The 60,948-nt window shown below is 37.4% G+C and overlaps 3 protein-coding genes and 1 pseudogene across 9 annotated transcripts; 2 read left to right on the forward strand and 2 right to left on the reverse strand.

The window, feature by feature from the left end:
• Nucleotides 1-10,782: 10,782 nt before the first annotated feature.
• LOC101710683 (transcription elongation factor A protein 3 pseudogene) lies at nt 10,783-11,967 on the forward strand (annotated as a pseudogene).
• Nucleotides 11,968-22,612: 10,645 nt separating this feature from the next.
• Nucleotides 22,613-31,096, forward strand: Tmem126a (transmembrane protein 126A). Its single transcript, XM_004868248.4, has 5 exons — nt 22,613-22,798; nt 25,522-25,617; nt 28,919-29,112; nt 30,082-30,196; nt 30,863-31,096. The coding sequence occupies exons 2-5, from the start codon at nt 25,529-25,531 to the stop codon at nt 31,050-31,052; spliced, it is 588 nt and encodes a 195-aa protein (XP_004868305.1). The 5' UTR covers nt 22,613-22,798; nt 25,522-25,528; the 3' UTR covers nt 31,053-31,096.
• Nucleotides 31,097-32,176: 1,080 nt separating this feature from the next.
• Nucleotides 32,177-39,272, reverse strand: Crebzf (CREB/ATF bZIP transcription factor). 7 transcript variants are annotated; one of them, XM_021247165.2, is made up of 4 exons: nt 37,951-39,272; nt 37,664-37,741; nt 37,322-37,436; nt 32,177-36,586 (listed from the first exon to the last, which is right to left on the reverse strand). In XM_021247165.2, the coding sequence occupies exons 1-2, from the start codon at nt 39,009-39,011 to the stop codon at nt 37,726-37,728; spliced, it is 1,077 nt and encodes a 358-aa protein (XP_021102824.2). In that variant the 5' UTR covers nt 39,012-39,272; the 3' UTR covers nt 32,177-36,586; nt 37,322-37,436; nt 37,664-37,725. The 7 variants fall into 7 exon arrangements, with proteins under 7 accessions (XP_021102824.2, XP_021102823.2, XP_021102825.2 ...); XM_021247164.2 differs by having other exon boundaries at nt 32,177-34,764; nt 36,518-36,586; nt 37,322-37,741; XM_021247166.2 differs by lacking the exon at nt 37,322-37,436 and having other exon boundaries at nt 32,177-34,764; nt 36,518-36,586; nt 37,951-39,271.
• Nucleotides 39,273-49,608: 10,336 nt separating this feature from the next.
• Nucleotides 49,609-52,247, reverse strand: Ccdc89 (coiled-coil domain containing 89). The gene has a single exon (XM_013066851.3). It carries the CDS (start codon nt 51,617-51,619, stop codon nt 50,534-50,536), a length of 1,086 nt encoding a protein of 361 aa, XP_012922305.2. The 5' UTR covers nt 51,620-52,247; the 3' UTR covers nt 49,609-50,533.
• Between the last annotated feature and the right edge of the window lie 8,701 nt (nt 52,248-60,948).

The following is a 60,948-nucleotide window of genomic DNA, read 5'->3' on the forward strand; positions in this document are numbered from 1 at the left end:
ACCATGATCACCCAACATAAGAAAGAAATGGAATCCATGAATCAGATTCAAATAGGTATTCAGATTAAAAACTCCATTGTAAGCATGCATAACATATTGAGGGAATGTGAAGATAGAATATCAGATATAGAAGAAAGGATTGCAGTTAAGGACCATGAAAACAGAGATTTCTTCAAAATAGTAAGGGACAATGAGAAATCAATCCAGCAGATGCTAGATGATGCAAAGAAGAATAACATAAGACTGATAGGAGTCCACGAAAAAATAGGGGAAAATACAATTGATATAAAAAAAATGTTCACAGAAGTAAAAGTAGAAAACTTCCCAGACAGAGATCAAGAATTGGACATTCAGACAAGTGAGGCATATAGAACTCCAATTAGCCATGATCAAAAAAATCTACACCTAGACACACATAATGAAGATCCCAGAAACCAAACAGAAGAAAAAATCCTACAGGCAGTTAGAGAAAAGAAACAAATCACCTATGAAGGAAAGCCTATCAGAATCATGGCAGATTTTTCAACACAAACCCTCAAGTCAAGGAGAGCCTGAAGTCAAGTATTTCAAGCCCTAAAAGAAAATAACTTCCAACCTAGATTGTGATATCCTGCAAAATTATCTTTCAAAATCAATGGGGAAATTGGATACTTTCATGACAAAGAACACCTGAGAAATTTCATGAATACCAAACCAGCACTCCAAACAAGCCTAAGCAATATCCTAGAAAAAGACAATGAAGGTCACAACTCCATGAGGCCCAACAGAGGGAAGCCAAAAAGCAAGGTAAGAAACTAAAGCGAAAGGAAAAATAAATAAATAAAAGAATCACCAATAGTAAAACATTATGACAAGGATGAGTCAATATCTATCAATTATAACTATCAATGTTAATGGTCTCAATTAACTAATCAAAAGAAATAGACTGACAGGGCCGGGGATTTAGCTCGGTGGTTTCGCCGCCTGCTGCACAAGTGCAAGAACCCGAGTTTGATCCCCAGTACCAAAGGAAAAAAAAAGAAAAAAGAAATAGACTGACAGAATGGATTAAGAAGCAAAATCCAACAATATTCTGTATACAAGACACACAGCTAACTCAAAAAGAAATACATAGACTGAAAGTAAAAGGATGGAAAACAGTTCTCCATGTCACAGGAACCCAGAAAAAATCAGGGGTAGCAATTCTATTTGCAGACAAACTAGATTTCAAACTAAAATTAATTAAGAGAGACAAAGATGGTCCTTGTGAAGGGAACAGTCCAAGAGGAAGAGATGATATTCATAAATATATATGCACCAAATACGAATGCCCCCAACTATACAAAACAAATATTAATGGACATGAAAAACCAAATAAGCTCTAATACAACTGCAGTGGGGGATCTCAGTACCCATTTATCACAATTAGACAGATCATCTAGACAAAAAATTAAAATGAAATTCTAAAATTGAACAAAGCTACTGAACAAATGGATTTAACAGATGTTTACAGAGTGTTCCACCCCACAAAATCAGAATACACATTCTTTTCAGCTGCACACATGTGTCATTCTCTAAAATAGACCACATGCTAGCTCATAGGACATGTCTAAGTAAATGTAAAAGAATTGAAGTTACCTGCTGTATATTATCAGACCATAGTGCAACAAAATTGGAGATCAATGACATAAGAAACTGTAAAACTCCCACAGACACATGGAAATTAAATAACAACCTCCTGAACAACCAATGGGTCATAGAGGAAATTAAAAATGAAATTTGACAGTTTCTACAAGTAAATGATAAAACCAGTATAACATACAAGAATCTATGGGACACAATGAAAGCAGTTCTATGTGGGAAATTCATAGCAGTGAATGCCCATATTAGGAAAACAGAGAGAACTCAAATAACTAACCTAATGCAGAACCCCAAACTCCTAGAAAAGGAAGAGCCTAACAGATCCAAAGCTCATACAAAAGGGAAAATTATAAAGATCAGAGCAGAAATCAATGCAATGGAGACTAAGAGAATGATACAAAAAATTAATGAATCAAAGAGTGGGTTTTTCAAAGCAATAAAGGAAATTGATAAACCTTTAGCCAAACTTATCAAAAAAGGGAAAGAAAAGGCTCAAATCCATGCAATCAAGAATGAAAAAGGTGAAGTCACAACAGATCCAGGAGAAATCCAAAGCATCATCAATACTTACTTCGAGAAACTGTACTCTAAAAAAATGGAAAACACAGAAAAAATGGACAGATTCCTAGAAACATACGAATTACCAAAGTTAAAGGAAGAAGATATAGAAATTCTCAACACCCCAATTACAATGAGTGAAATTGAAAATGTAATAACAAATTTACCAACAAAGAAAAGCCCAGGTCCTGATGTCTTCATTGCTGAATTCTACAAGAAATTTAAAGAACTATCGCCATTAATCTTCAAACTCATCAAGGAAATTGAAAGGGAAGCAAAGCTTCCAAATTCATTCCTGGAAGCAAGTATTACTTCGATTCCAAAACCAGGGAAAGACACAACCAAAGAGAAAACAACAGGCCAATATCCCTAATGAATATTGACACAAAAATCCTCAACAAGATACTGGCGAGCCAGTCCCAGCACCCAGAAGGAGGCTCCCCCACTGCCATTACACGCTCCTAGGACAGAGAAGGTGAGCCATGTGGGTGCCAGAAGCACCACCCCCCCATGTGGAAATGAGAAGACACATAAACAAGCCTCAAAAACAGATTTCCAGATCACCTACAGCAACCCCAAAGGGAAACAAGATGGAAAAATCTGATACTCAACCACCTGGACTCTCTGAACTGGCAACAAAAGAGGATCTGGGAAAAATGAAATCAGAAATAATTTCTCAGGTAATAGCAAAGATTATGCCTATAGTGCAAGACATGATTAATAAATCTAGAGAGGACACAGATTAAAAAAAATAGAGGATCTGAGGAACATGATGGAATCACAACATAGGAAACAAATGGAATTCATAAAACAGATGCAAACAGATTTCCAGGAAATTAAAAACTCCATCGAAAGTCTGCAGAGCAACATGAACCAGTGTGAGGACAGAATTTCAGATATACAAGACAAGATTGCAATTAGTGAGGAGGAAAAGAAAAATTGCTTTAAAATTGTAAGGGAACACGAGAAATCAATCCAGCAGCTGCTAGACGATGCAAAGAAGAATAACATTAAGACTGATTGGAGGGCCGGGATTTAGTTCAGTGGTTTCGCTGCCTGCTGCACAGCACAAGGACCTGAGGTCAATCCCTGGTTAAAAAAAAAAAAAAAAAAATGACTGATTGGAGTCAATGAAGAAACAGGAGAGAGTGCACATGACATAAAAGATCTCTTCACAGAAATAATGGCAGAAAACATCCCAAGCAGGGGAAAACAGCTTGACATACAGATAAGTGAGGCATATAGGACTCCAGCTAGCCTTGATCAAAAAAAATCTACACAGAGACATATAATAGTTAGGATTTCAGAAACCCAACAGAATAACAAAATTCTACAAGCAGTTATAGAAAAGAAACAAATCACATACAAAGGAAAATGCATCAGAATCACAGCAGACTTCTCAATGCAAACACTTAAGGCAAGAAGAGCTTGGAGTGATGTATTTCAAGCCCTAAAAGAAAACAGCCTCCAATCCAGATTGATGTACCCTGCAAAACTATCTTTCAAAATTGATGGAGAAATAAGATACTTTCATGATAAAGAGCACCTTAGGAACTTCATGAATACCAAACCAGCACTCCAAAAACTTTTAGACAATATCCTAGGAAAAGACAATGAGGATCACAACCCCAGGAAGCCCAGCAGAATGAATGCACTGGGTGTGACAAATTAAACGCAAAGAGGGGGAATCCAACAGAAAGAAAAAGTCATGACAAGGCTTTTAAAACTTTTAACTTCATCTCCCTAACGAGTGTATAATTCAATCTTGTTATTGTACTGATTAGTAGTTTTCTGATTCTAGAGTTGCACACTTTTCCTTGTGCTGTACTGGCTATTTATCATCATCTTATGTCTACTTTTTAATTGGGTTGTCTATTAATGAGCTGCAAGAGTTCTTTATATATTCTGGTCATATATGCATCGTAAATATGGTCTGTTAAAGGACTACTTTTCATTTTAATGATGTCATTTAAAGTTCTAATTTTTGATGGACTCTCATTTATCAATTTTTTTCTTTTGTACATCATGTTTTTTGCATCCAAGGTAGTTCTTGCCTATCCTAAATTCAAAAACACTTTCCCTTATAATTTCTTCTTAAAGTTTTATACTTTCAGGCTTTCATACTTAGGTTGATAGAACCCGTCAAGTCATTTTTATGTATGGAAATAAAGGGTTGAGGTTAATTTTTTATATACAGATACCAGGTGTTCTAGTGCCATTTGCTGCTAACACTATCTTTTCCTTGGCTCTTGAATTGAGTTTATATTCTATAAAATGTTAATGTTAAATAATCTTTCAAAACTCAGTGGATCATATATGTGTGGTTCTATTTCTAGATTCTCTGTTTTATTTAAATGATCTATATGTCTTTCCTAACACCAACACTGCCTTGATTACTGTAGCTTTAGAAGAAAAATAGGGTACTAAATGTCTTCCAACACTGTTTTATTTTCTTCTTTTTACTTTTCTAGGTCCTTTGTACTCCTACATAACTTTTAAATTTCAATATCCAATTCTTCATTTATAGCAAGTATACATAGACCTGAATTTTTATATATACCTTGTGTTTTCTAATCCTGCTAAATTCAAATACAAGTTCTAGGGGATCCTAGAGATTTCTTAGTATTTTCTCTGTAGATGATCATTTCATCTACATATAAAGATTTTGCTTCTACCTTGCCAATCCTATCCTAATTGTGTCATTTTATTGCCAGACTATTTTGCTTTGGGTCTAGGTTTCAAAGTTTAATGGACAGATGAAGAGTAAGCATATCTGCCCTTGTTCCTGATCTTAGGGAGAAAGCATTGTATCTTCTCCATTCATATAAGGCATTTTTGCTGGAAGTATGGAGTAGATGTCTTTAATCTGTAGAGAAGGTTCTGTTCTACTTCTAGTCTCCTGATAGCTTTTACCATGAACAGCTGTGGAATTTAGTCCAATACTTTTTCTCCAACTAGTGACAGGATCATATGGCTTTTTCCTTTCCTCTATTAAAATGATGACTTTTGGGGGTGGATCTTCCAATGCTGAACCAACACTGCCATCCCTATAATAAAACCACTTTGTACATACTGCCAGATCTGACTTCTAATAGTTCGTTTTCTTCAATTTCTATCTATGTTCATACTTTTTTCTTCTATTATCTTTATCCAGTTTTAGGATTAGCACAAAGTTGATTTCCTAAAATGAGGGGAGAAGTGTTCCTTTTTTTTCCTGCTTTAAATGTTTGATATAATTTATCAGTCAAAATGTAAATGAGCCTGTTTTTGTCATATAGGTAAGTTTTTTCAAGCTAGGAATATACTTTCTTTAATAGGTGCTATTCAAACTTTATATTTCCTCCAGAGTTAGTTTCATTAATTTGTCTTCCAAGGTACCTCTTAGAAGTTGTCAAATTTATTTCAAAACAGATTTTTGAAATATGCTTTCTACATCCTTTTAAATTCTGTAAAATCTGTGGTAATGTCTCCTAGGTCTTGATATTTTAATTTCAAAAACACTCTAGGAAGTAAACGTCTAAATAGGAAATAAAGGTCTAAAGGAGCAGGGGAAGTGGGAGGGGGAGGGGAAAGGAAAGAAGGGAAAAGAAAAAAATATGAGAAAAGGAAAAAAATGGAAACAAAATCTTTGCAAATAGGGAAGGGTGGAGGGAGTGAAGGGAGGCCAGGGGAAAGGGAAAGAAAAACAAGAACCAAGATACTCATGTAATGGTACAAGATCCCAATGATTTATGTAAATGTATTTTATACCTAAAATGTACCAATAAACTTAATGGGGAAAAAAACATAAACAAGATACTGGCAAAAAGAATGCAAAGGGTCATCAAGAAGATCATACACCCTGGCCAAGTCAGATTTATCCCAGGGATGCAAGGATGGTTCAACATTTGTAAATCAATAAACATAATACACTATATTAACAGACTCAAGGATAAACCATATGATTATCTCAATAGATGCAGAAAAGGCATTCAACAAAATCCAACACCCATTCCTCATAAAAACCCAACAGAAAATTGGAATAGAAGGTCTTTATCTCAACTTGATTAAGGCTATCTATGAAAAACCAACAGCCAACATCATACTAAATGGTCAAAAACTCAAAACTTTCATGCTAAAATCAGGAACAAGACAAGGATGCCCACTATCACCACTCCTGTTCCATATTGTTCTGGAAACATTAGCCACAGCAATTACAAAAGAGAAAGAAATAAAAGGAATGAAAATAGGAAAGGAAGAATTTATATTGTCATTATTTGCTGATGATATGATACTTTACATAGAAGACCCAAAATACTCTGCCAAAAGACTTCTAGACTTAATTGACAGATTCAGTAGAGTAGCTGGATATAAGGTCAACACTCAAAAAATAATAGCCTTTTTTATATACAAATAATAGAATCACTGAGACAGAAATTAGGGAAACAATTCCTTTTACAATAGCATCCAAAAAAATGAAATATCTAGTAGTCAGTCTAACAAAGGAAGCAAAAGACCTCTACAGTAAAAACTATAGCACTTTGAAAAAGGAGACTGAGGAGGATATAAGAAAATGGAAAGACATCCCTTGTTCCTGGATAGGAAGAACCAATATAGTGAAAATGGCCATACTTCCAAAACTATTATATAGTTTTAATGCAATCCCGATTGAAATTACAACAATATATTTCACAGAACTAGAGAAAACAAACCAAAATTTCATTTGGAACCTGAAGAGACCTAGAATAGCAAAAGAAATTCTAAGCAACAGAGATACGGCTGGGGGTATTACAATCCCCAATTTGAAACTATACTACAAAGCTACTGTGATAAAAACAGCATGGCATTGGCAAAGAAACAGGCCTGAGGATCAGTGGAATAGATTAGAAGATGCAGAAACAACTACCGATATGCTCAGCCACCTCATCTTTGCTGAAGGAGCCAACCATCCTCATTGGAGGAAAGATAGCCTATTCAATAAATGGTGTTGGAAAAACTGGATTTCAACCTGCCAAAGATTAAAACTTGGCCCATGCCTATCACCATGCACTAAATTACGATCGAAGTGGATTAAAGATTTAAATATTAGGACAGAAACCCTAAATTTTCTGGAAGATAAGTTAGGTAGAACTCTTGAAGATACTGGTATAGAAAAAGACTTTATGAATAAAACCTCAGTGGCACAGGAACTTGCACAAAGCATCAACAACTGGGATCTTATCTTATTAAAAAATTTCTGCACTCCAAGAGAAACCACCAACAGAACTAAGAGACAATCTACAACATGGGAAAAAATTTTCAGCAACTGTACCTTAGACAAAGGACTACTATCTAGAATATATAAAGTACTGAAAAAAATCAGACCCCCCCCAAATTCAAAGACCCAATTCAAAAATGAGCATCTGAAGTGAACAGACATTTCTCAGACAAAGAAGTAAAAACAGCAAATAAATATATGAAAAAATGTTCAACATCACTGGTCATTTGAGAGATGCAGATGAAAACAACACTGAGATTCCACCTCACCCCAGAAACAATGGCTGCTATTAAGAAATCATCTAATAACAAATGTTGGCGGGGGTGTGGGGAGAAAGGAACCCTTCTCCATTGTTGGTGGGAGTGCAGACTGGTGCAACCACTGTGGAAATCAGTATGGAGATACCTCAAAGAACAAGGCTTAACAGTCCCATTTGACCCAGCTATCTCTCTTCTGGGTATCTTCCCAAAAGAATTAAAAGAATCTTACCACAGTGATATATGTGCACCCATGTTTATAGCTGCACAGTTCCTCATAGCGAAAGCTTGGAAACAGCCCAAGTGCCCATCAACTGGAGACTGGATTGAGAAGATGTGGTTTTTTTTAATAAAATGGAGTACTACTCAGCCATAAAGAATGAGAAACTAGGGACATTTATAGCTAAATGGGTGCATATTGAGGCCATCCTCTTAAGTGAAATAATAGGACACATATGTGTAAATATCAAATAGTTTCTCTAGTGTGAGAAACTGAAAATGTAATTAAGGATACACACTGATGAAATGGCATAATAACATATTTCTCAGATTGTGTTTCCATTGCATGTCATATGACTGTATCAATATTTAAATTAGGGAGAAGTTTGGCTTATGTGGAGTCTGCTAACTAACTGGAGGGTTTTTTCCAGATCATTATTTGTTCAAAGTTGGTTTGGGGGACCTTTCTAAAACAAACCACATCACCTGGTGTCTTGTTGGTGCTTGAGATGCTTTTTTAAATTATATGGAAAAATGTTTAAGTGGTTTTCAGTTTTGTTTTGGTTGAGTTCTACTGTATTTGAATATTATTGTAGTTTTTTTCTCCTTGCATTGTTCTTCTTTGAATGGTTTTAATTTTTTGTATTTGTGTGTATTTGATATTAAAGTTATTTTTTAAAAACGAGAAATAACAAATGCTGGTGAGGATTCAGAGAAAGGAGAACTCTCAAACTCTTTCAGAAGGAATGTAAATTAGTAGTCATTATGGAAAACATTTAGATGTCCCCCAGCAAAAAAAAAAAAAAAAACCTAGGAAGAGAAATACCACATGATCCAGCAATTCCACTCTTGGGTATATATCTAAAGGAATGAAAGTCAGTATGTTGAAATTTTATCTGTGCTCAAGTTTGCTGTGGTACTATTCAGAATAGCCAAGAAATAGAATCAACCTAAGTGTCCACTAACAAAAATTAGAGAAAATGTGATATATATATACACAATGGAATATTATTCAATCATAAAAAGAATTAAATTATTTTTTTGCAACAACATGGATGTAATAGAGGATGTTATGTCAAGTGAAAGACAAATACTTCATTTTCTAATTTACATGTGAAAGTTAAAAAATTGAACTCAAGTAAAGAAGAGAATAGTGGTTACCAGAGCCTAAGAAATAAATCTGTGGAGAAAGGAGGGATAAAAAGTGGATGACTAATGTGAACATAGATAATATAATGAATTATCTATTTCAAGAAAACCTGAACGGATTTTCAATATTTCTACCACAAAGAAATGATAAATGTGTGAAGACATATATATGCTTACTCTGATTTACACATTATGCAATATATATATATCAAAACATCACATGGTACCCTATATATATAATTTTCATATGTCAATTAAAATTACTACAAGGGAATAGTTATCAAAATATTGTCATACAGATATAAAAATAAAAACATAGACCAAAACAACAGAATAGTGATCCCAGAACTAAATCCTTATATTTATTGTCACATGATTTTTAACAAAGGTGATAAAACTAGCCTGTGAAATAAGGGGCTGGGGATAGAGCCAGGAAATAAAAGGACAATCTCTTCAGCAAATTATGTTGGAAAACTGGATATTTATATGTGAAAGAATGAATTTGGACCAATACCTTAACTCATATATTTAAAATAAGTAAGTCAAAATGGATTAAACATAGAAGAACCAAAAGTACTACAAGAAACACAAGGGGGAATCTTCAAGGCATTTGATTTGTTAGTGATTTTTCAGATATGACACCAAAGTGTAGACAACACAATCAAAAATAAATGGGACGGGGACGGAGATCTAGCTCAGTGGTTTCGCGGCCTGCTGTGCAAGCACAAGGAGTTCGATCCCCAGTACCAAAAAAAAAAAAAAGGGATATGGCTGGGGATTTAGCTCAGTGGTTCCACTACCTGCCTCGCAAGCACAAGGACCCGAGTTTGATCCCTGGTACCAAAAATAATTTTAATTTTTTAAATAAATAAATGGGACAGCGGCACAGTGCCTGCCTGGCAAAGCACAAGGCCCTGAGTTCGAGTCCCAGTACCCCCACACGCAAAAGGACTACATCAAAATTAAAATTTTGGGGGGCTGGGGATTTAGCTCAGTGGTTTCGTTGTCTGTTGCGCAAGCGCAAGGACTCGAGTTTGATTCCCGGTACCAAAAAAAAAAAAAAAATTAAAGTTTTTTTAATGCATCAAAAGAAACAATTAAAAAGCAACCTAAAGGATAGTAGAAAATAATTACAAATTCTTTCAGTTAGTATCTGAAATATATAAAGAACTTATATAACTCAACAACAAAGATAATCTGATTAAAAATATATATATAAATGGGCAAAGGACTTGAATAGGCATTTCTCCAGAGAAGATAAATAAACAGGCAATAAGTACATGAAAAATGCCTAGCATCACTAATCATTAGGAAAACAACACAAATCAAAAGCACAGAGTTCTTATCTTGGATCCATTGGGATGGCCACTATCAAAAGAATAGAGAGGGCTCCAGAGCGGCAGCCGGACCCAGGACCTGGAGGGGCGGGGCGCGCCCGGGTCTCACCTGGGCGCCGCGAGAGGGCGCTGCGGCCAGCGAGGCGGGGACGAGATCGGACAGCGGGACGCGGGCGCTGGCAGAGCAGGACCCGGCCGCCCGGAGCCCCCTTTCCCTCCACGCAGACAGGGGCTGCGCCCGCCAAGCCCACACCGCACCCGTGCGCACCCGTGCGCGCCCGGCCGCCCGCTACTTACCCCCGGAGCAAACAGCATTGAGGTGGCACACCCTCCACATTGGCACTTGCTGCACTGAAGCCTGGCTGCTGCCCTGCATCCCCTGCTCTGCTGGGTATCACAGGCTAACATGGATCAGGAAGAGGAGCTGCTAAAAAATCACCAAAAAGCTGGAGAAGATGGTGGCCAAGAGGAACATGGAAGGGGCCCTGGACCTTCTGAAGAAGCTGGACAGCTATCAGATGTCCATTCAGCTGCTACAGACAACCAGGATTGAGGTTGCTGTTAACGGCACTCGCAAGCACTGCTCAGATAAGAAAAGTGGTGGCCTTGGCCAAAGTCAAAAACTGGAAGCAGCTGTTGGATTCCCTGGGATCTCCCAAAGGAAAAAAAGGAGAAAAGAGAGAAAAAGGAAAGAAGGAGAAAGTGCTTGATTGTTCAGATTGGAAGCCAGAAGCTTTCTTCACCCAGGAAGAAAGAAAAAGAAGAACCCAAGAACAAGAGAGACTCTGTGAACTCCAAGTCTTCCATCACCTCCTCTCTAAAAAGGCCATCGATGAAAAGATCAAAGAAAGTGAAGACCGCCAAAACACCCAGAAGTCCCTTGACATTTGCCCCCTCCATCTGCCTCCTGTCTCCCTGCTATTTCACAGGGGACTCTGTCCGGGACAAGTGTGTGGAAATGCTGTCAGTGGCCCTGAAGGCAGAAGATGATTACAAGAACTATGGAGTCAACTGTGACAAGATGGCATCAGAAATTGAAGATCATATCTACCAGGAGCTCAAGAGCACAGACATGAAGTACTGGAACCAGGTGCGCAGCCATATCAGCAACCTCAAGGACCCCAAGAACCCTGGCCTTAGGCGGAATGTTCTCAGTGGGGCCATTTCCACAGAGCTCATTGCCAAGATGATGGCAGAGGAAATGGCCAGTGATGAGCTGAGGGAGTTGAGGAATGCCATGACCCAGGAGGCCATCTGTGAGCACCAGATGGCCAAGACCAGTGGTACCAACACCAACCTCCTCCAGTGCAGCAAGTGCAAGAAGAACTGTACCTACAACCAGGTACAAACACTCAGTGCTGATGAGCCCATGACTACCTTTGTCCTATGCAATGAATGTGGGCATCGCTGGAAGTTCTACTGACAGCAGCACCCACCAAGAAGCAGTGAAGGAGATGAAGAAGAACAAGAAGGAAGTGCTGAACCAGCTGAACTAGAGACAAAAAATGAAAATGAAAAAAAATACTGATCTCTGAAAGAAGCAGTAGCGATCAGAGGGAGAATTCTTTTGCCAATGAATAATCAGTCATTCACAATGATTGGCTAATAGAAGAGCATAACTGCAGCACCAGGCGAAGAATCCATGTTGACAGACTTCTTGTGGAAAGTCAGAGCATTATTGCTGAAGAGTCACATCTTTTGTAGTGAGCTGCCTGGCCTTTGCTTTGAGGCCCTTCCCTCTCATCCAAATCTCTCAGCCTTTTCTGGATTGAAAATTACCAGAGAGCTGGGGGTTTAATTCAGGAGTTGAATGCTTGCCTACCATGTGTGAATCCCCAGGTTCAATTCCCAGCACTGTAAGAAAGAAAGCAGATCAGAGTTGGGGTATAAATCAGTAGTAGAGTACATGCTTAGTATACTTGAGGCCCTAGTTCAATTCCTACCACCAAAAAAAGAAAAAGAAAGAAAATAAAAATACCACTGGGCATGGAGGCACATGCCTCTGTGATCCCAGTACTCTGGAAGCCTGAGGCAGGACAATTGCAAGTTCAAATAGACAATTTAGTGACTTAATGAGGCCCTGTATCAAAATAAAAAATAAAAAATAAAAGAGGATATAGTTCAATGTGAAGACCCTGGGTTCAATCCACAGTAGCACTAGAAAAAAAAAAAAGGTAAAACACAAGCAGGTACAGTGGCACACATATGAATATAGTTCTAGCAGCTTGTGGGACTGAAGCTGGAATGAGGCGGAGATTAGAGCATGGCAGAGTGGCTGGAAAATTGGGTATGTCAGTCATGGAAACCTGTCAATCACAGCCAAGATGCATGTGCAGAGCAGCTTTCAAGTCCTGTGTGGGACACCTTGGATCTGATGTCAGAAGAAGGATATAAAAAATGTTGACCATTGACCTTGTGGCCACTGTCTTGTTTTTGCAGTGGCCTCCCCTGCATGCAGGGCATATTTTCTCTCTTTAGAGCACTTTTTTCTTTTTGGAGCACTTTTTTTCACTTATTTTTCTTCTTTTACCTTTAATAAATGTTAAACTTTTACATTAAAAAAAAGAATAGAGAATAACAACTATTGAAGAAGATGCAGACAAGTTGGAACTTTTTGCACTATTTCTGGAAATGCAAAATAGTGCCACCATTATGGAAAAGAGTATGGTGTCTCCTTAAAGAATTAAAACTAGAAATACCATATGATCCAGATCTCACTTCTGAGTATATTTCCAAAAGAATTAAAAGCAGGATGTTAAAGAGACATTTGTACAACCTCTTCATCACAGCATTATTCACAATAGCCAAAAAATGGGAGCAATTCAAATAACCTTCAACACATGAGTGGATAAATAAAATGTGTTACATGTATACAGTAGAATGTTATGTACCCTTAAGCACATCTTACCACATGCTACCACATTAAAATTATTAAAGGAATAATAAGAAAATATTTAGAACAATTTAACTCAGTAACTTTGAGAACTTAGATGAAAATGACATTTCATTTTACCTTGTGAACACTTAAAAAAATCATTCAAGGGCTAGGGATTTAGCTCAGTGGTTCTGCAGCCTGCCTTGCAAGTGCAAGGTCCCGAGTTCAATCCCCAGTACCAAAAACAAAACAAAACAAAAAAGTTCATTCAAAAAGACACAAATAACTAGAATAGCCATATATCTATTATAAGTATTAAATTTGTAGTTAAAATCTTCCCCACCAGTAAAACTCCAAGCACAAAAGTCTTCACTAGTGAACTCTACCAAATATTTAAGGAAGAAATAATATCAATATGATAAACTTCTTCCAAAAAAATTTGAAGAGAAAGGAATACTTGCCAATTCATTTAATTCCAGAGCTATCTCAATATCAAAATCAGATAAAGAATTGTAAGGAAAGAAACTACAGTCCAATATTCTCTATGAACATAGATCAAAAAAAGTTAATAAAATTTGAGCATATCAAAACCATATAAATATATATTATACATATTATAGTACCTCATGACCAAGTGAGATTTATTCAAGAAATACAATTGATCTAATGTTGAAAAAAAAAGCATTCAATGCAATTCACTATATTAACAGACTAAACAAAAAACAAACCACCTCAACAAATAAAGAAAAGGCATTTCACAAAGTCCAACCTGTAACTAATAACATACTTAATATTAAGCAACTTTATTAATTTCCCTCTAAGATCTGGAACAAGGCAAGAATGTCTACTTTCACTGCTTCTATTCAACACTGCCAGGGATTCTAGCCAGTGCAATAAGGGGCTGAGGGTGGAACTAGGAAATAAAAGGGATCCAGACTGGAAATGAAAAAAATTTTCCTTTATTTGCTTAAAACATCCTATTTAATTTAGCAAGGTTGTAGGTTACAATTTTTTTAAAATAAATCATAATTCTCTATATAAGCAATTAATAATCACGCTGATTTAGCCATTTAATTTATCGGGTTGAAATTCTTTATAATATTACCTCGCTATCCTATTACTTACCTGTAAAAGATGTATTCTTATGTTCTCTTTACATCCAAAAGGATAGTTTTATTTATCTTTTCTTTTTATCTTTCCTTTAATAAGTCTTACCAGGACTTACTAATTTTATAAATATTTTCAAAGAAAAGCATTTGGTTTTGTTTTTTCTCTATTTTTGTCTTTTCTGTTTGATTTCTGCTCCCTTATTTTTTTATTTTCTTTTTGTTTAATTTGATTTTTTTCCCTTTCTTTTTTTCCTTTAATATTGATTTGATTGTTTTTGCCCTTAGTTCCAGGGGACAGGCCTTACCCTTGGGTGAAGATTTTACTTCTAAAATGTGGTTCTTCTGTGGTTCAATGGAATAAAAGTTTTCGTTCTGTTTCTATAAACTGAAAATATTTGAATTCACATAGCTCTTGAAATATCACTTCATCTTTTCCAGTTTTTTAACTACTGCTGCCTACTATGGCTTCCATACCTGTGCAGCTACAATATCAGCCAAGATTTGCAGGAAGTATCTAGATAGATATTTGGCTCCCCTTTCCTCCCTGTGATTCCCTTTTCTAGGTCCCTGCCTTTCAATTTCCCATTTTTCTAACATCCTCAAACTTCAACCTTTGAACTTCAGGCTGGAAAGAATACTGCTTTATATTAGTACTCTATTTTCCACGCGACACACATGGTGAGTAGTGTCATCAGGGAAAAAAACAGATGTATGTGATCTTTTACAGCATTTTCCACTTCTTTCAAGAATTACGTTCTCCTGAGCTGGGGGTGTGGCTCAGGAGCATAGTGTAGGCTCAGTATACAGAAGACCCTGGGTTCGATCTGCAGCCCTGCTAAGAAGAGAAAGAAATTATGTCCTGTTTGGTATTTGCATGTTTTGTTTTGCTTTCCAGTGTGTTTTAAGAATCTACTTATTGTCCAGAGTTTAACACTGTTATTAACAGCAGGATCTGTACAATACAATCTACTCTGTCATTTTCAGAGTTGAAAATCCCTCTTGTTCTTAATCATCTTGGCAATATATGAAATCTTTCTATATCAAATACTATCAGGAGATTCGGGTAACATTGAAGTCACTTCCATTTGTGTCAGAGCCACATCTCAGGAATTTTCTTTGCAAAACAGTATTGTATACATAGTCCAGGTGGGAGTTAACAGGCTAGGGCAGTAATAATGAAGGTATTGACAAATGGTTAGATCCTACTTTCTCTGATGATTAGCTACTTTATGTGCCAGTGGCTGGTTAGGCAGTTCAGACAAACTATACAAAACTATTCTCTCATAATTTCTCAAAGTTCTTATAAAATCCAAACAATTGCATTCATTTTTAGGAACAGAAAGAATATGCCTCCACAAATTATTGGGTTTCCTACTTCAAAAAAACAAAAAGCTTATGTTCAGCTGATGCAAGCATCACAAGCACTGCAGACTTCCAGCCACATTTCCATCCCTCTCCCATGTATAGCCTAAGTTCAAATAAATTCTTTAAAATAAATTTCCATAGGTGCCATGTGGAGAATGGCTGGAAGGAAGACAAAAGTGAGACTAAAAAGTCACCACCAGTGCCCAGATGAGAGATAATTGGTATAAAAGTTATTTAGGAGGAATTTCACCAGAAGGGCATGATTTACCGACCTACAGGGAGTAATACAGAGGCATTCACACAGATGGATGATGTTGCCAAGTCCTGGATAGGAAACAGTAGAGGTCTCAATATGAGAAACATATATTTGCTTTTCCAACTTTTGAGTATATACTGTTTTTAATTAAAGACATAGCCAGGCCTGGTGGCACATGCCTGTAATCTCAGCACTTGGGAGGCTGAGGCAGGAGGACTGTTTTGAGTTCCAGGCCACCCTGGACTACATAGTGAGACACTGTCTCAAAAAATCAAAAAATAAAAGAAAAAGAGACATCTATCTCAACTGTAGTGCTGCCTCCCTTTCTGACAGTATCATATGAATCTTAATAAAGTGCAACTATGACTATGTCACTTCCATTTTTTAATAACTAATGTTTCCTTGCAAATAAAGAAAATGAAAGGGAGCAGATTCTTAACCTGGCATTTAAGGTATTCCATACTCTGGCTTAGTTCTGTTTTTGTTTTTTACCCTTTCAACTTTATTTCCCATTAGTCTTTACCAGTTCGTGGTTTTAAAATTTTTACATAAATAAGAAGTATACACAGGTATAGAGAAGCCCTAGCAGAATTCGATTCAAGCCAACCTATGGAACAAAATACTATGACATGAAAGTTTGCTTTAAACTTGGAAATGGAAGGTAATGTATAAGAAAGGAAGACTAGAAAGTTTCCCACTTTTACACTTTCAAGAAAACAAATCTTCATATCTGAATAAGTTCATAAACTACAATTATAGACTTCCTTGGCACTAGAGAGCCTAATAATCAAGTAGCCCTAAGCTAGAAAAAGTACAAGGAAATGCTTTATCAATTTCTCAAAAATTTGGAAGAAAAAATATCTGTGATGTGTTATGATCAAGTTTTATTTACTATATTTACTTGTGTATTTATTGCCAGTTTTTACCTTCTAATAGAGATTAGATGTACCTTGTGAATCAGCACTGTCCACTAGAAATGTAATGCAAGCCACATATGGTATGTAGAACATTTTCTAGTAGTCATACTTGAAAAGCAAGAAGAAATATATTAATTTTAATAATACATTTTCCTTTACCCACTACATTTTAAACTAATATTATTTCAACATGTAATATAAAATTTTTGTATTGAATCTTCCAAATCCAATGTGTATGTTATAGAGTAATGGCTCTGACTGCAAAAAATTTGGTTTGCTTTCATTCACAAGGTCTGCATTGGGTGATGAACATCACGGAGGTCATCTTCCCCACTCTGACACATAGTTGTGGCTTCTTCTAGTTGAGGTCGCAGTCACAGACAAACCTGTACATTCCTGCTGTGAAGCTTTGTGTGCCTTTTAGCACATACAGTACTGTACAGTATTACTCAACCCAGCATGGTTCCAAAGAATGTACACAGCAAGCATGATGATAAAAAGAAAGTACGGAGTAGTAATGAAGATGACCAGAATGTTCTGTAATGAAGGTGACAAAGATATATAGAACGATAATGAAGGTAACAAGAAAGTGTAGAGCAAGAATGGTATGAAAGTTTTGAAGAAAATAGCCATTGAACTGAAGAAGAAAATTATAGAAAAGCATAAGCATTGTATTCATGCTACTGATCTGGACTCAGAGTACAGATGGCTAGCGGTCAATCTCAACTATTTTGAAGAATAAAGGTGCCACCCAAGGAGCTGATGTGGAAAAAGGAGAAACAATGTTAAATAAGCGGAGGAAACAAGTACTAGAAGAGGTAGAAAAACTTGTTAGTGTGGTTGAATGAGAAACAGCTTGCAGGTGACAGTGTTAGTGAAGCGATGATCTGTGAGAAAGCCAGGAAATTGTGCAGTGATTTACTGCAAGAAAACCCCTCTAAAAGTGCAACAATTGATGAGTTTAAGCCAGTAGAAGGTAGTTTGATAAATTCTGCAAGAGAAGTGCCATCCACAGTGTGCTAAGACATAGTGAGGCTTCTAGTTCTGACAAGGCCTCTGTAGACACCTATAAGAAAAAATTCATGGAATTCATGAAGGCAGAAGGATATGTCGTTCAACAAGTGTTCAACTGCAATGAAACAGGGCTTTTGTGGAAGAAGCTAAACAGAACCTATGTCGCACAGAAAGGAAAAGGCACTGCTGAGGCACAAGACCATGAAGTACAGATTGACTTTTTTGCTGTGTGCAAACCCAAGTGCTGATCTGAAGATTAAGCCAAAACTGGTGTGCCAGGCCCAGACCCCTCATGCATTTGAGGAACAGAATGTGAACAAGGTTAGACTGCCTGTCATGTAGAGGGCCAATGTGAAAGCTTGAGTCACAGGCAATTGTTCACAGAATGGCTACATGAGGTGTTTGCACCTACTGTTAAGCAGTATCTTTCTGATAACCAACTGTCTGAAAGGTGCCTTCTTCTGATGGACAATGCCCAGGCACACCCTCCAGCCTTGGTGGATATGGCCACTGAGTGTGACTTCCTAAAGTTCAAGTTCCTTGCCTCCAACATGACACCTCTTCTGCAGCCCATGGACAAGCAAGTGATCTGCAATTCAAGAAGCTATACACAAAGGTGCTCTTCATCAGGTGTTTTAGTGTCACTGAAGAGACCTCCTCAACTCTGAAAGAGTTCTGGAAGAAACATTTCAGTGTCCACCACTGCATAAACAAAGCCTGGGAAGATGTCACATATTGGACCTTAAACTCACCCTGGAGGAAACTGTGGCCAGAATGTGTCATTGAACCTGACTTTGAAGGGTCTGATGCATAGGCAGTGAAGGAGATTGTGTCTATGAGCAAAAATATGGATCTGGATGTTGATGGTACAGACATAAAGGAGCTTGTTGAGGACCATAAGGAGGAAGTGATGTTGGAAGAACTTGCTGAACTCCAGAATGAGCAGCATTTGTTGAGGATCATTCTAATGAGGAAGAGGAAGACAGAAAGGAGGTTAGCAATGATATGATAAAATCCATTATGAGACAATGAAATGAGAGCCAAGATTTCTTTGAGAAGCACCACCTCAACATAACTGTAATGAATAGTGTTGAATCTGATGAACAATAACATGGTCTCTCATTTCCAGGTTATGCAATTCAGGATAAAACAAGTCACATTTGACAGAATTTTCATCAAAACTAACCAGGCAGCTAAGAGACAAAAAAGAGAGAAAACCCCTGAAGGTGATTTCCTCGATGCCCTTATGGAGGGGGACTGTCCCTCAAAACAACAACCACCCACCTTTCTGTCCTCCACACCAGAAGTCACCTCAATCAAGGTTAGTGTTCTCTCTCTTCATACTGTACTGTACTGTACTGTTTCATATTTTCATGGTTTAAAAAATATATATGGTTCAGAACAGACTAATCTTATTTACATTGAACCTTATGGGAAATTTTAATTCAATTCATGACCAAAATCGGTTTGCAAACATGTGCATAGGAGTCAGAATAGATTATTTACATTGAATCTTATAGGGAAATTTGGTTTGGTACATGACAAATTCAGTTTTCGGCCAGAATTGTGGAACGAATTAAGTTCATGAATCAAGGTATCACTATACTTAGAGTAACTTTCAATTTGGACTAGCTATACTTCATGTGCTCAACAGCCACATGTGGCTAGTGGGTACTGTATTACTGTGAATCAAGAGTTGAGCAATGAAACAGTTCCTAAGCAGCAACACAAAGGCAGCTACTAAGTTGATTTGCCAGACTTACAGTGATTCAGCCAGTAATGAGACAATAAGCCCTGATGAATTTACAGTTTATTAAAAGTGACAAAGCAGGCAGTATGAGTTTTCATAGGCCCAGGTGGGTGCTACACAGAGATGGCTTCATCCATAGCTGATGAACATCAAGCTTAGGTAAACCCCCATTTTACAAGGTGACTACAAACAAACCTATTCAAACTTTGCTCCTCAGAGAGATAATATCTATTATCCTGGTCAGAAAACAAACCTGCCCTCTGACCTACAGGGAAACATAATCTGAAACCTCCAAGGCTATTAGGCAAACATCCTTGAAAGGATAGCCTAGGTCACAAAAGACTCAGCAGTGCCATTGGAAACTGTCACCCAATAACTGGCTTTTTTTTTTTTGAAAGGCTCCAAAGATATTGCAGGTGGAGTTAAATGTTCCATAGTATCCTTTATAAATCTTAAAAATAGCAGAGAACATACAATTATAATTGTTTTTGTGCTTTCCTGTCTCTTGCACTATTCTATGAGCTCCTGGGGGGCAGTGAGACACAGCACTCAATAAATATTTGATGAAGAAATAAAAATATTTTGAAAGAAACTCAATAATGAGAGAGGTTAGCAGGAAGAATTTAGTTTAGAATGATGGTCAAGGAAAGTCAAGATTTGCTTAATCTAAAACCTGGAAGCTAGCCATGTAAAACTAGGGATAGCTAGGTGTGCTACGTGCCTGGAATGCCAGCACTTGGGCGGCTGATGCAGGAATATCATCATGAGTTGAAGGCCAGCCTGGGCTATATAGTGAGTCTAAGGCCAGCTTGAATTACAAAGCAAGACTCTGTATCAAAAAAAAATCAAAAATAAATATATACATAAAATCTAGGGATGATTGGGGTCAAGGAGAAACAGCATAGCTAAATGACCTAGAGCATCAAAACCTTACAGAACAGAGGAACTGAAAAGCCAACGCATCTAGACATGGTGAAGTCAGTGTCAAATGGCTCAAGGTCATTTGGAAATGGTTAGAAATGGAGCCAGATTATGTAGGGTTTTACAGACCATGTTAGACTTGAGGTTTTATTCAAAGTCCATGGGAAACAAATAATTTTTAGTAGGATATATTATAATCTGATTTTTAAATGTAATATAATACCTACAACTGGCTGGGTGTGGTGGCATACATCTGTAATCTCTGCACTCAGGAGGCTGAGGTAGGATCACCACAAGCATGAGGCCAGCTTGGGCTACATTGTGAGCTCAAGGCCAGGCTGGACTAGGAAGCGACATCCTGTCTCAATAAATACATACATACATACATACATACATACATACATACATACATAAATAAATAAATAAAACAAAACAACCTATGACCAGCTGCATTGTATACCTTGTACAATATGGATGGGAGCAGTCACAAACTCACGAATCTGTGACAGGAAATGGTAACCAATGTCTTGTTTTGCTATTTCATCTTGAGACTTTAATTTTTCTTCTCCTATGAGTTTGGCTCTCTTAAATCCAGAAACTGAGCATTTTCCTTTAGAAGATTTAAACTGGGCATGAAGTGCCATGCCTGTAATCCTGGAACTCTTAAGAGGCTGAGGCAGGAGGATCCAAAGTTTGAGCCTGAGCAATTTAGCAACTGTCTCAAAATGAAAAATACAAAAGTTCATGGGATCAATACCCAGTATCCCCCTCCAAAAAAACCCAAAAGAGTGTGAGCTTTTCTTCCTTTTCCTGCCTTAATATGAAATACTAACCAAGTCAGAATATTAACCATTTCCTTAAATACCTTACAGTTTCTTATGCTAGTCCTTCAACTGTAATACTCCCTACCTACTTAAATTTTACCATTTTTGTCCAGATAGCTTTTTAAACTTTTTAAAAATCTCAATACACTAAACTGGTTTTGTTAATGTACAATGGCATGCTAGTCTGTACAGCAAGAACATTTATTAATTTCAAAATTCACTTCAAACCATTAAAAAATCAAATTAGAATTAAGAGTATGAGGCAATGTAAAAAGAATACATGTTGTATACATGTACCAATTCTCCATGACGAAAGTAATTCTGTACTGCAAACATACTAAAAATATTTTTTAAAACAAAATGGAAAAAAAAGTATGAAAGAGAGTTATCAAGAAACAAAATATTCACACACAAAAAAAAGTTAGCATCTAAATAAGTTGGTTTTCCCAAACTTTTTCTGCTTTTACCTCACAAACTTTGCTATGGGGAATAGGCTAACTTTACACCTAGGAACCTGAGGGAGGTAGCTTTTCTGGCTCATCAACTACAGACTATTTGACACTAGCTAAATACCTTGAGACAAGGAATTTGGGGGTTCTTATATACTATTCACCCTGCATAGGAAGGCTTCCCTTTTATCTTGAATGCCTCCTTCTCCCTTAATAAAGCTCAAAGATTTTCAAAGCAACCTTGGAAAGCGTTTTTATTGGATTCTCACAATTTTCAAAATAAAATATTATTTCCCCTCGTGTTTTATAAATGAAGAGGCTGCAGAGGTGCGAACTGAAGACCATGATTTTCAGTTGTCCATTGGAGGCCCTAGGCTCCCTCTGAACAGTGTCTTTTACCACATTCATCCAACCCTGCTTTGAAATTAGCTGTATATAAGAGGAAACCAAGAATCCTCAAAACAAGACAAAACAAACCAGTTTTTGAGTTGCTCAGATTACACTAGGTCAATCAATCAGATCACAGCAGGGCACAGGGAACTTCAGCAGCAAGAAACAGTAGAAAAACTCGGAGAAAAGAAACCTCCGCTCCTTTCCAATTTACTTTTATCCAGAGTTCACTCTGGGCAACTTCATGAAGTAATGTGCCCTCAGTAGGTTTTCAGGTGGAAAGGATTTAAGATCACTCATTTTATACCTCAAAATTGCACAATTTCTGCGGGTGCGCACAGGGTAGGGGTGGCCGGTGGGAGTGTCTCTGACACAGCCAAACCAGTCGGCTGAAGCTCGCTTCGTCTCCCCCGGGCAGAAGTCCCCGACAGGAAGTAGCATCTGCGGCGGAGTCACGTGTCAGCCAAAGATGGCTGCACCCTGGAGAGTGGACCAAAGGTTGCAGTAAACCTCTCGGCGTGGTGAAGGAAGAACGCGGGAGGCGAGTCTAAGGTAATGGCTCCGGAATAGGGGGAAGTAAATGTTACGGTGTCAGAAGTAACACGCCGTTTTCTGACAAAGCAGGAGACGGCGGAGGAGGGAAGGTGGCACCGTGGTGCCGACCATCTCTTCCATTTCCTCCCTGGAAGGAGTGACCTTGTATTTAAATTTTTTTTTTTGTATTAAATTCTTTTATTGGTACATTGTAGGTATACAACACAATTACATTTCTCATTGGGAATTGTACCTTTACATGATGCATCTTGGTTCTTATTTTTTCCCCATTCCTAGCCCTCCCTTCACGCCCTCCACCCTTCCCTATTTACAAAGACTTTATTTCCATTTTTTCCATTTCTCATCATTTTTACCTTTCCCTTCTTTCCTTTCCGCTGCCCCTCTCACTACCCCTGCCCCTTTGGACCTTTTCTTCCTATTTTGCATTATCGATTATTCATTCTAATCATTGGTACATTTTAGGTATACAACATAATGACTTTCATCATTGGAAATTTGCACCTTTACATAGTCTCTCTTGGTTCTTCTTTTTCACCCTTGCCCAGCCCTCCCTTCAACCCCTCCAGCCCTATTTACAAAGATTTTGTTCCTATTTTTCCATTTTCTCATATTAATCCCATTCCCTTCTATCCTTTCCCTTAGCCCTCCCACTTCCTTCCCCTTTGCCCCTTCTTCCTATTGCACATTGAGGCAATACTCGTAAGTGAAATAAATAGGACACCGATGTGTAAATACCGAATAGTTTCTCTGGTGTACGAAACTGAAAGTGTAAATAAGGACTAAATGTATAATAGGTCATGTGAAACCTTGTATTTAAATTTAACGAGTAGAACTGCCCGCGATTGGATTTAATCTCGGAGTTACTGCCAGATCACACGGTGACCTTGGCTACATTGTAAGTTTCATAAGTTCCATTGTACCGTCAACCACCTCTGTGACCTACCTCAGCGTGATGTGAGCTAATACAAAAAACAAAAACAAACAAAACCCCCTAAAAACTAGAACTTTCAAGTTTGTAGTAAAAGAGTTTGTGTTTGTGTGTGGTTTTTTGAGACGGGGTTTGGCTACCTATGTACAGAATTTGAGGCTGACTTTAAACTCATTATGTAGTCCAGGCTGGCCTCGACCAGCCTCCTGAATACTGAGATTACAGGCACAGGTGGCATGGTCTTTGATAGGGATTTACTACTAAAAACGGGGATACAATGCCCTTGGGGGCTGCCCAGTTAAGATTTTTACTGAACTAAGGGTAACTTTTAATACAAACATCAAATAAATGGCTATTTCACAGAACTAAGAATCTCACCAATATGCAGAGCTTAAAATTAGTGACATCTTCAGGTGGAACATTCTAAGAAAATGATTTATTTCTGATACATGTCACATACTTTATACTGAATTTAATTACATATATATTCCTACACACCCACATACAAAATAATCCAGTGCTCCAGGCATGGCAAATTGTGTCTACCTACTCTTCGATGCTAATGCCAATGCCTTCAAAAATTTGAGTCCTGGAAATCTAAGTTTTTTAGTTACTTGGTTAATTTTAAGTCTAGAAATAATGGAATTTCAGTGCATTCAACATTTTCCAATAGCTTCTATATGTAAAAAAGTATCCAATAAATATTTGTTACTGCTATAAATTAACCTTGTAGCAGCTAAATAAGACAAAACCCTGGACCTCTTTGTTACCTGGAAATCTGTTTAATGAGTTCGATCTTCAGGCTAAAATTCATGCACTCATTCCTCTACTGACACTCACCCTATCTAGTGTAGAGATTAACAGACTATAGGCATCTGTGCCACACAAAGTCTAACACTTGTTTCTATGTGGCCAGCCGAGAATGATTTTTTTTTTTACATTTCTAAATTTTTTTAAGACCATGTTACCCACATAGCTTAAAAAATATTTTTTATTAGAACATTTTAAGAGGCAAGCAGCCTGAGAGCTACAGGTTGAACACACCTAAGTAGAACAAACCCAGAAGGAAAATTCCCCAGTAGGTCTTCTCCCTAACAGATAATACAAAATTATTTTCCAAACAGGTTGTACCCATTTTAGGTACAATTTACACTTTCACTAACAGCACATGAGTGTTTGGGCTACCCTGAATCCTTGCCGGTACTGAAATTGAAACTATCAGATTTTAAGTTTAGCTAACCTATGGGTGCCTATTGGCATCTCATTGTGTTTTCCCAATTATAGTGATGTTGAGCATATTTTTGTATTTATTGGCTATTTGACTTTTTTTGTAAAGTACCTTTTCAGACCTTTTTGTTAATTTTGCTACTGTGTGACTTGTTTTTTTGATTTGTAGCTCTGTGTATGTTGAGTACCAACTACTTTGTCACTTTCCATCATTTTCTCCCATACTAGTTTCTCTATTTCTATTGGTCAACACAAGTTCTTAACTGTAATACTGTTTTATCAATTTAATGCTGTTGTGCAATGTTCAGGAAATGGTTTTAAGGACTATGAAAATATTCAGTATTTCTTGGAAGCTTTTATGTGTTGCTTTTCATGTTTTGGTTTTACTTAAGACTTCTGGGGTGGTTTTTGTTTGCTTTGTTTTTCTGTATTCTACATATGCACTTTTTGGCAGATTATGAACCAAATCTACACTTCAAAATTGAACGTGGTCTTCAAAAGGCTTCTTAAATTGTTGTTCCTACAGATATATATTATTGAAAAATAGTATTTTCATTTTTTTAAGGCTCAAGATGGAAAATCATAAACCTGATGATACCATCAAGGAAAACTTAACTGATATCATAGCCAGAAAAATTAACCAACTTCCAGAGACAGACAGGTAAGGTGCCTTAATTTAAAAATATCTTTTACCAAGTGGATTTTCATTATCATTTCAAATTTAGCTAAGTATAAGGAACATATATCAGAAGACAGAGCCTTTTTCTTTTTTGATGAGAAAACTGGGACCCAGTGATTAACTCTTGCCCAACATTACATAGCTAATTTTGGAAGTTGAGGCAAGATCATATCTTTGGACACACCTAATTGTATTCAGTTTTTCCATTCAGCTTGGAGTAAAATATAAACATTCATGAACCCATTTCAAAGTCAAAACTTTAAAATAACTTTTAACATCTTTTCACTGGGCATGGTGTTGTGCACCTGTAATCCCAACACTCAGGAGGCTGAGGCCTGAGGATCACTGAGTTCGAGGCCAGCCTGGGCTATATATAGTGAGTTCAAGGTCAGCTTGAATTACATAGTGAGACCCAGTCTCAAAAAAAAAAAAAAAAAGTTCATTTTTTGTCTTCTTCCTTAATTCTTGCCTATCAGTATGCTTACCTGTCTAAAAGAGCACCATGGCCAGAGAAACAGGATCATGCCTGAAGATCTTTAAGATACTATTAAAAAGAAAAATACAGAAACATACTGACTTAAAGACAACATAGGCAGCTATAGTACACTTCCAAAAATGTTCTTAGACCTCCTTGGAAAGCAATAAAATTTCTAACTAGGTTGCATTTAAAATGAAAATCTGAGACCTTTAGAAGGATTAAAAGGGGCCACCCTGGGGGAAGGAAGGGACAGTTTCTCAAGTAGAGAGAACAGCATATGTCTGGGCCAAAGAGTTTATCATATTTGAGGAACTAGTGTTAGTAAATGATAAGCAAAGCAGACATAAGAAAAAGAAGTTTCAAGCCAGAAAATGTGATACAACTACAGTTATATATTGGTAATCAACTGCTTTGATGTTCATCAAAATTGGTACTTGATACATTCTGACATGAAAATTTTGTCCTAGTTCTTGTTGTTTAGTATTCTAACACAAGTTAGAACTTGTTGTAAATTGCCTCATGACTTGCTACCCTTTCCAGCCAAAAAAATTTGTTTGCTACTCATCATTTTTGGCCCTTGTCACATCTCCTGGAACCAATTAATGACCAATATCAAGGTACCACTATAGCTTTTCTAATAAACATTCCAGCTCATTTTGGAAAACAGACTTAAGATAAGACAGAAAAAGGAAGACCAGTAGAAAAACTCCAGTTATCCTGGTAAATACAGAGGATAAAGTGCTGGTCGTTGAAAAAAGGAAAAATTGGAAATACATATTGGTAGTGTACTCATCTTCAGGTGTGAAAACTGCACACATTCCAATTATCATCTCAACACCGAGAACCTATAAACCAAGAACAGTAGTACAAACTTGGGGAGATTCTAAAAGCTCTGGATCTGTCCCTACTCCACCCTGCACCCCTTACCCTTCTAGTTGTTTTGTTGAGGTAAATAAAGAACTTACAAAGCACAAGGGTCTGTGTTTCCAAACCAGCAAGGTAGGGAAGACCATAAAGATTGACACAAAGAATAGAGTAGATGGTGGCAGCTTTGAAGAGAAGAAAGCAGGCTACCAGTAAATTAGAACACGGCGAAGAGAGCTGGAACTGCATAGTTAGAATTTGGAGATAATAAATTGCTTTCAAACATTGGCACATGACAGTATACTATTATCCCTGCCTTAATTTTTTCTTTTCATTCTATCTTTTTAAGTTTGAATCTTCATCTCTTCTTGCATTATCAGATATGCTTATCAGTTACTTGATATATTCTTGTGTGTAGGGACTTTTCGTTATCAAAAACTTAATTTTCTAATCTAAGGAACAATTAAACCTTTTAATTCACTGCTCTTCGTTAAATTTGGTCTTGTATATCATGCCAAAAAGTCATGAGTTTCTTTCTAGTTCTACATAATTTGTCTGGAAAATTGGCAGTAACAATTTTGTGCTAAAGGAATTAACTAAAAATTTTAATTTTATCCATAAGAAATTAAAATCTGATTGAGAAACAACAGAAGTGTGCTTTTCAGATTCCAGCTGCACTTTCTCAGCATTGGCTCCTATGACTAAAAATGGGGATATTACATATTTAACATGATTTTTGAATATGCAATAAATATTTTAGAGGAAATGTTCAAGTTTCTCATGTCCTCAACCCCCACAGAAAAACCACAGGTCTTTCACATTTACGTTTCTTATTGTTTGGTAATTCTCTAAGTCCTCATCACTTTAAATATTATCATGTACAGTATACTAAGTTTCTGAACCATTTTTTATAGACTTCTATTATACCTTGTTTATGTCTTCTCTAATAATACTCAATTTTGAAAACTTGAAAGTAAAAGGTAATTTTTGTGCTTTTAGCACCAACTTTCCTGCAGGTCATAGGATCTCAATGAGTGAAATGACAGGCCTCATTATGAATACAAAGTGACAGGTAAAAAAAATAATACCTTATACAATGTAGGAAGCTGAATTGGGAGTTCCTAGAAAAGTTGTTTTAGCATAGTGTAAACTGCAGAAGTTAGAAGAGGGTACTGTGTGGCTTAGTTTGGTTAGTTATGAGTAATAAATTTAAGAGAGGAACTGCATTCCAGATGGTGAAAAGTTTGGAGTATTTTCAGTACCCAGTAGAATTAATGAATACATACAGCCTAGGTTACATATTCCTACATAAACTCTTAAAATCCTTATCTCCCATCTGCTGTCTCAAAACACCAATTTGTTCTTTATCAATGAGTGTTTGTTGTAAAGTACCTAGGATAGAATATCACTGAAAGGTTAGTACTTCCCCAGTCTCCAAATCCTGACACTAATGCTTCAAGAAAGAGTGAAAACACATTAACTCCACACCACTTTCTGTGGTGGATGTTACTGAAACTAAGTTGAACACATCTTTGTATCTATTATCAAGTTGCTTATAGACAAGAGGCAAAGCCTGACATGTAAATAAATGGTTATAATGTAATCCCACCTTGTAATGTGTTGTGCTAAAAGGTAAGCATTGGATATTATGGGAGCTCTGAAGAGAGCCATCCAACTCAAAGAGTCTTTAGAAGCTGTTCCCTGCTACACTAAACATGATTAGCAAAATCTAAGTATATAACTGTATCCTTGAATGTTGACCAAATTCAGAAGCCTGTTAGAATAAAAATCTGGATGTAAAACATGACTTAAAGTTTTGATGTTATAGGAATATAAGTGATAGATGTATTTAGTTATTCCCAATGTACTGTTAAGGTCTGTAGAATTAGTTTGCTAGAATTAGTTTACACTGTGGAACTAAAAGTTTTTTCTCACCCTCAGGAGTCTACTTGAACATGGATCAATATATATTGGACTTAATGCTGCTTTCTGTGGTCTGATAGCAAACAGTCTTTATCGGCGCACCTTGCACGTGACAAAGGCTCGCATAGCTGCTGGCTTACCAATGGCGGTGATCCCATTTTTGTCAGCAAATGCCACTTATACAAGTTTTGTAAGTTTACCTCTGAGTACAGGTAAATTCTATTTCACTATTCACCAAAGAGCTTACTTTGGTATATATTATTGGTAACATTAACACTTGAGATTTAATATCTAATAGCTATGCTAAAATGCAATAATGGATAAAACTGAATTTTGCTAGCTTGTCTGTTATATGGTAACTTAATTACTATTAGCAGGGTCTTACCAAACAAATAAGAGGTACATACACAGCAGTTCTAAATAATTTTTATCTAATTTATCCTTCCCTCGGCATTCAAGAGTAATGAATATTTGGAAACCTTAATAAATTTTCTTGAAAAGCTTACTGCCTTTTTTTTTTTTTTTAATGTTATAGAGAAGTTCCTTAAAGGGAAAAATATTTTTATGGAAATAAGAAATCTCTTAAAGGACTGCATGCATATGTAAGATCTATCAAAAATTCACCATTTTTGCTATTTCAAATATACCTGATCTCACACACAAAAAAACCTTTTGACTAATGACTTAAAAATATTACCATGGGAACTGAAGTTTTATTTTGTTAAGTGCTGCTCTAAATTTGATTAAATTATGAGTATTTTGTTTGAATTCCCATCACCAGTATAGACAAGGGAAATCTGTTGCCCAGTAACTAAACAGGGAAAATATCACCCCAGGTTTGCTGATACTAAACAAGAGCAGAAAGCTAGAAGCAGTCTAGATCTTAAGATTATTATACCCAAGATGAGAACTAGAGAATTTTTTCCTAAAATGGTTTTATAAATTTTCTTGGAAATTTTAAGTTACCCACACATGCAATAGCTTTTTGGTTTCTTTCTTCGGATGCTGGGGGTCAGGTGCGGGTGCACTTTACCACCGAACTCTACTCCCACCCCTTAATTGTGCCTTTGAGTATGACTTATAGAATTGCATTAGCTATATTATTCCCTGAAAATATAAGTATTTAAATCATGTTTGCTCGCCTATCAAGCATAAATTACCAGAACTAATTTATTTCCTAGGTGATTTGAATTGTGAAACATGTACCATGACACGGGCTGGACTGACTGGTTTAGTTTTTGGTGGTTTGTACCCTGCTTTCTTGGCTATACCTGTGAATGGTGCCCTAGCAGCCAGGTAAGATTCTTTTTTTTTCATCACTGAAAACCTTTAATAATATATGTGACTACATAAAAACTTGGAACTTAGAACAACTTCTAAAGCAGTGAGGACAAACGTTTTAGAGCTTTCAATGACAACAAACAGCCCACTGCAGCACACATGCCATAGGATGGTCACCACTGTTCTAAGCCATTAGACTAACATTACTTGTTTGAGTATAAGTAAACAAATTTTACTTCTCAAGAATTGAAAACAGTTCTAGAACCGTATTATTACACTGGGCCTCTTATAGTTCAAATAATTTTAATTTGCATACTGAATGCTTCCTACAAAAACTGCAAATATTAGGTCTTGTGTGAAAGCTGTATTATATACAGGTTTTCTGAGTTTGAACACTTGAACTAAAGCAAATTTCCATCAGAAAATGTCTTAACTGTAAGCCTGCTACTAGAAAATAATTGTGGTTATTCTCTGTTGAACTCTTATACCAGTAAACTGCTCTGTATGAACCTCAAGAAGTGAACCTGGAGAAGGGTAAAAGAAAACTAGAACTAATAGACATTGAAGAAGTAGCATTAAACTTTAGCTAGTTTTATCGTAAGATTTGTAGAATTAATACATACTATATCTAAGTTTGTCACCTGATACAACAGTCTCAAGTATCTCAATGTTTTCTTACAGGTATCAATCAGCCCTGCTGCCAGAGAAAGGAAACATCTTAACATACTGGATTAGAATATCCAAGCCTATCTTTAGAAAGATGTTATTTCCCTTTTTACTTCAGACTGTATTTACAGCATACCTTGGGTCTAGACAATATAAACTACTTATAACAGCTCTTCAGTTACCCGAACTGGGCCTAGAAAACTGATTTTTGACCAAATATGTATGCAAAAATAAAATAGTGAAAAATAACCTGTCTCTAATGTTAAAAATAAACATACACTTGTAATTTAGCACATGAGGTACAAGGCTAACTAGGGCAACAAAAAGCTGAACCTCAGTAAAAACTAGCCACTTAAACAAGACTAAAGATGGGTTGTACAAGTGCTTGCCTGCCATGCATGAAGCCCTGGGTTCAATCCCTAGCACTGTGCCAAAAAAAAAAGGATAATTTATAAAATTTGCTCAGTATTGTCTTTTCCACCTTGCTTGTTCCACTCTTTTACTTTAGGCATTGAGTTTGGTCTGTAATACAAAAAGAAAAACTAACCATACAGTAGTTTTCAGCAAAGACTTCACAAAGCCAAACAGGAAAAAGATTTATCAATACAGCAAATTTACACATGCATCATTTTCTCAGTTCAGTGTCTATGTAGGATCATTAATCCATAAAATCTCAGAATGTATTTAATAACCTTCCTCACAAGGGATCAGTCCCAATATCATTGGAATGTTCTATTTGTAAGATTTAAACAAAGTCTCTTTTGAAGGTTCCATATATTTTGGGATAGTTCTTAAGAATCGTAACCTTGAGACTTTTTTCAGAGTGTGGTATTAGGCATTAACATTTAGGTACTAAGTGCCCAGTACCCTCATCAGTAACCTCACCAAAGGCTGGTATTACATATGTTAAGTTACCTAGTGTAGCACCTGACAAATCAAGCACTAAAATAATAGCCATAACCCTTGTGTTGTCCCTGTCAACAGTACTTTCTGTGACTTTTGTAGCTACCCTGAATGTCAACCACTAGCAATATAGGTTTTGAGCAACTGTAGTGGGGGTTCACAGCTACAGTATTAGTGCAGTGGTCTAGATCAACACTTAAGAAAGCCAGTGATCACAGAAGAGTACAAAGCAAAATCTAAAGTGCCAACCTAGATGATATATTCTAGTCCTCCCAAATACAGTGATTTATCTTAAGTATTATGCTACTTAATGTTATATAAAGGGGAATCTAAAAAAGGCAGCTTTGCAAATGAAATAGGCTTTCTTCCTGTTTAGAAAAAAAAGCAGTGCTGCCAGAGATTTAATATTCAAGTAAAATTAACAAATTTTCAGTTTTTCTGAAAACAAAAATTTATTTTTTCAACAGGCACATGACATGTATTCTCCACCAAACTTTCACATGTACAGAGAGAAAGATTATGTCAAAATGTTTATTGTGGATATCCTCTAGACTACAGTTAGGGTTTTTTTTGCTTGATTTCTGATTTCTGAAGTTTTCTATAATAAATGTGACTCTTAACAACTAAGTAAATATATGTTTTGTTAAATATATTTTAAAAATTTATATATTTATATATATATATAATTTGACACACTAAGATACCAAAAGTAAAGTCTCTGATTCAAAGTTGTCCATTTTACTTGACTTCTAGAGTTCGGCTTATTACACTTTTTAAAATTCAATCAACTCAGATGAACTGAAAACCCAGTAGTATAACTAAGCTGTTTTAAACAGTCCCAAAACATTTACTCCTTAGCATCTGTAAAGGGTATAAGCATTCATTATTTCTGTAGCTACAAAGATTTCTACCATCTATTCTCTGCTACATGTTTAAATCATCTTTTCAAATTAATAGAAATGGGCAACTTAAGCAATAAAGCAGCTTTAGTCTGTTATTACAAATCTACCAAAACTTTTTTGTCAGAAGGCAGATCCATGATGTGAACCTGCTCTGCTGCACTACAACTCAGTCATTTATAGCTAAGACCTAAAGAATACTGCCTGAATCAGTTAGGAAAATAGTTTTTAATATTTCAGTTGGCATAATAGATGAACCAAATCTTTTACAGTTCACTCTGTAGTTTTTTTTAAAATAGGTTCCTATTATAATTAAGATATATTTTGTTAATTACAAGATTGTAGTACACTAAGAGTGAGAGCAGTCTAGGAAATTGACCTCAATGGAAATATATGAAAGAGAAATTTGCAAGCCCATTCTGTGCTACCAATAAAATTCAAATTGTTATATGTACAGAATTACACAATGTTCCAAACATAAGTAGTGACTAGATTTTTTAATTCCTGTGAAAACTGAGCAAAATATTTTCAAGTAATTTTAAGTCAACAAAAATTGCAGGGTATTATAACATCAGTGGCTGAAAGAATGCTGAGCCTACAGAAAAAGGTATTCAAATTGAAATATATGAAAAGTGTGCTAGCCAAACCACTCTTGAAAGTTTCTAATGGAAGACCTCACTGTTTTGATTTCTGACTTAGGAAGTAACTCAATAAAAAAAATAGTAAAAATACAAATATTTAGAAGGGTCTCAAAATTTGTATTGGTAATTTGGGGGAAAAAATACCTTTAAATATCTTACTACCTATTCAGCTTTTAAGACTAACAGATTAATTTAGCTCAAAAATTTGACTAAATTAGTGAGAATCTGTACCTTCAAACTGCTCAAGTAGATAACCAAATATTGAAAAGATAATCACTTATTATCTGTTCTATCAAAATAGTAGGTATTTGTGATCAGCAAAAGTACAGCAGTGGAACTGACTGTACTGTAGGTGCATCAGCTACCTAAGTGGGGATGCTCTTTGCCGCAGCATATATTCAGATTATAAGAAACTGAGTGGACTTAATAAATTTTGATTACCATATAAAACCAAGTGTACAGTCATTGTGAAATAAAAGCCTAACTGCTACATCCCTTTTCTATCATCTCCATACTTCCCAGACTGAGTCAGAATAAAATAACTCAGTCTAGACTAGGGGAAAAAATGTTAACATCCAACAAAAATGAAATAAAACAATCCAAAGTTTTGATGTTTTTTTGTACTTGTAATAAGCCAGAAAAAAAACGTTCCAATAGAACTACCATGTTCCATGAAAAAGCCACTCCCATTATCCAAACTACTAAGGCCCTTACATAACACTAGAGAAACTTTAATAAAAAACAGTAGAAACTAGTATACCATTCATTAACCTCAGAGTCAAGTACTCAGGTGCCAAAACCTCAGGATCCACACATCCTAGTGTTAACCTAAATTGTAATTAACTACTTACACATTTTAATCATAATAAACTTTTGCAAAGGATATACAGACAAATCAGTGCATCTTTTAAAAGACTGTTCTTTATAGTTAAGGACTTTTACATTAACTTTGATATTCTCAGCAAGGTGTCTGTCCTTCAAATTAGCTTTTATGTTCCAGGAAATAAATACAAACTCATAATATGCTCTGTGATCACTGATGGCCTATTTATGTAACTCTAGTCCACTAAATGTAATTCCATAGAATGTGCTCTTGATTATGTCAAGAATCTATTATTTCTTGATGAAATACTATAATTCTCTTCTCCATTGGTCACGTTTTAAAAGATATGCAAAGAACTGAATATCACTCCCATGAAAGACAAAAAAAAAAAGTATAATTTTGTTCCAAAATTAACTTAGTTTCATGTACTTCTATTAAGTCTTTCAGGCATTCCAGAGAATCTTTTCATATCTCCATTTCTGGAAAGTGAAATCAGTATAGAAGTAATTTGGGAACTTGAAAAATGGCATTCATATTTTTCAGCAGATGCCAAATTTTTGACCGGCATGGCTCCCACAACTACTTTGTTACCATCAGTCCAGTCAGTTAACAGGTTGTAGGAAAAGATTCGTTTTTGCAGATACTGCTAAGCTGTTCAAAGAGAAGAGAGAGAAATTAATTTAGTGATTATAAAATGCACAAATATTTAAAATATTTCGAACACTTTGTTGGATATATCAGAGGTGTGACTATATTTCTTTTAAAGTGTACTTTTTAATTAAGCCTGCTCAAGGAAGTGCAGAAACAAGTTAAATTTGGTATGATAGAAATAGTAGGTCAATATGTTGTGTTAGTTCAATTAATGTATGAATTCCTGCTACCATAGGAAGACAAGTATTAAAAAGCTGTATCTTTAGTTCTATATCATTTAACCACAGAGGTACAGTTATCCAAAAGAAAAAGTTCCCCCAAATACTAAACTGTTTTCAACCATTACAGTAAATAGAATCCAACCTGAAAATTTCAAAACAATCTATTTTACAGTCCAGAAATCTTTCATCCAAATACTAATCATTCAGAGCACACTTTTCTAAAAATAGTAAGACAACAGTTTCATATTAATCATAACTTTTTTAATTAACAAGTAGTGAGTAGGACACTTTAAGATTCTGTTTGCTACATACTGAAATAAACATCTGTTGTAAATTCAGAAACCCGAACATTTACAGTAAAATGTGCTTACACGTAAATATGACCAGATTAGCCCCTGATAGGTCCTACATACATGCAATTACCATGTAAAAACAAGACCATGAGTTGATGTAAAAATGACAAAATCACTAAGTCACCAAAACTAGAAAAGAAATAATGAAATGGAAGCTGAGAGAAGACAGTTAATAAAAAAAAGAACCTAACAAAGCAGCTTTAAAAATAGGTCATACTAATCTTTCCATTTTCAAAAGTTCTTAGATCATCTATTCCCCAAATTGCCATTTATAAAATGACATTCTAAAAATCTATACTTGGAATTTCAAAACATCCCAATTCAGACAGCTTTGACTGTTTCTCCTTAGCCCTAAACTTTAAATAATGCAGGAAACGCACTGGTGTTAGGAAGAAAATATTCTACAGGAATGGTATAATTTTTAGAAAAATGAACTTACTGCTTCCATAACCTTTTTAAGACCCATAGTCAATATTAACAACAGTAATTTTTCCTATTTTCACCATTATTTTCCAATGTCATATTAGAGATGAATAAATTCTTTGAGCCCATAACTGAAAGATCAACAAACCCGGTTTTATTATGACACCATATTTTTGTCATTGGTACTGCACAAAATTATATACAAAGAAATATATACAAAAATGTTCAAGTATTAGTTAAATTTCAATTCAAGGCTTCTGTTTCAAAAAGCTACATTTAACATATTTCATAAAGATAGCACAAATTAGTCATTTCAAATAATTTTTCCAACTACTTTTGGTTTTTATATGTATATATATATAATTCAGTAGGCACTAAAAATCCATGCAGCTGCATTGTGAGGGGCTTGCTCCTGCCCTTAGGTAAAAGCAAGTTCGTCACTCCAGGTTGTGAGATTGGCTATTGCCCATTCATGCTCAAGTGCAGTAGATGATTTCACAAAGTATGCTGTGATGCACTGGAAACCAGAGACCAATTTAGGTCTCAAATCGTATTATCTAGCAACAAAACATTTACAGTTGTGCAAGAACAAGGATTCCATTTCCATAACCAAACAACAACAAAATAAAACATCTTATGTGTAAGATAACTTAGATCTTTGGACTGCTGGAAAATACTTTTCAATTACGAACATTTTGAAAATAAAAGACAGCAGAAGCCCTGATATTACCTCTTTTTCCTCATTTCTTATACTACCTTTTAAAATAAAGCAGGAAATGTGGCCAGCAGCTGGTCCCGTCTCTTCTGCCCCAACAGCTGTATCCACTTTAGCACAAAGAAAAACAAGGATGCTAAATACGTATATACTTTATCAAACAGTGATGTTTCACAAAGAATTTCTTAATGCCCCTTACAATGAAGGACATCATAATTTATACAAGTGGACAACAGATAAAGAGTACTGCAAGGGAAGAATATGGTCCATTTTTGGAAAAATAACATCAGTCATTCCATTAAGTGGCCAGAACCACTCAACTTAAAAAACAAAAAAGCATTTTTAAATAGGGAAAATACTTTTAAAATACGGAGAGTAATAAGATTCTTTGTGAAGCCTCACTTTACACGTTTTCATTCACATTTCACAACCTTCAGTATCTAATCATACATACATAAATTTAACCTAAAATACAACAAAAATAAAGGTATTCAACAATTTATATTCAGTGATAGGGTAATCACTATGCTGGTCCTCAAGGAAACATTTCATTAGCCATTCTTATTCTTCCTCCAATTAACTAAAACACAGGAGTCTGATAGTAAATCTGCAACTTCTCTAATGGTGAGATATTAAAATGTTATTCTGAAGAGATTGTATTTTTGTATCTTCTACTGAAAACTAAAAAAGCATTCTTGAATATTTAAGAGATTTCTGTCATCTCCAGCAAAGTAACTGTAACATTTTGCATGCCTCAAATACTTATGTCAACCTCTGAAAAGTTGCTCTAAAATTGGAATTCCAATTTGCACCTTGTACAACTCGGAACTTCCATTCAACTTCACCTGTTTCACTGTCTCCAAACTGTATCGCTATAAGCAGGTTTCAGTGTACAGTTGGAACCGATGTCATCCAAGGCCATGTCCACACTGGGTACAGAAGAGCTAGGTACACGCAAGTCTGAACAAGGGGACACATTAACAGCTATTTCAACCAGAAGAAGCATCTTAAATACATTATTGACCAGCACAAGTCTGTTTCCAGGGTGGACAGGGCCCAAATTAGATTCCCCTCCCACCTTTCAAAAAAGAAAAAAAAAATCACACACACACACAAATTGAGATGTTGCCCATTAAAGTAGACTAAGCAGCAGAGCATGAGCGTTACGTGAAGAGATGGATCCTTACCAGGTTGTGAGGCGGGAACGACTGTTCTGTAACCCCTACAACGGAGCCTGGCAGGAAGGAAATCACCTAAAAAAGAAACTGTCAGAGAGATTTAATAGTCACAGGTTATCATTAGGAGCTGGTTACAGTGTCACATTCATGCTTTTAGCTAAACACTTAAAGATTCAATATTACTTTTTTCCTCCTCTGAAATGTGTCCAGTGAAGATGTCCCACTAAAGTGTTTTACATGGTGTAAGGGAGTTGAAAGGGGTAAACGCGGATAAAGAGCAGATTACTTGACCCTACATTTTAAGAGACGACGACGCCTTCCGAGCGCACGCCGAGCAGAACTCCACCGACACCTTATCCTTGTCCACATGAAGACACACTCCTCCTGCAGAGTCGTCCTCTTCCAGCAGGTCCTGCTGCTGCTTTCCTACAGGCAGGGCGTAGTCGTGGTCACCGGCGGGCGAGTCTCTGAAGAGCGAAGTGGTCAGCCGCAGTCCCACGCCGCTCAGCCGGCTCAGCAGGCGAGCCAGTCCAGTCTCGTTGGCTAGGACTGCCCGTAGGTAGCGACTCTCTTCCTGCAATGCCTGGACGCGCCTGCCCAGCTCCCGATTCTCGGCCCGCAGCTCCTGGTTCTCAGCTGCCAGACCCCGGACTCGACTCTCCAGCCCCATCACATACTCCTTCTTCTTTAGCCGATTAAGACGGGCTGCGGCCGCCGCCGCCTTCCGGGGACTCTTTGTCGCCGCCTGATTGTTGTCGTTGCCGCTGCCCCCACCGCTGCCTCCTCCGGGGGACTTTCTCCGCCTCTTTTCCCCGCTGCCACTGTCACTGCCGCCGCTGCAGCCTCCGATACCGTTTAACAGCCTCTGCAGCAGGTCAGAAAAGCGCTGCATCTCAGCCGCCGCGGCCTCGTCGTCGTCGTCCCCTCTCCAAAGGCCGCCGCTGTCCGAGCCGCCGCCGGACGAGGAGAGAGGCCCTGGCGAGCTGAGCCCGGGCTCCAAGTGCCAGTCCGGCTGCCGAGGGTCCAGCAGATCGGCCAGTTCCAGGCCAGACAGAAAGTCCATGTCCTCCGTCTCCTCTCCCGGGACTCCGGCGATCGCCTCTTCCTCCATCTCCTCAGGCGAGGGCGCGCGCACGGCCACGCCGCTGCGCTCCCCCCTCCCGGCCTCCGCCTCGCCCTCGTCGCCGCGCGGCTGCTCGCGACCGGGCGAGCCGGCCGCCGCCGCGTCCTCCTTCCCCGCCGCTGCGGCGGTCAGGTCCGGAGGCAGAAAGCAGGGGGCGGCCGGCGCCGGGCTCTCACTGCGGTGCGGGGATTCGCGGCCCGAGGCTGCCAGCAGCTGGGTCAGGCTGTGCCTCATGGGGCCCGGCGGCGGGCCCAGGCAGGCCCCGGCCCCAAAGACTGGGCCTCGCGGGCCCCAAGAACCCCAGGCCCCAGCGCGGGTAGCCGGGGCGCTGGCCGGCTGAAAAGAAAAGGTGGGAAAGGGCTGAACCGCCTCCCTCCGCTGGTCGACCCCCCGCGCCGGGGCGGGGGGGGGGGAGATGGAAGAACGGTGCAGCGAAGCCCAGCGATGACTCCGCCGCGCCGCCCAGACAACGGCCTGGCCGGAAGTTAGTCTTTCTAACGACCCCGCCCACCGCATTTCGCGCCCCACCAGGCTGCGGTATCGCGAGAGTACCTGGTGCTTTGGAGCAGCAGTAATTCCAGCTTTCTGGTGATGTCATAGTAACAGCGGCAAACACAATAAACCCCAGATTGATACCCCCCCCCAACTTCGGTAGTGCTACCCAATACTCAACAGTTCAACGTTTTGCCATATTTTACTTGTCTTCATATGAATATTTGTGAACACTTTTTTTTTTGCTTAACCATTCCTAAATTGCAGATTACACATCCCAAAATATTTCAGTATGTGTTTCTAAAAATAACATTCTCCTTCATAATCAAATGCTATCATCAAGTACTGAGAAAATTAGCATTTACTAATATTATCTAATTCCCCGGGCTATATTCAGATGTTCTCAGTTGTTCTCAAAATCTTTTATAGTACCTTCTTTTAAGATGTAATAGGGGTCACTTACTGCATTTGATTGTTTGGGGGTTTGGGTTTGGTTGTTTTCATTTCTCAGACTAGAACAATTCCCTCCACCTTTTAATTTTTCTTCATATTGACTTTTTGTAGAGACAAAGTCAGTTGTCTTGAAGACTACACCACATTCTGGATTTGTCTGTTTTTAAATAATGGTTTTTTAAAAAATCTTATTTCTTTTTTTTTTAAATCTTATTTCTCTAGCTTCACAGAGTTTTGAGATTTGCAGCATTTATAAATACATTAAAATGAAATGCATTACTAGTGAAACAAAGCAATTCATGTGTTTAAAAAGTAAGACAATGAAAATGTAGATGAAATAGGAACATAAGGATTTCAGAAAGATGAAAATCTAGCATCTGAATACAATGGACACAATATCTTACACGATTTTTCTAGTTAGGCACAAAATAGATTAAACTTCCTGGTACTCCAAACAAAGCAAACAAATTTTCCTTTATTCACATGTAACATATATATGAATTCTTTATCCACTTTTCTACTTTTTAGTTTAAACGTTTCCATGGGATGCTGAATAATGTAGCACATAGTTTCAACAATAGCTGCTTTTATATGGCTGTTTCTTAAATGTTAGAATACAACTTCCAGGAAAGCTGGACACTAATAGATACCAAATATACAGAAATGTGCCTGGCACAGCATAAGCTTCAAAAAATATTTGTTCATTGAATTTATGACTGACTGACTGAATGAATCAGCAAGGTCTACAGTTTTTGGCTGAAGGCATAGCTGAACTGAAAGACAACAATCTTGCAAGGAGAGAAATAATAGGACCTATGGCATCTAGAAGAATAAATGAAAGGCTTCCATGCCTTTCTTAACCTTCCCATTAGAAAAAATTTTGCTCAAGTAAAACAGCAAAGTGATACTCTGGTCTTCCTTTATTTAGTACACGTGTTTTTCATGCCTGGTAAACCCATCTAACTGCATTTCTCCATAGGCAAAACTCAATGTCACGGATTGATTTATTATTTTTCCTATATTGTGAAATTTTGGTTTAAATATACATGGCTTAAAAGCCTCTCCAGTTTAAGAGAAATGCAGAAAACTTAAAGGTAAGTATTTTAAATGGAGCCTCAAAGGAGAAAAGAGCAGCTGAAGCAAGAGTAAACTTTGAAGAAAATATTCCTTCACCTCTCACCCTACTTCTCTTTTCTTTTCTTCTTTCTTCTCATTCTGTCTTTCACAGCTATTTCATCTTTCTTTTTCTGGTTATAGTTATCATTGCAAAAGATTTAGATAATGCAGAAATGAATAAATAATCAGTTATTACCCACAACCTACCCCCATTATTAAAATATTAGTGTATGAGTTTTTCTATGTATAGACACACATTGTTTTATTTCTTTTCAAACTCATTTGCAATGAACAAATTGTAGACATTTCCACATGAATAAATACATATCTGAGTGTGTGTTTTGCGGTTGTTTGTTTTGTTTTGTTGAGATTGGCTCTCTCTGTGTATAACTCAGACTGGCCTTGAACTTGCCATGTTGCTCTAGCCAGCCTAGAACATGTGTTCCTTCTGCTTTACCCTCCAGAGTGCTGGGATTACAGGCCATGCACTACCATGCTTGCTTCCACTTGAATGTTTTTCATGGCTATCTAGAATTACATTTCATGAACTCCACAACTTCTATTCAATCAGTTCCTCATAATATTTAGGTTGCATTAAATTTTTCACTATTAAAAACTATACTATAGTTTTGCTCAAATATCTTAGTTCACTTTTTAAAATAACTTTCCTGAGATAAAGTCTTAGAAGTAGAATTTCTGGTAGAATTTTTGTATGTAGACTGTTATTATCTCTCACCAATGATGTAGGTCTGTATTTAGTTACCCACCTACTTACTCAATGACAGTGGATTTATTCATTTTTAATGTTCCAACCTAAAAGTAAAAATAGTCTTGTGAATTTATGTTTCTTTTATTATGGGAAAATAGAGTAATTTTCATATGATCAATTCACTTTCTAGTGTGAATGTTATTTTCATTTCTTTATCTACTTTTTTTTAGGTAAGGGAAAATGTTTTTTGAAGAAGCTATTTTGTCTTTTTCCTTGATTTATCTGAACTCTTCATTGTAAGGAAAACATCCCTTTGTCTTTTATATGTTCCAAAACGTTTTCCCCAATTTACCATTTATTGGAAATGTCATGTTAAAGTTGCTTGTTGTAATAGACAATAATTTCTAAATCGTTAATATATCAAAATTATCTTCATGACATCTAGCTTGATTTTAAACTATTGAAAAGCCTTATTAGCCTAAATAATACTAATATTTTTCTATATTTTTATCCCTTTCTATATTTTTAGCACAGACTACAACTATACTCCAAGTCTTTGTAGGAAAGAAGCCAATGGGCCAATATAAGAACTCTGTGAGCTTCACTAGTTTTATTGTGAAAGTAAAAGTGTATAAACCTGTACATTGTAGAGGGACAGCTCCCCATAGTCAAAGGTTATGAAAAACTTGATCCATCTCAAATGTTTTTCTAATTTGCATCTATCTAAAATTACAAGACAACTTCCAGGAATAAAATCATTTATTCGGCTATTTTATACACACACACACACACACACACACACACGAGTCTATTTTTAATTAGATCTCTGAAGAGGAAAAACCATGTTTCTAGCAAGCATGCAATACAAATGGAAACTAATGTAAGATTTGTAGAGGGTCATTGATACTTTCTCTCTTTAGCTTTCCTTGTTTTTCCTTGACATGTGTAACAGTTTTTCTCCCTATAAGATTTTAAATTCTTGGGCTGGGGATTTAGCTCAGTGGTTCCGATGCTTGCCTTAAAAGCACAAGGACCGGAGTTCGATCCCTGGTACCAAAAAAAAAAAAAGATTTTAAGTTCTTTAACCATAGATTTTTTTTCTACCATACAAGAACATCATCTCATTCCCTGAAACATGCATGCATAAAGTTTTCAGTTGAGACAGCAGAAGACAGTGCCTGATGGTATAGATATATCAATGAATTAGGAAAAATAGTTGAGATTGAGGAAGCGGATAAATCATTATGAATTTAATTGTGCCCCCCCAAGAGAAGATCATCAAAGAGAACATCAAAGAGAAATATGAGACAATAAATTTTGGTTGTTTTAAACTACTTACTTTTTGATACTTTTGTTTCAGCAGCCACACAGAAACATTGAAGGAGATGAGAGGCTGATCTAATAAGCTGAGAGACTGGAATAGGTTTAGACTGATATTTTCAATTTGAATTTAACATTTAATGACATTTTTAGTATCTGGATTTACACACTGAAAATATTCTCTCTTAGCAACATTAACATAATTATTTTTGCTTTAGTCTAATATCTAAAAAGCATAATACAACAGTAACACTAATAAAACTAATGAATGAAATTTACTAAGATTTCTTCATAGTTCTACTCATCCTCAAAATATATTCCATCAGGGCCCAGGGCCGGGGATTTAGCTCAGTGTTTTCATCACCTGCTGTGCAAGCGCAAGGACCAGAGTTTGATCCCCAGTACAAAAAAAAATATATATATATATATCCATTAAGGATACTCATTGAAAGTAGCTGTTTTCTAAAATCATTTGGAGAATTCTCTTCTCTGTGTGGTTACACCAATGTGAAATTCATGTGATGCCCTGCTCATCTCTGTTACTGAAGGTTTCAGCTTTCTGATTTACTCTCTATCCAGTTATACCTTTTTAAAGATCACCCAGTAAATGACAGTCAAGATTTGAATCCAGGCAGTCTGATGCCAATGTGGCCTTTCACTCTGCACTAACATCCCAGCTAACTTGCTGATCATAGACCCGCATTTCCAAAGGGCCCCGTGAAAGCATTTGAGCAGGATGGAGGGGAAAGGATTGAGGCAGATTATGAAGGCTCAGACTTCTGGCAGGGGTAACATAAATATGGATGTGAGTATAATAGGATTAATCTGGCTAGAGAATTTCTTACCTGTATCTACGGAGACAGCTCATTCTGCAGCCTTGAATGGAACAGCTGTCAAAGAGCAGCTTCTTACCTAGTAACAGGAGGTGCTGTGAGGTTTCTGGGCTATTGTACTCTTACGCTTTCCTCTTCTTTTGGACAACTGCTACATATTCTTCAGTCTTTATCTTAAATATCCTTCTAGGAAAGCTTTCCCTAATTTCTCCTGCCTTAGGTTTGGAAACTCTGTATATATTTTCATGTCATCCTGATTTTGAGCATTTTTCTTATCCACTAGGATGGAAATTCAGAGAGAATTACAATTTTATCTTGTTCAGATTGTAACTCAGGACTTAACATATCACCTCCCCAATAACAGAATCTCAAAAAATATTTGTTAAATTAATGTTATTTATGAAATGAATGGTAAATAGTTAAGTTAGAGTGGCTCATATGTCTTGGACTGTCCTATCCCTACCATCCTTTGTTAGTAAAAAACAAAGAAACATCCAAAGACCAACAGGTTGAGTGTATGAGAAAATAAGATTTCTAAAATCTAAGATTTATATGAACATATGAAAGTCCACAAGATAGGCCAACACATCTAAATCTTTAAATGTAAAATATTAATCACTGGGAAGCACTCTTCAGGGCAGATCAAGATATCGTCACTAGCTGTGTGTTGTTGAACATTTGTGAAAGCAGCAGCTTCCGGCTCAATGGCCTGACCCAGATCTGTCAGGCCATATTTGGCTTTATCCAAAACACGTCTAGCCTACCTAGCTCTTGGAGAAGAAAAATCTGCAGGCTTTTGAGTCACATACACAGAAATAGTTTACTGGGAAATTAAACAGATATGTGGAAGATTATTTTATTGTTTTTAATTTTACTATTTTTGAATAGGTGATATAGTCTTACAGTTCAAAAGTCAAATTATATAAAAATGGTAGATATTAAGAAATTGCCTTCCAACACCTATTTTTAATCTCCTTATTCCCTATACCTCACTATATCATTAATAACCACTTTCATTAGTATTTTTTCCAACATGTGTTTAAACATCTGGAAGTAAATATCCTTGAATTCTTATTTCCTTCTTCTCCTCTCCCTGTCACACAAAAGAAAACATATATCACAGAGGGATGGAAAGGTTGAAGGGAGGGCAGGGTAATGGGGAAAAAATAAGAACCAAAATATAACATGTAAAGGTACAAGATCCCAATGATGAATGTAAATGTATTGTATACCTAAAATATACTAATAAACTTGATGAAAAAACACTTATAAATATTGTTCCACTGGTTTTTAAAACATATATCCTGAAGATATTTTTATATCAATTCACAAAGAAGCTTCCCTTTTCATTCACAGTTACACTGTATCTCAAAGAGTAAAAGTCCCATAATTTGGCTAACCTGTTTCCTTTCAATGATATGTAAGCTATTTTCAATCATTTTATATTACAAACAATGATGTGATGAATAATTTTGTGTTAGTCAACTTTACATCACTATAATAAATACCTGAGATGATGAACTTATAAAGAGAAGAGATTTATTTTGGCTCACAGTTTTGGAGGTTTCTTTTCTTTTTTTTTTTTTTTTTGTTACCGGGGATCGAACTCGGGTTCTTGTGCTTGCACAGCAGGCGGCAAAACCACTGAGCTAAATCCCCGGCCCTGGAGGTTTCAATCCCTGATTGTTGGCCATGTTGTATTTGGGCAAGGCAGCGCTTTATGGCGGGGACATGTAACAGAGTAAAATCACTCATCAGATGGTCAGGGAACAAAACAGCAAAAGAGGAAAGGATCAGGGTTTCACAATCCTCTTCAAGGGCATTCCCCAAGGGCCTCCTGTTTATCCCCACATCTTAAAGGCTCCACTAACCCCCAGCAGCAATACCCTAGAGATCAAGCCTTAGCACATGGGCCTGTGGGGGACATTTAAGAGCCAAACAGTACCTAAGCTTAAATGTGAAAGGAAAAATTATTTTAGACTAATATAAATGAATGGATTTGATCATTAAGTAGAAGCAGTCTAGCAACTACCAAAGGCAGAAGTATCTTTGTCTGCCTGGAAAGGGAGGAGGTTGTGTGGTAATATAGTTATGTAATTGTGTAATAAATGACCAGGCAAACTTTTCCAAGGAAAAGTTTTCTTGAATTTTTTTTGTCCAAGTGGGACAAGAAGATTTAGAAGAGAACAGCATCAGGTAAAGAGACTCATTTGTATAGGCCCAAGCTCTTAAGTTTAATGTTTTTAATCTTTGAAAAATAATATTTGTCTATGGGTAGAGCATAATTAGAAAAGCCTTTTTTTTTTTTTTTTTTTTTTGCAGTACCAGGGATCGAACTCAGGATCTTGCACTTGCAAGGCAGATGTGGCAACACTGAGCAAAATCCTGTTCCTAGAAAAGCCTATTCTTGTCTACTCCCCCAAAGTCTGACAAGTTTTCAAGACTTGTGTTTAAAGATACAAAGATGCTCCCTTCCTGATAAGGATCTGGCAATCTTAAGCAAACGTAATACAGCAGACATTGTTGGAGGCGCACTGAACATTCGTCCCCCTTGATCCCTGCTGGCAATGGTTTGCCTTTCTCAGGTAATCCCTTCTATTATGTAGCATAGACTGCCCTCATTCCTGTCATAGGCATGGATCTTGATTGCTCTACATTAATCATAGGAACATTCTCTATGAAGATGCTTGAGGTACTTCTAGATGACTCAATTGTGACCAATTAATGCTGGAAGACAAGCCATCTGGTTCAGCAGGGTAGGCTTTTAAGAGAGCAGTTAGAACTGTGGTCCTCTTTCTTTTGTGGGCAAATAGGAGTAAGAGCTCAGTTTTCTTGGTCTAGTGATACTGAGGAGGAAAGAATCATTCCAGTCCTGACTCACAGCTACTCCACACCTATAGGCCAATGAAGGCCCAGTACTCCTCTAAATGATGCTCTTTAAATAATAATTGAAGTTTAACTGCAGTACAATGGAATTGAGAGACACAGATTATCTATTAAAACTGTCTCTACTAAAAACAATTTGAATTAGTTTCCACTAACTGAAGCACAGTGAGTACTCTGAAAACATTAGTCAGTTCACTTTTCTTATAGCTCTCCTTTCAAGAGCTCATAATTTTTAGAACTAGACTACTTCCTCAGAGACACACCAAAAGCCTTCTCATTTAGTGATCCTAGGACAGATTGCACTTAGCTATACAAGGCTTTGTCCATATTACCAGTATTTAGTTTTAGAATCTCTGTTCTGCTTTCATTTTAAGGATGCTGTTTGTGGATTTTGTAGACAAATCCAACAATTAATTATATAGGTCTTCTTTGGAAAGAAGTTTTGTTTTAAGGTTTCTTCTCAAAGGCAATGGATTGGAGGGGGCTAATGTATATCTTACCAATTTGTTCCAGTGATAAGCATCACTGTAAAGAGCAGCAGACCACAGCAATCAAACTGGTTGCTCATTGGGCCAGGGATTTAACTCAGTGGTTTCACCGCCTGCTGCGCAAGCACAAGGACCTGAGTTCGATCTCTGGTACCAAAAATAAAAAAACAAAAAAAACTGGTTGCTCATCATCCTCAAAATGGTTCTGGGTCATTGATCAAATATAAGATGATCAGCGAGAAAGTGGTACTTAAGGTGACAAGAAGCACAGAGAAAAAAATGCTTTCTTATGACTGTTTAGGAGGTAGTTTGTGTAGTGACAAAAAGCATGGATTTTAGAGCCAGAAAGCAAGCCCAGTCACTTATTAGGGAATGTCCTGCACAAAAGGAAAGTGTTAGGTCCCTTATTTAAAAAATTAAGAATTTCATGACAGTGAAAGTGGAGCATTAAACCAAACATGGGGTCCTGTGTAGGTGGTACACTTATGAAGCCTCGCTTGAGGGCCTTTGGTTCAAATTTTACGTTGCACAAGTCGCCATCTCTGAGTCTCACTTGCTGCATCTGTAACACAGTGATAATGAAAACTCCCCTTGAAGAGTTGGTATGAGGGTGAAATGAAAAGCAGTTGACACATGATAGGTGCACATTCCCCTTACTTTCTTAGTCTATGTTGTGGGTTCTTTTCCTCAATTGTTCCCTAGGCATTGGTCATTGACTTTTCTCATTTCTTATTTTTCCTTTTAAAATCTTTCAGAAATGATATTCAAGGGAACTTTATAAAATTCCATTTATAAAGGCCCATTCTGACCACTTAGGATCAATTTTATATGATTTAATCTTATATAAACTCTCTAGCATGGCTTTGAGCAATATTGCATGGCTAAAGCAGCTGGACCTTTTTCCATGCATCCACGGTTCAGGAACATGAACCTGCTCCCTATGCATCCCCACCCCCGCCTCCTCAGAAGCACCCTTCTCCATCTAAGATAGTAGGATAGGAGAGAGGAAGGAGACTGTTAGCACACAGGTGCACAGGCCCTTCATAGAGTAACCTGCACCTAGGTGGGAAGAGGAGGAGGACTGGGACTGTGGTTTCCATTTGTAGGCTTATGTTTCTCCTCTGCCCTCCATCACCCTCCTCCCAATATAAGAGGCCAGCCTGGCTCTCAAGGTTTTCTATATTCTTACCTCAACCTACTCTTCAGGTTTAATTTGTAGTCACCCTTCTCCCAACTACTTATAATTTCTTAAGTGTTGTAGGCATTTTTAAAAACCTCTATGTTTTCTACACAATCCTTTCTTTCCTTTCTCCATTTGATAACATTCTACTAGTTCAAGAAACAACTTACATGGTAGTTATCTTTGGGAGCCCTCTCCACCATCCCAACCCTTATTTCCAGGTGGAGTTAGACACCCTGCTCACACCCTCTGTGAAAACACACACTTCTTCTGAACACACACCACACTGTATGCAATGGTTTGAGTGCCTTCCCCCCAGACTAGACCAATGATGGCGAACCTTTCAGAGCTTTCGGTGATAACAAACAGCTCGCTGTGGAACAGTGGACTAGACCATGTCAGGGCTCTTCCAAGGCAGGAAAGACATCTTTATGCTTATTCTCAGTGATTACCCCAGTGCCTGGTACTCAGTAGCTAATAATTACTTTTCTGTGTGAAAGACAATTTCAGCAGGAAATCTCAGCTCCCTCACTGACCAAGGTAGCCTTAAACAAACTACTGAAGCCCAGTTTCCTCCTCTTTGAAATAGGAATGAACACAATTACCTTCTTGAATACCTCTAAGTGTTAAATGAAACTATCTGCAAATTGCTTCAGCACAATGATAAATAGTATGGGCTTAATACAGGATACCAGGCCTAAATTAGTTCTTGTATTCTGATTCTTTGTAAGCTGGTAAGAGGAAGTAAATAGTCCTTTGAAGACAGAAATATGGTTTCCATTTTGATAAGAAAAATTATATTTACTAGCACCATTTTAATAGAATTATAAAAAATAAATTTAACAAACTGCCCAAGGTAACACTTACTTGGAAGTGGTTTACTCTTTTTTTTTTTTTTTTTTTTTTTTTGGTACCAGGGATCAAACTCAGGACCTTGTGCTTGCAAGGCAGGAGGCAGAACCACTGAGCTAAATCCCTGGCCCCTGAAAGTGGTTTACTTTAAAAGGCCTCAAGTAATTTTTTTTTTTTAGTAAATTCAATTTGTTATGTAACTCTTGGTATGCTTGGCACCAAATGAGTGAGAAAAATTCTGTTACAGCTATTTTAGGAGGCATTAATAATAACGTTTATATATCAATAACTAAAAACAAGAAAATAAGGAAATGTAAAGTATATTTTAACAATTACCTATAACAACTTTACTTCTATAAGAAGTGTGTGTAAATATGTATAACTATAATATTTTTATAACAATTTCTGCAAAACTATTGCTACAAAACTATCATAAGTATATACATGTTTAGCTTATTTTTTTAAAAGGAAAAAGTTAATTACAAGAAAATATACCAATGAAAGCAGAAAACAATTGCCATCAATTATTATATAAATTATACCAAGTTTGCTATTAGTTGTTACCCCAGATTGATCTTTTTTCTGTTAGCAGATTGTGCAATATTAAGTGAAATTACTAATATTTGCATTATTGCATATCTAAATCATCTTTATTATGGAGAAAACAAAGAGCATAGAATATTATCTAAGCTCTCAGGAAAAAGAAGAAAAAGGTTGATTTAACATATTTTAATCTTTTTCTTTTCTAGTACCAGGGATCAAACTCAGGACTTTGAACTTGTGAGACAGGCATGGGCCACTCAGCTAAATCCCCCGCCCTAACTTATTTTAATCTTATTGCTCATATGGAATGATTATAATGAAGTTAGCTTACTTTGGTAAATAAATCTAATGATCTAAATCTTTGCTCCCCAAGCTCATGAAAAATAAAATCAGATACTTTTCTGCAAAGCATTTATGCTATTAATTGTACTATTATCTATATGCTTACAATCTCAACTACATGGAACTATAAGCCTACCTATTCACAGTAGTTAATTGTGCTGCTCTTTTTCATAATGATACATCTCATTGTATATTTTAGATTCACTTGGATCATAGAAGCTGCTTATTTAAAATCTCAAGATATATTAAGACATATGAGGTTGAGAGTGAATAAGTTATGGAGTAAGAAAGATACTGATAGCAAATTTAGAAGACTTCAAAGGTACAGAAAGAATGCTGGTAAATCTTGTATATTCTTGGTAGCAGAACTGAAAATTGGCTTTTACAATAGTAACAACAACAATATCATAGTAAAGTAGTTTTTCTTTAGGTTGCCTCTTATGCTTACAAGTATAATGAATGGAATGTAATCTTTGCTCTTGCCAAAATGCCATGGGCACAAATACTGGGATTACTAATGGGATGGACAAGCAGAGGCTTCCTTATGGTAGGAAATGGCGGAGTTTGGCATTGAGTTCTCTCTCTTTGTTTAAAAGATCCAGGGTATGCTTTCTGAAGGCTTCTGACTGCAGCCTGAGTTCATCATAGTCATTTTGGATCCCATCCACCTTGCGTTGAAGCTCCCGGACTCTCAGGTTGCTGTCCACAGCTGCTGCTTCTTGCTCAAACCGCTCTAGCGCATGCCTCCTGGCCAGATCTGCTGTTTCCAACTTCTCCTCAAGCTGGTGAATCTCTGCCTGCCTGTTCTGAAGCACCTTGCCCCTCTCCATGGACAGCTGCAGCAGCTCCTCCTTCTCCTGTGTGACGGTCTGCAGCCTGGCCTGCAGCTCCTGGCTCAGCCTACTGTGTGTCTCCTGGGCATTTGCTATCTGCTCCACAGCCTGCTGGTGCTGCTGCTTGAGGCTCTGCAGCTGGCTGTGCAGCTGCTCTGTCTCCTTGGCATGGGCACAGGCCTGCTGGCTCTGAAGCTCTAGCAACTCCTTCTCTCGGGCTTGCGCCTGGCTGGCATCCTGAGCACATCTCTGTTTCAGAGCCTCCAGCTCCTTGGCAAGGGCCTCCCTCTGGACAGTGAGTTGCAAAACTCTGGCCTCCTTGTCTTTCAGAGCCTGGCTGAAGAGGTTGGTGTTTTCCAGCCTCAGCTTCTCATTATCCTCCCTCAGCTTGATGTTCTCACTCCTGTGTTCATCCTTCAAGCGAATCATCAGCTCATGGTTGTCTGCCAGGGTCATAAAGCGTTCCTCTAGCTTCTGGGCATGTTTGCTCTGGGCCTTCAGCTTCTCCGCCTCCAGCATTCTCTTCTCCTCCAGCTCTGTGTTGAGTAGCTCCAGGATCTGGCATCGCTCCAGGGCCTCATCTGACCTCCTCTTCAAGATGCAAATGAGCTGGGACTGCTCTTGGATACGGGAGCAAAGCATTGCCTTTTCACTCTTCTCTTCCTCAGACAGTCCCCGGAGGTTTGCCAAGGCTTCCCTCAGCCCATCCAGTTCCTTAAACTCCATCTCCTCTTCCTCCTGTTTCAATTTTTCATTGTGCTTATTTAAGGACTCATTAGGGGGTGGGGTGTCCATCCTGAGAGCCTGCCCTTCCTCAGGCTTAGGCACGCCTGGCCACTAACGGCTGACTCCACAGTCTCTCTCTTTCTCTCCAATTTCAAAAGCTGTAGGGTGTTGCTAGGGACTCTTGGCATCCTCTAGCAGTTGGCTTTTCCAACAAGGAGTCTTGTGATTGGTGGGCAGGCCTCAGAATGCTGTGAAGTAACAGCAGGGGAAGGTGAGGGAGTGCAGACCCAATCTGGTCAGGTTACTCTCACCTTTCAGGCCAATCAGTACCCAGTTCATAGCTAGTATCTGGCCAGTAAAGTGCAGGGGTGCCAAACCCACTCACCTTCCAGGACACATCAGGGGAGAAAATCTGATTCTACCTAAAATTCCTGGTAGAAGCTGATAGGTCTCCTACCACCTCAGCAGCTATTATGTATAGTAGCTGCCCTCTTCCTATGGTGCCTTGCCCCCTCCCCTGTGTGACATCATGCCAAGATGGTTGCTCCCACCAAAGAATAAACCCTTCTTCCCAGTATGCCCCTGTTCCCGCCTAGAAAGTAACCTAATACTCGCTCACCTCCTACCACCTAGTGACATCACCGGCTCCTCCATTCCCTAGTCACTGCCTCACTCAACCCCACCTCAGCCCCTACAGACCCCACCCCAGTCTCTATAAAAGACTCTCCCTGCCCCATCCATATTGCTTTTGTCTCTCCTTTGTTCAGAGACAGCTCTGCAGATCTATTCCCCTAATAAAGGCTTGTTGTGGCCTGGTCTGGTCTTGGTCTTCGGCCCTTTTACCTGACAGAAGCAAACAAACCAATCTTACAATGACTTATTCTTCCTCAGTGCCCTCCTTCAGTTGTCATAAAAATAAATTACTGCTTGTATAAATACAGTTGGCTCTTCAAAAATTGGTAATTTATGAATATAAAGTAGCAGTATTACACTTTGAGAGCCCAGACCTTAATTGCTGGGAGTCTGCCCCCTAGTGTTTGGCCCAGGTCAGTTTTGATATTTCAATATTGAAAGCAAACCCAGGTGAAATTTCTTTTCTTTTCCCTCCCAATGTCTTTATCTGGGAATAGATCATCTTTCTTAGATATTCAGCACTCTCCACCTTCTTTTTAAACTCATGTTTAAGTTTATAGGAAAAAGCTTAATGAGCAATATAGATGTAAACATTAAAAGAACAACAACAAAAAGATCCAAATGAGGCTTATCATATAGCAAAGTCAATTCCAAATGAATTAAACAGTTAAATGTAAAGAAAAAATTCTAAAAAAAAAAATCAAAGTATTAAAAATGGAAGCTAGGGCCAGGGATTTAGCTCAGTGGTTCTGCCACCTGCCTTGCAAGCGCGAGGACCCAAGTTCAATTCCTGGTATCCCACCCCCCCCACCCCCCCCAAAAAAGGAAGCTAGAAGAAAATGAAAGGAAGAACCAAATCTCAGGCTCAGTAGGGATTTTCTTTGCTTAAATATTATGCAATAGGTCAGAAAGGAAAAGTGGAGAATTAGACTTCATTGAAAACCTACTATATATAACTTAAAAAACTGTGTGGCCTCTGAGGTTTCTCTATCTTCTTGATCCTCTGGAATTGCCTGACATTTTATTCCCTAGCAAATACACCTATGAAAGTGTCCCACTACAAACCAGATTTCTGGCCCTGTCTGTAGATGCTCTGTCTGGAATGCATTTTCCCATATTGTCCCTTGTTACTTCAGTAATTTACTCAACTTTTTATACTTAGTTAAGAAGCATCTTCTTGTGAAGGGTTTTTGTGGTCCCTACATATAGGGTTGTCCACTTGTCCTACTCTTTTTTTTTTTTTGGTACTGGGGATCGAACTCTGGACCTTGCACTTTCGAGGCAGACAGCGGAACCACTGAGCTAAATCCCTGGCCCTTTGTCCACTTGTCCTACATGTAGCTTGTCTATTAGTACCTCCATTGTAGGCTATTTATACTTCTACTGTGAAAGCTTTATTTTATTGCAATCATTGCTTACTTCCCTGCTTCTCCCATTAGATTGTGAGACCATGAATGGCAGAAACTGTGTCTCTTTCATCCTTGATGACTAGACCAGTGCCTGGCCACTGGAGAGCCTTAGATAAATTTGTGTTGAATGAATGTCAAAGGCAAAAATCAAATCCAGAGAAATATCCACAATAAAGATGTCAGACAAGATTTATATTTTTATAAAGAACTTAAACATACCAATAAAACATCAACACGTTAAAAGAGAAATGAACAAACTCACAAAGGAAACAAAATAGCCAAGAATTTAACCTCAACGGTGATCCACAAATCCAAGTTAAAGCTAGGTAACTTTTTTTAACTTTACTTTTTTTTTTTGTACCTGGAATCAAACTCAGGACCTTGTGCTTCCCAGGCAGGTGCTGCCTCACTGAGCTACATCCTTGTCTACTTTTTAATTAGTATATATTTTTCATACATGTGGATCACATTCATCATAGGGAATTTGTACTTGTACATAATTCTTTTTCCCCCATTCCCTCCCTTCATCCCTTCTCTTCTCTATTTACAAAAGCTTTGTTTCCATTTTTTTCTTCCATCCATTCTCTTTTTTTTTTCTTTTCCCTTCCTTCCCTTCTCCCTCCCTACTCACTTGGTCCCCTTCCCATTTGAACATGTTCTTCCTACTTTCCAATATCTATCCTTCATTATGCTTATTTACCCTTTGGGTTTCTCACACAAGAGACAAAGTGATATTTAAACTTGTATGTCCTATTTATTTCCCTTAAGATTATTGTCTGAAGGTACACCCATTTTCCTGCAAATGACTCAAGTTTATCCTTCTTTATGGCAGAGTAGTACTCCATTGTGTGTAAATACCACATTTTCTTCATCCGTCCATTTGTTGATGGGCATATGGCCTGTTTGCAAGATTTAGGTGTTACAAATTGTTCTGCTATAAACATGGGTGTGCATAGGTTGCTGTGACATGGTGCTTTTAACTCTTTTGGGAAGAAACCTAGAAGAGGAACAGCTGGGTCAAATGGAACCTCTAGTTTTAGGTTTTTTTGAGGAATCTCCATACTGATTTCCATAGTGGTTGTAAGAGTTTACACTCTGACCAACAATGGAGAAGTTTCTTTTTCCCAATAGCCTTGCCAGCATGTTATTGATTTCTTGATGAAAGCCATTCTTTCTGGAGTGAGATGAAATTTCAGTGTTGTTTTAATTTGCATTTTTTGAATGACCAGTGATGTCAGGTATTGTTATATATTTATTTACTGTTTGTATTTTTTCATCTGAGAAGTGTCTTATTCATTTCAGATGCCAATTTTGGGATTGGGTCTTTAAATTTGGGGAGTTTCAGGGCCCAGGGATTTAGCTCAGTGGTGCCAGTGCCTGTCTCTCAAGTGCAAGGTTCTGAGTTTGATCCCCAGTACAAAAAAAAATTGGGGGAGTTTCATGTATTTTTTAGTTCCTTATGTAGTCTAGATGTTAGTCCTTTGTCTGAGTAGTTGTTAAATTTTTTTTCCTGTTCTATGTGTTGTCTCCTCACTCTGTTGGTGGTTTATTTTGCTCTGCAATACTTTTTTTTTTTTGTACTGGGGATTGAACTCGGGACCTTGTGCTTGTGAGGCAGGCAGTGGAACCACTGAGCTAAATCCCCAGCCCCTCTGCAATACCTTTCTATTTAATTAATTTATTTATTTATTTTGATACCAGAGATCGAACTCAGGACCTTGTGAGGCAGGCGCCGGAACCACTGAGTTAAATCCCTGGCCCTGCAATACCTTTTTAATTTGATGTGATCCCAGTTACTGATTCTTTATAATATTTCCTGGTTTTTTGGAATAGATTAGAAGAAGCAGAAACAACTCTAGACATACTCAGCCACCTCATCTTTGACAAAGGAGCCAATCGCCCTCATTGGAGAAAAGATAGCCTATTTAATAAATGGTGTTGGAAAAACTGGATTTCAACCTGCCAAAGACTAAAACTAGACCCATGCCTATCACCGTGCACTAAACTAAGACTGAAGTGGATTAAAGAGCTAAATATCAAGACAGAAACAGTAAACTTGCTGGAAGATAAGTTAGGTAGAACTCTCAATGACATTGGCATAGGAAAAGGCTTCATGAACAAAACTTCAGTAGCACGGGAGCTAACACAAAGAATCAACAACTGGGATCTCATCTTATTAAAAAGCTTCTGCACTGCAAGAGAAACTACCAATAGAGCTAAGAGACAACCTACAATATGGGAAGAAATTTTTAGTAGTTGTACCTCAGACAAAGGTCTACTATCTAGAATATATAAAGAATTGAAAAAAAATCAGACCCCCCCCAAATTCAAAGACCCAATTCAAAAATGGGCATCTGAAATGAACAGACATTTCTCAAAGAAGTAAAAACAGCAAATAAATATATGAAAAAATGTTCAACATCACTGGTCATTTGAGAGATGCAGATGAAAACAACACTGAGATTCCACCTCACCCCAGAAAGAATGGCTGCTATCAAGAAATCAACCAATAACAAATGCTGGTGGGGAGAGAAAGGAACCCTACTCCATTTTTGGTGGGATTGCAGACTCGTGCAACCACTGTGGAAATCAGTATGGAGATACCTCAAAGAACTAGGATTAGAGGTCTCATTTGACCCAGCTATTCTTCTACTGCGTATCTTCCCCAAAGAATTAAAAGAATCATACCAAAGTGATATATGTGCACCTATGTTTATAGCGGCACAGTTTGTAATAGCTAAGGTTTGGAAACAGCCCAAGTGCCCATCAACTGGAAACTGGATAAAGAAGATGTGTTTTTTTTATAAAATGGAGTACTACTCAGCCATAAAGAATGAGAAACTAGAGTCATTTACAGCTAAATGGATGCATATTGAGGCCATACTCTTAAGTGAAATAAATAGGACACACGTGTAAATACTGAATAGTATCTCTAGTGTGAGAAACTGAAAGTGTAAATAAGGATGAAAATGATTAAAATGAATAATTGATAATTTGAAATAGGAAAAGGTCCAAAGGTGGAAGGGTGGCGGGAGGGGAAGGGGAAAAGGAAGAAAGGAAAGGAAAAATTATGTGAAAGAAAAAAAAAATGGAAACAAAGTCTATGTAAATAGGGAAGGGCGGTGGGGGTGAAGGGTGCACTGGTAATGGGGAAAAAAATAAGAACTAAGATACATCATGTTCAGGTACTCCGAGGAGCTGACTGCAGTGAAGAACACCCGGGAAGGAACACACTGGACAAGTTGGAAAGCAAAACAGACCTTTATTAGTCTGGCCAAATGGCACTCCCAAAGCAAAGTAGCTTAGAGAGGTACCTGGCTCAGAGCCCGAGGCTGTTTTTATAGGGGGTTGAAGGGGAAATTAGCAAGAGAAAAAAATGTTGATGGTCAAGAGATGTTTGCAGATTGTCTTATCGATGGCTGTGTCACGAACATCAGTTTGGGACAAACAAGGAGTCGGGTAATTCACTTAGGAACTCTATGTTTGTTACAGATTTTATCTAGTGTCCCAGAACTAACAAGCACATTTTAACCATTAACTCACAATCAGTCACTATGTTGGGGCTGGGGGAGCCTTTATGATTACGGAGTTATGCAGTCCCACAGTCTTTATCTGAGCCAATTTTATAAGAGACCCATTTTACAACATTTTTAAGCAACTAAGTCCAAATGTAACACATCCAAAACAAGAATAAAATGTAGTTTTAACAAAAGACAATGCATAAGAAAAACAAGTAATTTGCAAACATTTAAAACACACAACTTAAAATTAAGACACTTTTGAAACAAAAGCCAAAACAAAGGCCAGAATTTATGAAACAGAAACCTCTATGAAACAAATGTCCAGAGGCTATGAAAGAAAAAGTTACAATCTATGAAGCAAAAAGACCAAAGTTAGAACCTATGGAACAAAAGCAAACTCTTACCTCCAACCAGTAATCTCGGTGGAAGACCTCCAAAATGATATAGGGGAAGAGATGTAACTCCCAAACCTACTAGATATCTGAAATGCGAGTTCGTGTTCTCTAAAATCGCAGAATAAATTCTAGGAACAAAGGAGGTTAAGAGTAGGAAAAATTTATTGAGAGAAAGAAAGCTTCTGTCTAGGAGACACAGAAGGGGGACCAGAAAGTGGGTTGCCCCTAGAATTTTTATATCTTCTTGATTCAGCTTTGTTAATTCATTTGTATCTAGGATTCTATCTATTTTTTTCCTTCATTTTCTATCTTATTAGAGTATAGGTTTTCAACATAGGTACTGATGAACTTCTGGATTTCTGTGGGATCCTTTCTGATTTGCCCTTTTCATTGCTAATTGCATGGATTTGGGTGTTTCTGTGGGACCAAAATGACTCCATCTTGGAGCCGTCTCCTTTGTTCTCTCAAATTTGTGCTTAAACTAGGAATTCACCACTTGAAATTCCTGAGTTTATTACCCAACCACCTGTGTGCCCGGGGAAAGAGCGTTCGGGGCACACTATCTGTAGGATAAGCAGTTAATGAGCTGACTGTCCACACAAGATAGATGCGGCCATTAGTTAGTGGGTCTGCTAACGATCAGTATGTAACAACCGGCCGTTAATCTTTGCCCCTTTCTCCCTCACAAAAACCAATACGTAATCCCCTTCGACCCCCAAAGCCTAGCCAACCAAAACCCTACACTTCATATGTATTAAGTATTAACCAATCACCTGGCTACTAATAACCAAAGCTTGTTGTATTCTCAATAAAAACCCTGCTAGTTAGGGACTCAGGGCTCTCAATCTCGATCCGCTGTGTCGGTGACAATTGAGAGTCCCTGCTTAAGCTTGAATAAACGACCCTTGTGTGCTTACATCGGAAACGGCCTCCTGGTGGTCTTTGGGACCTCACAATCTGGGCACAACATTTCCTTTCCATTTTTATGAGGTCAACTAAGGGTTTATCTATTTTATTTAATTTAATTTTATTTAATGTTAAATTTACTCCCTCATATGTGCTTTGAGTTTAACTTATTCTTTTTCTAGAAGCTTGAGGTTCAATATTAGGTTACTTATTTGACCTCACTATTTTTCTGATGAGGGAATTCACTATAAATTTCCCTCATAGGCCTGCTTTCATTGAATCCCATAAGTTCTGATACCTCATATTGGCATTACTGTTTAATTGTAGAAACTGTCTAATTTCTTCTTAAATTCATCTGTGACCCATTGGTTTTTCAGGAAGGTGTTATTTAAATTCCATGTGTTTACATATTTTTGTGGTTTCTTTTGCCATTGATTTCCTATTTCACTGCACTATGATCTGGATAATATGCATGGAACACTTTTCTTTGTATTTATTAAACATATTCTATGAGATAGTATGTGGTCTATTTTGGAGAAACTCCCATGTGCTGCTGAGAAGAATATGTATTTTGTTGTTAGGTGGAATGGTAAGTTTATTTGTTCAAAGTTTTGGTTCAGCTCTGATATTTCTGTTCATTTTTTTTATCTAGTTGATTTGTCTGTTTGTTACAGTGGGATATTAATGTCCCAACTTTAATGCTTCTCTGATTTTTCATATCCATTAGAGTTTGTTATATATAGTTCAGTGCACCAGTATTTGGTGCATATATATTTATGATTGTTATCTCTTCCTCCTGGATTTTTCCTTAACAAGTATGTAGTGATCTTGTCTCTTCTGAACAGTTTTGGGTTGAAATTCACTTTGTCTGCAAATAGAATAGCCACCCCTGCTTTTTTAAAGGTTCCTGTCACATGGAGTATTGTTCTGCCCTTCAACTTTCAGTCTATGAATTTTTGAGTTAAATGTGTTTCTTTTATGCAGCATATTGTTGGATCTTGTTTCTTTAGCTATTTTTTTCCCCAGTACCGGGGATGGAACTCAGGACCTTGCACTTGTGAGGCAGGTGCAGTGCCACTGAATTAAATCCCTGGTAGGATCTTCTTGATCCATTCTGCCAATCTGTTTCTTTTGTTTTGAGAATTGAGACAATTCATATTGATGGTTACAAATGACAGTTATTGATTTATCCTTGTCATATTATTTTCCTTTGTTGGTTCCTCTTTCCTCTCTGTTTAATTGCTTGCCTTGTCTGGTGAATTCATTCTATTGGGATTCTTGAAATTGTTGTCTTTTTCTAGCACATTCTCCAGAACTTTTTGAAGTGCTGGTTTGGTAGTCATGACTTTCTTCAGGTGTTCTTTATCATAGAAATATTTTATTTCTCCATTAATTTTGAAATACAATTTTGTAGGGAACATCAATTTGGACTGCTGGTTGTTTACTTTTAAGGCTTGATATACTTCCAAGCTCTCCTTGACTTAAGGGTTGTGTTGAGAAGTATACTGTGATTCTGATGGGTTATCCTTCATTGGTGATATGTTTCTTTTCTCTAACATCTTTTAATCTGTTCTTGTATTGAATTTCTGGAATCTTGACTATTATAGGCCTTGGTGTAGTTTGTCTGATCATAACTATTTGGAGTTCTGTATGCTTCACTTATCTGTATCTCAAGTTCTTTTTCCATTCTTGGAAAGTTTTCTGCTATTACTTATGTAAGAATTTTTTAAATGCCCTTTGTACTATCTTCTGATTCATTGATTCAAATTATTCTTATATTCATTTTCTTTGCATCATTTAGCAGCTATTGGATTGATTTTTTATCATTCCTTGCTGTTTTTAAGGGATCTTTCATCTGATGATCCCCAACCACAACCCTATCTTCTAGATCTGATATTCTGTCTTCACACTGGTTGATTCTTGTGCATATACTTTCAGTAGAATTTTTAATCTCCTGGATTTCTATTTGAGTCTGTTTTATGAAATCCAGTTTTTTTCTATATTGGGCATTCATGTTTTCCATGTATTTCTTATGTTCCTCTATATTTTAAAAATCTGTGTCTACTCTAGATTTGCTAATCATTTCTTTCATTATGGTTGCCATCTCTTTAAATATCTGTTTTGCTTTTGTCAAGAGACTTATTGACCTGTTTTGTTACTTTCACTACCAACATTTCATTGACTTCAGCTGGAAAATTTTTTTCTTTCTTCCACTTCAATGGCCCCTTGGTTTGCCTTGGGTGAACTGGGGGTCATGCATCTTGCCTCCATGTCTTCTATTTTCTTTTCTTTTTTTGTTTGTTTATTTGATTTCTGGATTGAGGCTTATAAATTCCTTATAGTAGGTACCTTTTTTGCTAGTATTGAGACCTCTTTAGGAAATGACTACCTTTCAGAGATGTCTTCTAGGCATAGTTGGCTTTTGGGTCTTGTGTTTGTCCCATGATCCTGCCTCTTCAATTTATTATGGATGAAGGTTGTTTGGCCTAGTACCCAGTACTTTAGTACTGGACTACAGTATTCCTTATGACCCT

Source organism: Heterocephalus glaber, unplaced genomic scaffold (assembly GCF_053883595.1).
Source record: "Heterocephalus glaber isolate CG9 unplaced genomic scaffold, H.glaber_assembly_v1.0 deba00001429, whole genome shotgun sequence".
Classification (NCBI taxonomy): domain Eukaryota; kingdom Metazoa; phylum Chordata; class Mammalia; order Rodentia; family Bathyergidae; genus Heterocephalus; species Heterocephalus glaber.

What these genes read in the sequence shown, in the direction of transcription:
- Ccdc89 (XM_013066851.3), bottom strand. Translation starts at nt 51,619, where the DNA reads ATGGACACCCCACCCCCTAATGAGTCCTTAAATAAGCACAATGAAAAA.
- Crebzf (XM_021247165.2), bottom strand. Translation starts at nt 39,011, where the DNA reads ATGAGGCACAGCCTGACCCAGCTGCTGGCAGCCTCGGGCCGCGAATCC.
- Tmem126a (XM_004868248.4), top strand. Translation starts at nt 25,529, where the DNA reads ATGGAAAATCATAAACCTGATGATACCATCAAGGAAAACTTAACTGAT. An exon ending in CAACTTCCAGAGACAGACAG is followed by an intron (nt 25,618 to 28,918) that starts GTAAGGTGCCTT and finishes TCTCACCCTCAG; the next exon opens with GAGTCTACTTGAACATGGAT. An exon ending in AATGGTGCCCTAGCAGCCAG is followed by an intron (nt 30,197 to 30,862) that starts GTAAGATTCTTT and finishes GTTTTCTTACAG; the next exon opens with GTATCAATCAGCCCTGCTGC.